At 33.4% G+C, this 71,636-nt stretch overlaps 7 protein-coding genes and 1 pseudogene across 12 annotated transcripts; 1 reads left to right on the forward strand and 7 right to left on the reverse strand.

The window, feature by feature from the left end:
- Positions 1-486: 486 nt before the first annotated feature.
- Positions 487-2,281, reverse strand: LOC148569497 (uncharacterized). The gene is made up of 7 exons (XM_088485323.1): positions 1,974-2,281; positions 1,800-1,886; positions 1,557-1,685; positions 1,332-1,466; positions 1,107-1,219; positions 943-1,036; positions 487-857 (listed from the first exon to the last, which is right to left on the reverse strand). The coding sequence occupies exons 1-7, from the start codon at positions 2,133-2,135 to the stop codon at positions 684-686; spliced, it is 894 nt and encodes a 297-aa protein (XP_088341449.1). The 5' UTR covers positions 2,136-2,281; the 3' UTR covers positions 487-683.
- LOC107627452 (uncharacterized) lies at positions 2,281-7,229 on the reverse strand. 3 transcript variants are annotated; one of them, XM_088485321.1, is made up of 15 exons: positions 6,261-6,809; positions 5,120-5,395; positions 4,505-5,006; positions 4,209-4,432; positions 4,024-4,101; positions 3,871-3,936; positions 3,724-3,792; positions 3,574-3,648; positions 3,447-3,500; positions 3,204-3,290; positions 3,055-3,123; positions 2,908-2,973; positions 2,730-2,825; positions 2,541-2,606; positions 2,281-2,456 (listed from the first exon to the last, which is right to left on the reverse strand). In XM_088485321.1, exons 5-15 carry the CDS (start codon positions 4,098-4,100, stop codon positions 2,282-2,284), a joined length of 900 nt encoding a protein of 299 aa, XP_088341447.1. In that variant the 5' UTR covers position 4,101; positions 4,209-4,432; positions 4,505-5,006; positions 5,120-5,395; positions 6,261-6,809; the 3' UTR covers position 2,281. The 3 variants fall into 3 exon arrangements, 2 of the variants coding, with proteins under 2 accessions (XP_088341447.1, XP_088341448.1); XM_088485322.1 differs by lacking the exon at positions 3,055-3,123; XR_015881102.1 differs by lacking the exons at positions 2,281-2,456; positions 2,541-2,606; positions 2,730-2,825; ... (5 more) ...; positions 3,724-3,792; positions 3,871-3,936 and adding an exon at positions 7,154-7,229 and having other exon boundaries at positions 3,957-4,101; positions 6,261-6,548.
- LOC107635371 (receptor-like protein EIX2) lies at positions 6,944-11,373 on the reverse strand. 2 transcript variants are annotated; one of them, XM_088485320.1, is made up of 3 exons: positions 9,765-11,373; positions 8,060-9,680; positions 6,944-7,227 (listed from the first exon to the last, which is right to left on the reverse strand). In XM_088485320.1, exons 1-2 carry the CDS (start codon positions 11,335-11,337, stop codon positions 8,062-8,064), a joined length of 3,192 nt encoding a protein of 1,063 aa, XP_088341446.1. In that variant the 5' UTR covers positions 11,338-11,373; the 3' UTR covers positions 6,944-7,227; positions 8,060-8,061. The 2 variants fall into 2 exon arrangements, with proteins under 2 accessions (XP_088341446.1, XP_016194326.2); XM_016338840.3 differs by having other exon boundaries at positions 8,060-11,373.
- A 3,198-nt stretch (positions 11,374-14,571) lies between these two features.
- LOC110270804 (uncharacterized) lies at positions 14,572-15,532 on the forward strand (annotated as a pseudogene).
- Positions 15,533-24,173: 8,641 nt separating this feature from the next.
- On the reverse strand, positions 24,174-25,221 carry LOC110271340 (phosphatidylinositol 3,4,5-trisphosphate 3-phosphatase and protein-tyrosine-phosphatase PTEN1-like). Its single transcript, XM_021122053.2, has 3 exons — positions 25,153-25,221; positions 24,870-24,971; positions 24,174-24,570 (listed from the first exon to the last, which is right to left on the reverse strand). The coding sequence occupies exons 1-3, from the start codon at positions 25,219-25,221 to the stop codon at positions 24,430-24,432; spliced, it is 312 nt and encodes a 103-aa protein (XP_020977712.1). The 3' UTR covers positions 24,174-24,429.
- Positions 25,222-30,173: 4,952 nt separating this feature from the next.
- Positions 30,174-34,306, reverse strand: LOC107635368 (receptor-like protein EIX2). Of its 3 annotated transcripts, none has more exons than XM_016338838.3 (2): positions 30,961-34,306; positions 30,174-30,594 (listed from the first exon to the last, which is right to left on the reverse strand). In XM_016338838.3, the coding sequence occupies exon 1, from the start codon at positions 34,164-34,166 to the stop codon at positions 30,963-30,965; it is 3,204 nt and encodes a 1,067-aa protein (XP_016194324.2). In that variant the 5' UTR covers positions 34,167-34,306; the 3' UTR covers positions 30,174-30,594; positions 30,961-30,962. The 3 variants fall into 3 exon arrangements, with proteins under 3 accessions (XP_016194324.2, XP_088339409.1, XP_088339410.1); XM_088483283.1 differs by lacking the exon at positions 30,174-30,594 and having other exon boundaries at positions 31,011-31,381; positions 31,509-34,171; XM_088483284.1 differs by lacking the exon at positions 30,174-30,594 and having other exon boundaries at positions 31,203-31,395; positions 31,509-34,171.
- Positions 34,307-39,777: 5,471 nt separating this feature from the next.
- On the reverse strand, positions 39,778-43,582 carry PTEN1 (Calcium/lipid-binding (CaLB) phosphatase). Its single transcript, XM_016338839.3, has 8 exons — positions 43,114-43,582; positions 42,215-42,529; positions 41,928-42,104; positions 41,540-41,653; positions 41,137-41,310; positions 40,545-40,784; positions 40,265-40,366; positions 39,778-39,964 (listed from the first exon to the last, which is right to left on the reverse strand). The coding sequence occupies exons 2-8, from the start codon at positions 42,488-42,490 to the stop codon at positions 39,824-39,826; spliced, it is 1,224 nt and encodes a 407-aa protein (XP_016194325.1). The 5' UTR covers positions 42,491-42,529; positions 43,114-43,582; the 3' UTR covers positions 39,778-39,823.
- Positions 43,583-43,876: 294 nt separating this feature from the next.
- DND1 (Cyclic nucleotide-regulated ion channel family protein) lies at positions 43,877-50,330 on the reverse strand. The gene is made up of 8 exons (XM_088484037.1): positions 49,853-50,330; positions 49,125-49,773; positions 45,975-46,190; positions 45,556-45,887; positions 45,349-45,460; positions 44,918-45,154; positions 44,742-44,828; positions 43,877-44,635 (listed from the first exon to the last, which is right to left on the reverse strand). The coding sequence occupies exons 1-8, from the start codon at positions 49,876-49,878 to the stop codon at positions 44,141-44,143; spliced, it is 2,154 nt and encodes a 717-aa protein (XP_088340163.1). The 5' UTR covers positions 49,879-50,330; the 3' UTR covers positions 43,877-44,140.
- Between the last annotated feature and the right edge of the window lie 21,306 nt (positions 50,331-71,636).

Raw genomic sequence — 71,636 nt, forward strand, 5'->3', positions numbered from 1 at the left:
AGAAGACGAAAGTTTTAAGCGAGGTAAAAGTAATGTTCTTTAAATTTGTGGCGATTGAGTTTATTTTTCTCGTTAATAGTTTAGGTAATGTGTGTGTGTTATATTTCAGATAAACCTGTTTGATGCTGCATCAGCGGCGCATTCAAATTGCAGCCAATATCAAGGACACGTTATGAGTTATCAGTTCAGGGTACCAGCAGCAGGGGATAACTCGTTGGGTGTATAGTTTTACAGAATATGGGTGTAAAAGCACTGTTATTTTGGGTGTATTTTCGTTAATTCACAATTTAGATATAGACACATATATAGATATATATAAAACAAAAGCTGTAAAAATTCTCAGGTTATGGGTTTATATTTGATTTGATGTTTTTCTTCATATTTTAGTACATGTAATTCATACATTTTGAATACAGCGCAGACAGTTTGGGTGTATATTTTATACAACCTTGGGTGTATTATTAGACTTGCGTTGGGTGTAGCAGTTTATAATTTGTGTTTATATATGCCTTGATTTTTTCCTTCATATTTTACCACCTGTAATACAGCTTTTGAATACATCACAGACAGTTTACCAGCACAGATAGTTTAACTATGGGAAAAAATATACATAGAATAGAAGTTGTTGATAAATGGCAAATATTTACATCATTTGTTAATTTACAAACTACCCAGCAGATGGATTACGCAGTTTCTATATCAGCAGAATTAATCTGACAAAACGGACTTAATAATATAGAGGATGGCTTCGACAGCCTTATAGCACTACTTTCTCTAATTGCCCGATCTCTCTGTGTATTCATCTCACTCAATAGTATCCGGGATGCGTACTCCACTCTATAGTGGTCCACCTCCTCCTACAATTAAAAAGTATATTCTTTTTAAACAGCAATATTAATTCAGTAAAGTAATACAGAGTTATATGGTTCTAAAGACAGTTACCTGTGGCCAATTATCCCATTGATACTTCCCCTTTTTGATGTTTTCCGGCTCAATTATCTCCATCCACTTCATAACGTACACAGCGCAGTCATAGCTGAAAACGAAGAAAATAAATTACAAATCTCATTTACAAAAGTTTAATGTTCAGAGTTACAAATTTATACCTTGTTTTTTGGCCAGATATTTTAACATATGGTGATTTAGTTTCCTTCTCCCTCTCCCCTTTCTGAAGAGGTTCCCCGCCGGCATATGTTATCAATCTTGAAAATACGTATCCCTTAAATACGAAAACAAATCAGTAATACACCCGAATGAATGGACAAGATACACCCATTACAACTAACGAAATAGACCTATCTATTAAAGTAAAGAAGACAGAGGCAACTTACAGTGAATTTATTAATGTCCTTTCTCTCATCGGTGGGAGCCTTTTTGTGTAGCGGGTCAAGTATTTGACATTTCCGCTTTCTTGTATTTATCAGCCATAACCACCAATGCCCCGCGTAGCAGACAGGGGCAAAAATCTGAAGGATTGCCACACATGAACAGTGTGTTATTTTATTTTGCAAATAAGTAAATAAGCGTACTAACAAATTTAGCAAACGAAAACTTACATATGGGTGCGAAGTCAATTTTTTTCTATCTATGAAGGGAATGAAACTCGGGTAGGCTTCCACCCTGAATTCCTTTTTCGTTTTCGGTGATACGAATTCCCCGTTTGGGTGATCCGAAAGTGCCATGCACTGCAAGAATGGGAAACAAGAAATGAAATACTAAACTTACACCCAATCGAACGTGACAAATACACCCAAATCAATACAGAAAATACACCCGAAGTTCTTAGAAGTAACACTTACCACAATATCGGGGGAGAGACAGTATATTTGTTCTTGAAATCTCTTTTCATTTTTGTTGTTGAGGATGAGGCAGATGGCAGATACAATCTAGAAATATATGCCGAAATCAATTTTACATTAATAAGCATTGTAATTGACGTTGGTGTAAAAACATTAATCTTATTATAATATTACCTGAGATTCTATATCACTTTTTGCCTGGAGGGAAGCAAGGTGCATTCTCATCAAAATGTATTTTCCTTGGCCAATCAGAGTGCACATTTCCTCATACTCGTTAGTATTGCCATCTGCATCTTCCTTCAGTCTTGTCCCCCAGATGTAGCACTTTTGTTTCATATCATCCGTAATCTGATATAATCCCCGAGGAGTTTCAAACTTTGCAGAACTTTCTCCCCCAGTCTCCCTCTGAATTTGTGGGCTTGTGTTTTTTCCCTTCGTCGCGCTGCTTGCTATTCTTTGGACCAAACTGTCCAATTGTTCTATCAAATTCGCAGCTTCTGGAGATTTTTGCCTTTCTGTCTCCTGCGTTGACGCCCCTCCTGGCTTGAATCAGTCAATCCAAGGCTGAATGATGGCACCCCTGGATCTGTTTTAGGAACATAGGAAGCTGTCCGTGCCATCATCAACAGGGCAGCAGCGTCTTCTGCATCTGGATGACTGCGTCATCATGTATAAGAATAAGAATAAGAATAAGAATATACGGATGATAAGCAAAGATTGATTTTAGTCTGATGAACTTACATTTTAGTTGGAGCTGGGGGAACCGTCGGTGTGGTCTCTTGAAGTTGTTTGGGGGTTTCAGGAGTGCTGCACAGTTACAAAAAATTAATCACGGCGTAAAAGAAACTAATCAGGAACAATATACACCCAAACTGTTAGCTAATATACACCCAAACTCCAAACAAATATACACTCAATACTATTTCTTACGTTTCTGTAGTCCCTTCAATCTGTAGCATAGGGGTTGGTTCAAAATCTGTCTCAGTGGTTGTTTGGGATGCCGGCACAAAAACCTGAATCGGGACTCTAAACAAGAAGAAAAATGAAAGGTTAACAACGCCTTTGAAAATAATAAGGTTATAAGGTTGAATATTATTGTAAAACTCACATTGCAAGCGCTTCGGACGGTGTCTGTTCCCTCACAACCATCATATTCGAATCAGACGGACTCAACCTAAAATACACCCAAAGAAATTCAAGAAATACACCCGAACAATTCAAAAAGAAGACAGGCTTTGTTTTTTTGAGAACTTACATACTTGCAGTTTTTGCTTTTTTTTCCTGCCTTTTTTTTCTTGAATAAAATAATAAAGGGCTTTTTTTTCTAAAAAAAAATATATACAGAATTAGAAGTAGAAGGGTAATAGAAGAACAAAAGTAACGGTTATTTGAAAGAGAAATTACATGCTCTGTGACGGCTGGTTTACACTACTCTGTTCTGTATGTCCTTGAGAGGAAGGAGCATCAGTTCCCAAGTTCACAGCCGGTATTCTAAGACAGATTTGATCCAAGCAACACAACAAAGTTAATATTCCAACTTATTAAACAACATACACCCAACTTGATCCACACAATACACCCAAATGGTTCCTCAAGACACACCCAAATCATGATAACAAGATTTTATTAAATAATAAAGCTTCTTACGTTTCAGACGACACATAGCGACCTTCTGTCGATCGCAGGTCAGGTTGGTTCTCGCTGCGAAACAAGAAACAATTATTAGCATACAAAACACAACAAAATATGAAATAGACAGCCCAGCAAGACATACCCCTCTGCAGCAGATTTATCAACGTTTTGCCCTAGCCATTCATCCAGTTCATCACTTGATATTTCATATGTCTCACTACATTCATAAAAGAAGATGTTAACAAAAATAATTACGACGATAGACGGTAATATAGCTTACGAGGTACTGTACCCGTCAAAGTATTGGTCTTCTTTAGGAGGTGAATACTCCACGAGAACTTTTTTCTTTTTTGGTTGTGTTCTGGGTGGAAAAAAAAGAGTACCAATCAGAAATAAAAAATTAATTTTATCACAGAATATTATGCAAAGAAGTGCTTACTTTTTTGGTGTTGTTTTTGTTTTTTTCTTCTCCTTCTCCTTCTCTGCAGGTGATGATTCTTCGCTCCTATAAGTTAATAATAGACACTTCAGTTAATACACGAAATCTTTATAATGAAGCCAAAAGAAAGGAGTAATAATTTCAGGACATTACTCATCACTTTGTTCAGATTCAGATTCTGAATCAGAATCTGGCTCCTCTTGCCTCTGCTTTCTTTTTCTGGATTCCATTCTGGAAGGCAAACAGTGATTATTTAGAACATACTAAAAATACACCCAACGTGATCAACAAAATACACCCAACTCGAAAAAGAAATTACACCCAAGTATGGTACTTACTTTTTCCCCTTTTTGATGGGGTGTTTTCTTGCTGAATCCTCGGAGTCTTGTTGAGTCTCAGACTCAGAGGTAGAAGTGTCACTGTCAGTAGCTGTTTCTGTCTCCGAAGACGATGTTGGACTCGCCTTCCTTTTTTTTATTTTTTTGATTTCTTGTTTTTTTTCTTTTTTTTATTTTTCTTTCATTTTTTCTCTTGCTCTTGTCTCCGCCATCTTCACAATCCCCTGAAACATGAGATATTTTAGCTAGCAGCATTCAGGTAAATAAAATACAAGCAACATATTATGTTTACTTACCAAAGTTTCTTCTCTTTCTGCAGTCATTCTTTCCACCAACTGCTCCTTAGTCCAGTTGGCAATCCAAGGCTTTGGTGGTCTTTCAGCCCTCTTCTTGCCTTTGTTTTCAGAAAGATGGAAGTATATTATCATGAGGGCAAAGAGGCAGCCATCAATTGCCTTCTTCTTCTTCTCCTGGTAGTCTGTGATGCCTTTGATCAAGAACGTCAAAACATGCCCCCCCAGTTTCTCTCCGATATGCCGTCCATCTTAAAAATTGGGGCGAGGTGCACGGGCGATATTTTGTTTATCGTCGTTGGCAAAAGGAACGCCATCTGTATGTAGAGGATGAATATCCTCTTGAACATCAGGCGTTCCTCTTCGCTGCCAACGCCTATTTCCATCATTTCATCGGTAAGACTTTTGAGGGTCTTACCCTGGAATCTTCTATAAATTATTTTGTCATCATCAGAAAGTTGCTTATAAAGTTGCTTATACTCAACTTTCTCAGGAAACAGATTTCCTACAAAAAAGAAAACAACAAAGTATCAAAATCGGTTCAAAAACACCCAAGCATCAACCTTAAATATACCCAAGCATGAACTTAATATACACCTATAATTTTCAGCTAGTTACCTGTTGCATTGATGCCAAGCGCATCACCTATTGTCTTTGGTGTTATTTGGAAAGAACCATATCCTGTCTTCAGTCTGTTCTCCCCAAGTTTGAAGTTGTTTGCCAGTTCCCTTAAGAGTTGGTGATCCACCCTTAGAGGTGGGACGTGCATCAACCCACCAAATCCGAGATCCCTGACAATTGCCTTCTTCTCCTCAGTCATGTTTCTGAACTTATCACTCAGGAGATGTGTGGCACACTTAAGGTCTTTCGTTTGGTTTCTTGCTGCCATTTTGTCTGAAACAAAAAATACACACAAATATACACCCATTAGTAACAGTAAGATACACCCATATGTAAGAATCAGATACACCCATTGATAACAGTGAGATAGATATTATTCAGATACATTCATATATATCAGTCAGATATCAGTCAAACATGCTTCAATATCAAGCAACATTACAAGGTCTAATAACAGTAAGATACACCCATATGTAAGAATCAGATACACTCATTGTTAACAGTGAGATACACCCATTGATATTATTCAGATACATTCATATTTATCAGTCAGATATCAGTCAAACATGTTCCAATATCAAGCAACATTACAAGGTCTAATAACAGTAAGATACACCCATATGTAAGAATCCGATACACTCATTGTTAACAGTGAGATACACCCATAGATATGATTCAGATAAATCCATATATATCAGTCAGGTATCACTCAAACATGCTTCAATATCAAATTAATTGAGATATCAGTAAGATACACGCATATATGAGTCAGATACACTCATTGATAACAATAAGATACACCCATATGTAAGAATCAGATACACCCATTGATAACAGTGAGATAGATATTATTCAGATACATTCATATATATCAGTCAGATATCAGTCAAACATGCATCAATATCAAGCCACATTACAAGTTCAAGCAGTATACAACCCCCAATCTACGGAATAAACCCCCAAAAATCAACAACAGTAGCAAGAGAACTTAGAACAAGAATGTAGAACGACGTAGAACTTAGAAGAATGACGTAGAACTTAGAACAGTGTAACAAAGAAGCAAGAATAATAGCACAGTAAACCCTAGAAGAACGACGTAGAAGAAAACTAAAATATACAGTAATCTTAATCAACTTACATTGAGTGTTCTTGCTTCGTTTTCTCTTCAGATTCTTCACGGAGAGTTTGATGTTGTTTTGATGTAGGTTTCGAACAACGATTTGTATATTTTGAACTTTGATTTTTGCTCGAAAATGGGAGCGTTTCCTTGTTTTCGAAGCGTTTTGAGAAGTGGAAGAAGTGGAGGAAGTGGAAGAGTCTGCCATACGTAACTGTTTGTGTTGAGCGCGTGATTTTGACGCGCCATGTTATGCTTCCTTATGCGCGTGTCTTCGATTTGGGCTGGGCCAACTTGGATGCTTGGATACTTGTATGTGTAGCAGGCCCGAAAAAAAAAACATTTTTATTAGACACATCCATAAAGATACTTTCATTAAATACCATTATAAATAAGAATTAGTAGAAGTTGACAGAAATATTGTTGGTAACGTAGCGGGATTGCAAAATTAAACATAAAAATGATGAGAAGTTGTGAATATTCCTTCCAAAAAAAAGAGTTTTTCAAATAAATCAAGAAAATTTATCAACTTCAATTGTCCTATTGTTAAAATTTATCTCCTCTCATTGTGTTTCTTGAAATGTTAGAGGAAACCAATGCTTTTTGAAAGCTTTTCTACTTTCTTTTTCTTTGAAAGAAGAAAATATTAATTTTATACGAAAATGGTAAGCATGAACTGAACAAAAACAGAACTACCACAAGTCCACAATAACTAATACTTTATATCGTCCCTGAAAATAAATTACAGCAATAAAACAAGGCCAAGTTTCACAATCACACCAACATAACAAAACAAACACTATGCAATATATATAGGTGAATCACACTTCCACCCTGCAGGCTGTAGCTACAGCAGAAAACCTAAAAAAAGGGCTAGAATAAGAATATGCAAACATAACACTTATTATATTAACTGCATCTCCTCTTCTTCCAAATGGATACACATGCATGAAGATTCTGGCTATCACAAACAAAGCTACTCTTTTGCCTGAAAGATATGACAACATTACATGTTAGATAATATTCAAAATACATATAAGTGTAAAAGAGCACAACTATACATTTAAGCAACATAAATGCAAGCCATATCCCATATACATATTTTATTACAAAAAAACAAGTAGACATAATTACAATTGTATATATATAAAGCCTAAATGTATAATAAAAGAGTCTGCATGTATAAAAAGTGAAAACAGTAAACATTCTCTTGAGTATAGTAAGTATATCAACAGAAAATAGGGTAGCACTAGAGAAATTAAATGAAATCGACTCATACAAAAACACACTAAAATATGCACTCTTAAACCAAAACTAAGTCACGCATCAATAAATATATAAAACCAAGCTTCACACCCAAATATAAACAGTGATAAGAAAAAGCATCCTGCCCAAACTTCATCAATTCGCACCTACAACATAACCTTTAACGCATGGAAATCCTTAGAAAACGTGATACTTATTCTCAACAACATATCCACTTCAAATGGATAACTATGAAGATCTTCCTTGCATCAAACGAACTCATGTTCGGTAAAATACAACATATGTTTGCTAGGAACTAATATTATAAGTAAGCTACTGTTTTAACTAGGAAGTAATCAACTAAGCTATGTTTTAACCATTAAAAAATCAATAATAAATGCTTTATTTGGTGTGTCCAACTTAAGGTTTCAACTATAATAAAGTACATTTTAGCACTACTATATTTTGTTTTGTTTAAATAGATCAGATATTAATTTTTTTGGTATACCAATATTATGAATATAACAACTATATCAACAATAACAAAAACTAAAAGAAATGAAAACGGTGCATACCTTCATGTTTGAGATCTGATCCTTTTCAGTTTGGCCACCTTGATCGCTGTAAATACATAGAGCTTGTCACAGACATCACTCAACAACTTGAAATAAGCATATCTCCAAGATTTCTTCAAAATCAATGAGAAGCAAACTCCCCAAAATGCCATAACAAATCCAACAGCCATAGCAATGTAGAACCCCTCGCTTACAAATTGTTCATCATCATCACCATCAGCATCATGTTCACTGATCTGGTGACCATGAATGGGACAAGTATTGTTGAGGGGAGCACCACAAAGTTTTGGATTTCCTGCATAATCAGAAGCATCCCTTGTTTGAAGTTGCGTGCCAAGTGGGATTTCTCCAGATAAATCATTGTATGACAAGTCAAGAACACTGAGACGGTCAATCTGAGCAAGCTGTGAAGGAATTGTTCCTGACAAATGATTTCTGGATAGATCAAGAAAATCTATTGACTTCAGCTGTCCAATAGTTGAAGGAATTTCTCCACTGAACAAGTTTCTTGAAAGATTTAAAGAAACCAAGCCAATAAGACTCATCATCTCACTTGGTATTTTCCCTGTTAACTTGTTGCTGGAGAAATCAATACTTCTCAACAATCCCAAGGTGCTTCCATATTTTGACATTTTCCCTTTCCATATGAGTGATGTGCTATCATTATAAATTCCGATGGTAAAATTATAATGATAGTCATCGGTAATGGTTGCATTTGAATTTGCTGGAGTGGCCATAGCAGAAAGATTACTTATGCATTTAGGTATATTGCCAGAGAGAATATTTTTAGAGAGGTCCAAGACATGGAGTTCATGAAGATTGCACATGCTTAATGGAATGTTACCATGAAAATTGTTGGAATGCAAGCTAAGTACAAGTAGCTTTGAAATATTATCTCCAATCCAGGTTGGTATTGTTCCTGACAACTTATTACCTGCAACATCAAAAACTTGTAGTTGTGTGCAATTATGCAAGGATGATGGTATCTCTCCTGAAAAATTATTGCCTTCAAAGTGTATTGACTGGATATTTCTTAAAGACCCCAGAGATTTTGGCATATTTCCATACAACTGATTATTGGATAAATCTAGGACGACCAACGACTCAAAACCCTTCCAACAATCCGAAAGTTCTCCTCTAAGGTTGTTGTTTGACAAATCCATAAATCTTGTGTATTTGGAAGAATTTGCACATAAAAGAGGATTTGCAGTTAAAAATCTGTTATTGGACAAAAGAAGTTGTGAAGCATTTGAAAGGAATGCTGGAATTGGACCTTCAAATAAATTGAAGCTCAAATCAATTGAAAGAAGTTGGTTAGAAACAATAGCTGGTAGAATTGAGCCTTCAATTTTTCCTCGAAAACTGTTGTGAGAAATATTCAAATTCCACATCTGAGGAAGGGGTTCCCAAAACCAATTAGGAACAGTGCTAGAAATTCCAGTATAGGAAATATCCAAATGCTCAATCATCGTTTGGGTATGAAGCCATGCTGGAAAGTTAGGCCCCAACTTGCAATAGGCCAAATAAAGGACACTTAAACTGAAAGGGGGAACCCACTCCTCGCTAACATTAAAAACTAATGCATTATGAGACAAATCCAAAGAGCCAAGATTGGAAAGTCCTGAAAAGTGAGCTTCAGATATCAAACCATGCAATAAGTTATTTGCAAGGCTTAACTCAATTAAGATGGATAGTTGTCCAATACCTTCATGTATGGTTCCATTTAATCTATTGTTATCAAGTCGTAACTCTTGCAAAGATGAAAGATGTGAGATGTCAGGCACCACCCCTGTAATTGCATTCCATCCCAAATCCAAGACTTGTAAGGGTTTATGAGCACAACGAGAATACTCTCGAATATATTCATTGAACTCCCCTGTCAAGTTGTTCTTGGATAGGTCAAGGTATGCCAAATTACAACTATGAAACAAGGATAGAGGTATTTGGCCTTTGAGCTCATTATTTGCAAGATTTAACTCCTCAAGGGAGCTCAATTTGTCCCCGAATGTTTCTGGTATGGTTCCTGTTAAACCATTATCATTCATTCTCAGAGTAACAAGACTACTACTGGAATTCATTAACCATGGAAATATGAAGGATGCATCCCTTAAAGAGTTGTAAGAGATATCCACGAAAGACAAAGAAGTGGAGAAATTAGCAGGGAATGCAAGTGATGCAGTGGACACGGAATCAACAAGATTGCAACCATTCAAGTCTAAATATTGAAGATGAGAAAGGCTACTCACTTGTTGCCAATTGCTGGCACCACTTAGATTCACCCTAGCAAGTGAAAGATACCTCATGGTTGAAAGTTCAGATAGCCACTGTAAATCAGAACTTAATGACATGGTTTTGTCCCAAATATAATAAGAAGGATGGAGATCAAGATACTGTAAACGAGAAAGGTTTTTGAATTGACTAAGAATGGTTCCGGTGAATGCATTGTCACTTAGATCAAGATGTTCCAAGGATAAGAGATTTCCAAGCTGAGGAGGCATTGTTCCGGTGAATGCATTGTCACTGAGATCAAGATGTTCCAAGGATAAGAGATTTCCAAGCTGAGGAGGCAGTGTTCCATTGAAGTTATTAAGACTAAGATCCAAATATGTCAAGGATGACATATTTGTGAGTTGAAGAGGGAATCCTCCAACCAAATTATTGGAACTAAGATCAAGGTACAATAAATGGGAGAGATTTGAGAACTGAGAAGGGATTTGTTGCGAAAAATGATTCCCTCCTAGATCAAGATACTCGAGAAAGAGTAGATTTCCCAGTTGAGGGGGTATGTTTCCATCGAAGAAACAATGAGAGAGATTGAGATGTGTCAAAAAGGTTAAAGAGGCAATGAAAGGAGGGATGGATGGGGTGAGAGTAAAGAGACCACTAAGGTCCAAATACTTCAAATGATGTAACTCACCCAGTGATGGGCTTATGTAGCCAACTTTCAGTTCATCCAATTCAGGGGGATCGACATGATGATGAATATCAAGCATGATAACATGGCCTGTCTGGTTGCTGCACTTGATGCCTTCCCAGTTGCAACACTCCTTCTGCTGCTCCCCATCTCCCCATGAAGACAGCCAATCAGCATCCGTGGCATTGAAGACACGTTTGAGAGAAAGCAGAGCTTGCCTTTCACTCTCAATGCACTTCACGCTTGGCACCTCCACTGCACTGCTCGTCCATGCAAGTAGTTGCACCATCAACACCGCATAAACTACGCCATTCATCATCATCACTCCAACCACACAATATTTCAAGTTAAGTTGTTGTATCATATCATATGTGTGTGCTCAACAACCTAAGGCCATATTTCCAATTTATAACAACTGATTCAAATTAACAAAATAATCAACGCGTACGTAGGTTATACTCACAAAATACATAATGAGGACGGCAAATTCCACAAAGACTAATTCAAACCAAAGATATATATAAATCCAATATAAATAACTTGTCATGTGTGGCCTAAATGCTTCCACTCACTCAACGTATTCTATACTCATGACTCATGACATGACTTGAACTATTGACTTAACAAGTTTGATGTACGTTGCATTATTATATGAGAGCCTCAACACTCAACACCAAACATATATTCCTAGAGTAATGTTTGGATAAGCGTACAAGTAAATAATAATAAATATTTTTAAAATACCATTTATATTTATATTTTATACACATACTCTCAAATATATAAATATTATTCTTCAAAAATGATATTCATAAATTAAAATCAGCCATTAATATATTTATATATAAATACATGTTTGATTGAATTTATTTTTAATATGTACTTATATTTTAACATGTATTTTATATTGATAATTGACTTTAATAACTAATTTTAGTATATATATAGCATAATAAATTATTCTTTCGTATATTTTGGACAAGAAAAATTGGCTTTCTTATCCCTTTCAATGGGTTTGTGCACTTTCGTGGATATTTCAAACTAGGATAGTAAATAAATGAAAAAATTTAAGAAATTAATTCTCTAAATTTTTTTTAACAATTAAAAAAATAAAATATAATTTTTAACTTTTTAATATTTTTTTTATATTTTTTTTGCCTCACTTATAAAATTAATTGTGAAATATCACATTTTACTGCTTTAATGATTAAAAAAGATTAAGAAGAATGTTCCCAAAAATTTGTAATTGAAGTTGACAACAATGATCCTGCATTTTGGACAAATACTCTGACATTCATCTCCACTAATTTTATGTCAATTTTCTCATCTATAGCTCAAGCGTCAAGACTTCTCTAACTCTCACTATACTTTCGTAAAATGTTAATATTATTTTTTTGGGTAAAAAACCGTAATAAGCCAAGGGTAGTTTCGCATTACGTAAATAAGCCAAAAGCAAAATCGTTTTAGCAATGAGTCAAGGCCTATTTTTATATAATTCGAACCAGCCTAGTTCAAACTACATTCCTTAGTAAATCAAACCAACATGGTTCGAATTAGGAGAAGAAAAAGTTGAAGGTAATTCGAACCAAGGTGGTTCGAACTCAAGCTCCACATAATTCGAACAAGGCTAGTTCGAATTATGCCTATTCTAGCAAACCATGTAATTCGAACCAACCTGGTTCGAATTACCCTTCTCGTGGCTCCTTAATAATTCGAACCGAGCTGGTTCGAATTACTAGTGATTCGGCTATATAAGGAGTTCGAATCAGCCTCATTCGAACTATTCTTCCCTTCCCCTACCCCACCAAATCCCAGAGAAAACGACCCAGATTCTCTACGACGAAGACCTGAACGGAATACTCTGCTGATGGGGGACGATCCGGCACAGTTATGTCGCTTGGACGGAGTTGCTCATATAGCCGGGGTCATCAACGAGGAGGTTAGTACAGAAAAATCTTCGTTGTAGCGGTATATGTGACTTAGTGATTTTGCATGCGGGTTAGATGGTGGTTTAGTTGGTGGTTTATGTAGGTGGTTTATGTTAGTGGTTTATGTTAGTGGTTAATGTTGGTGGTTTATGTTGGTGGTTTATGTTAGTGGTTTATGTTGGTGGTTTATGTTGGTGGTTTATGTTAGTGGTTTATGTTAGCGGTTTGTTTTAGTTGTTTTATGTTAGCTCTTTTTAGTTAGTGGTTTATGTTGGTTTCTTATGTTGGTGGTTTATGTTAGTTGTTTTATGTAAGTGGTTTCTGTTAGTTGTTTTATGTAAGTGGTTTGTGTTAGTTGTTTTATGCTAGCTGTTTTATATTAACGGTTTTGGTTAAGTTGTTTTATGTTAGTGGTTCTACTTAAGTTGTTTTATGTTACCGGTTTAGTTGTGCGGTCTACGGGTTTGTTTTGCATGTGGTTCTTGTTCATGTAATTTTATGCGGTTTTATTTAGTATAATGTTTTGTTGATGATTTATCGTGTTGGTTATGTTTGTCGTTGGTTATTAAGCTGGTTCTAACAATGCGGTGCATTTCATGCGCAGCCTCAGCGATGCATCAGGAGCATGCGGCGGCAGCAGGGCATGCGACTGGATGATAGATACGTTCCGTACTTGCAGATGGCCGGTCTATACCATCTTGCAAGGCTGAACGATAGATGGTTCCGGTTAGACGAGGCCCTTGTCAGTGCATTCGTCGAGCGATGGCGTCCGAAAACGCACACGTTTCATATGCCGTTCGGAGAGTGCCGTTCGGAGAGTGCACGATCACACTCCAGGACGTGGCATACCAGTTGGGTTTGGCAGTAGACGGGCGTTACGTGAGCGGCTGCCTATCAGAGTTCCATATATACATCCAGGGTGGGCGTCCAGCCTGGGAGTGGTTCCAGGAGTTGCTTGGAGTGATACCTCCTCCTAGATAGCCAGGTTCAGAAGTACGCAGTGAACTGCAGCTGGTTTCAGGAGACTTTTGGTGAGTGCCCTGAGGGAGCCGATCACGAGACTGTGCGCCGATATGTCCGTGCGTACATCATGATGTTATTGGGCACGCAGTTGTTTGCGGACAAGTCCGGCAACCGCATTCACATCAGATGGCTTCTGTACGTAGCTAGGCTGGAGGAGATGGGTACCTACAGCTGGGGTTCTGCAGCACTGGCATGGTTGTACCGGTGCATGTGCCGATTGGCGAACAGACATGTTGTCAAGCTAGCGGCCCACTTCAGCTACTTCAGTCATGGATCTTCTGGCGATTTTCTCGGTTTAGGCCTGCACGGTATGAGACGTTCAGCTGGCCATTGGCCTCGAGGTAGTATACTAAGCCTTCTTTATTTCAATTTAATATACATTACTCCGTGTTTATTAATAATGTATTACATATCCTAAACACACATTTAAGTAGCTGTAACACATGTTTATGATGCAGGTGGTCCGGGTACAACCCTTCCGGTAGCGAGAAGGGTCCTAGAGTGCAGATGTGGAGGCTGAGGATAGACCGGTTACAGGACAGGGAGGTCAGTACGCTACTTAATAAGTTTTTCTATTTAACCACACTTTATAAGTTGGGTCCATGAGTTGCCCTGACATTGGGGAGTTCTCCGTGCAGTTTATCTGGATGTCGTACAGCAGCCCCGACATAGTTCAGGTTGTGCATCCAGAGGCTTTGGAGCCTTGGCATATGGCTTTGTGGCGGTCTGTGACGTCGCTGATCTACTTTGCCGTCATAGAGTGGCATCAGATAGACCGGGTTCTTCCGCAGTTCAGAGGGGTGCAGCTCCGTCCGAATCCTGCCCTGAACATCGACTTTCTGATGTCGAAGGACGGCAGAGGCGGTGATCGATGGTTTCCGTACCATTTGCAGAAGTGGCATCTATATTGGGACGACCGTGCGGAGACCGTGCTGAGGTTCGATGTTGTTGCCGACCCTGGACCGTCGCATGAGTTCCTTGAGTGGTGGACTCAGCATGGAAAGAGGTTCCTGTCTCCGGATATGCACTTGAGGGATCCGAGAGCCGTTCCTATTCCAGTTGAGGCCTCACAGCGGGGTGCTGGGCGAGTTCCTGACATGGATCGTCCTGAGGACGTGCCGGACAGACGGCGGGTTGAGAGGAGAGCTCGTGTAGGGACACGACGGAGCCAGCGTGACTGGAGATGGCTTGAGCATGCTATGGACGATGATGACGATGCGGGTCCCGCTGGAGGCGGACGACGAGGCCAGAGAGGGATGCGGAGAGGGCGTGGTGCAGCGGAGCACCCTGGTTGTGACGAGGACGACGATGACGACGATCAGCATGGGCCCGTGGGCGGGGATGGTGCAGGGGCAGTAGCAGTTACTGGTGTTAGTACCCACGATGGCGGACATGGAGGTGAGTGGTATGGGTCAGGTATGGGTGACGGGGCTGACCCTGGTGACGCTCGACTCGGGTCGGGGCCTCTGGGAGATTACTTCGTTGGTGTACCCGCCGATGACCAGCCTCAGTAGGAGGGTACCCCATGGGTTATTCCGGGATCACAGTGGTCAGACTTCCTTGCCTCAGATACGCTTGATGCGGACTTCGGGGGTCAGCAGTTTTTAGAGGAGATTACCACCATCATGCAGGAGGACATGTCGGCCCGGAGACGTGGTCAGACCTCCGGCACGCAGGCACCTTTAGATGTCGATCTGAACGAGCCTCCTACGACATCCGTTGCCGACCATTTTGGTTTGGGAGGTACCCTACCCTCCGCCTACACTGCTGCATCACATTCAGTTGCCGGGCCGTCTGTGGCACCCATCCATTGTACGCCACCTGCACAGCCTGCCCCGGATGAGGAGGAGGACGAGATCGAGGACGAGGAGCCGCTTATCCGCAGAGGTCAGAGGACACGGGTACCCCGTCGTTGCTTTACGGGCTCGCATCTGTTTAGATGATTCATGTTTTATGTATGCTGGCCATGTTAACTTTTGTTGTTATCTTAGCTTTATTTCACTTTTGTAGTACGCCACAATGTAATATTTTGATTTACTTATTAAAAATTGCATTCACCAGACTTGTAGAAAGACTCAAAGCGAAACATAACATATTCATTAGTTAACCCACAGCATGGCCAATACAACACACAAAGCTCAACAAGTTACATGAGTGCTTAAATAAAACATCGAAGCGCGAAACTTAAAAAAATAAGTACCAAGACTAAGAACATGGCTACTAATGGCCCCCTCTGTGAGACGATCCAGCTAGCTGTGGGCAATTCCGGCGTGTGTGTCCGGGTTGGCGACATAGGCCACACCTCTTTGGCCAGTTCGGATCCGCCTCGTCCATATTCGTCCGCATCCTAGTGGACCTCGGATGACCCTCTCTCGTACGCCTCTTGTTAGGGTCTGGTATCACAGTGGGCCCGTTGTATGGTGGCCAGAAACCCTCCGGGATCGGAGGTGTGAATCCAATCCGATACACACTGAATACCGAACTAATCCGATAGACGCTGTGAACATAAGAGGTACAGGTCACTCGTGAGTAGGCACAACATGCAAGTGCGTGCTGACACGGAAAATGAAGTGCCTGAAAGTACCCGCAATCACATGTCTGAGAGGCAAGCGATACTCTGTAGCTACCCAATGAGAAAGAGCCCGTCGGAGTGGTCTCCGCTACGGTGAACTCGGAGTTATCCCGGTCATACAAAGTCACCGTGAAGCACCTGACCGTCTTCAAGTTGGCCTCAATACACTTCACCAAGTACTGACTGAATTGTTGTCCGGTTCCCATCTGGGCCTCAGCCTCTCTCCCCTTGCGAACAAAGAGTTTCGCAAGCCTTCCATATGTTGCCTTCACCAGAGAGCATACAGGGAGGTTTCTGACACCCTTCAGGATTGAGTTCACACACTCGGAGATATTCGTCGTCATGTGACCGAATCTCCGTCCCTCATCACGATGCTGAGTCCACAAGGAATAATCAATCCGGTTTGCCCACTCATACATCGCCGGGTCTTCAGACCGAAGAATATCAAACCAGTAATCAAACTCAACCTCGGTCTTGGCATATGCCGCATTCACTAGAATCCTTCGTGCGTCTTTGCCCTTGAAGGTAAGGGCAAAATTAGCCGCTACGTGTCGAATGCAGAATGCACGGTATGCAGATGGAGGTAACCAACCTCTGTCAGGAGCCTCAAGCGCAGCCTTGATGCCGTTATGCCTGTCCGATATAACCAGAAGATCGGGCTGCGGTGCCACATGCTGTCGAAGGTGGGAGAGAAAGAATGACCAAGACTCTGCATTCTCACCCTCTACTAGTGCGAATACAACAGGTAGAATGTTGGAGTTCCCGTCCTGTGCAATCGCGATGAGCAAAGTACCCCCGTACTTCCCATACAGATGGGTGTCGTCAATGCTAACTAGGGGCTTGCAATGGCGAAATGCCTCGATGAGCGGTGGAAACGTCCAGAAAAGTCTGTGGAAAAAAGCTTGAGACTCGTCTACTTGTCCACTAACTCAAACGGGGCTCGTCCGTAGGATTGCAACAGTACCGGGCATCGTCAACTGGACTCCCAACACCCACCTGGGGAGCTCGTTGTATGACTCATCCCAGTCACCGTATATGAGGGCAATAGCCTTCTGCTTCGCCATCCAGACCCTCATGTAAGTCGGCCTAAACCCAAAGTGTGCTGCCGTGACATTTAGGAGCACCTTGATGCTGACGAATGCATCAGCCCTAACCATTGGCATAATGAACGCCGAAATCCCATGATAATCCAAGCTCCTGTGGTCACTCGAGATGGAGGTCGCAAGACAAGTGTGAGGTCCATTGTACCGTTTGACCTCCCAAATGCCCTTGCGCTGCCGCAGACTCAGTCGAATCAACCATGTGCACCCATTCCCAAACTCAGAACACTTGCCCACATAACGGCGATGATCAGACTCCACTACCTTGTACTGTACCCCTCGCCGGATGCTGCAAGTCTTCACACTTAACAGGGCCTCATCTTTATCCTGAAATTGCTGACCAACCTGGAACTCTGTCAGACCAGCAGTCCCTTCCGCATCTCTAGCTCCGAATCCAACAGAGTGCCCTGAAACACCCTCCTGCCTCATGGCATCCAGGTCCAAAGAGGAAAAATGTGGTGGATACTACTGTGTGCCAGAACTAGAACCACCGACCGCCAATGCAGGCTCAGTCGCTCCAACCTCGTCGCCGCTGTCATCCTCAATCATATCCAGCTCGACGTCGTCCTCCTCTACATCACCCAACAATCCGTCTCCGACGCCAACCGGTGGAACGCCCTGTAAAGCGTTCGGCAGAATATCAACTGATCCTACCACGTCGCCTACTCCGTCATTGAGATCAACAGCAAAAGACGGGGAGGCGACAGGTTGGACCGCTGGCTCGTACACAGGGACGGACGAAGAAGCAACGGCAGGCCTGGAACTGGAACCGACTGTCGTGGCTACAGTGGTGGTATTCCGGTTCGAACCCCCTGAGCTGGATACCACATCAACCAGCTTTGCCAACAATTCTGGTGTCCTCACCTCTGGAAACTGCCTCCGACAAAGAAACATGACTTGCAGGTCCTCATCACTACCAATCGTGAAACAATCATACTTCACGGTATCCTGCAAGACCGTGATTGGAATGCGATAGAAAAACTTCTTAACCCGCTTCGCACCTTCCAGACAAAGTTTCATCAGCACAGATCTAACAAGGTCATCATAGCTCGTCGTTGAGTTCACGACAATACAGAGAGGATCCTTATCTGTGAACTTCACACCGGAACGAGTTTTCCTCTTAATGGATCCTCTGTGGTGAACCAAAACAACAAAACTCTCCTCACTAGCCATCTTACACCCTCTAATGAGAGAAACTCACGTTTACAACCATATATATACTGCTCTGTCTACCACTAAATCGAACCAGCCTGGTTCGAATTAGGGTTTGTGTAATTCGAACCAGCTTGGTTCAAATTACTTGATGCAGCCTCTCTCTCTATAATTCGAACCAGCCTGGTTCGAATTATATGATGCAGCCTTCTCTCTCTATAATTCGAACCAGCCTGGTTCGAATTACTAGCAATGCTAAATCGAACCAACATTGTTCGATTTACTTGAACCAGCTCCTCTATGTAATTCGAACTGCATTGGTTCGAATTATTAATGAATACAGTTCGAACCACTGTGGTTCGAATTATATAAATATGTGGTTTGGCTCATTACTGAAACGATTTTGGTTTTGGCTTATTTACGTAATTTCGTCCTGGCATTGGCTTATTATAGTTTTTTACCCTATTTTTTTAAAATAGTTTATAAAAACTATGTTTAGTAAATCAAATTAAAATTTTTTTTAATAAATATAAATAATAATTATATTTAATAAAATAGTTTTTAAAAATTAAAAATATTATACTAAATATAAATGTAAAAGTTAAATTTAAAAATTAATTTATGTTAATTATATTAGACTTTTTAATTTTGATAAACATAGGTCAATTTTAAAAAAATTTACTTTAGATACTTTTTAAAGCATTTTTATCTTTTAAAAATTGGAAGTATAAATACATATTTTTTTATTTATCAAATAAAAAATAAGATACTGATGCTATATATTGAAAACTACAAACTCTTTCTCAAAAAATTTTAACAAATAAACCAAACCTAATTCCGTAGTCAACACAAATATACCTTCATAATTTTTTATTTTTGTGGTCTCATATACCTTCATATAAGTTCCCTCAACAAATTAGAGAAAATCATATACTTAGAATTCTAACAATTTAGTGCTAACATTATTGCTACCAAGTGTTCTAAAAATAATAATTAACGATATTGATTTTTTTTTTTTTTTGTGAAATCAATCATACTATGCGATGTACATTAAAAATCAAATACTAATAAGTTATTGCTATATAGAAATATGTTCTTACTATTTTATAAATTTTTTATTATACTATTGTAAACAAATTTAATTATTTGTCGATTACAAATTTAATTATTTTATTAAAAAATATGTGGATCAATATATATAAATATACAAAAATATATAATAACTAATTTAGTGACTAATATTTAATAAATATAAAATATTTTATTATAAAATTATAACACAAATATTAACTTTTTAAATTTTTTTTATAATTTAATGCATTGAAAAAATCAAATATTCTTTTAGGCTCATATTTAAGAGCAATGCTACAAAGACCAACGAACACATTTTATTATTTTTTATTTATAATTAGAAATAATATTTAAAAGTGTTTAGCAAAAAATATGATAATGAATTAATGGACTAAAAATATTAGATTATTAACTAAAAGTATTAATTAATATAAATTAAAATTACTGGTTTTTTAACTTTTTTTTCCATCTTTAAACGTTCTTTATTAAATAAAGAGTGTTATATTCGTTATTAATTAAACAAATTTTAATTTTTTATTTATTATATTTTATACTAATAGTTTAGATTTAAAATTTAAAATTTAAATTTATAATTTATGTAAATTTTAGAATTTAGGATATATGATTCCAAATTTAAGATTTAGAACTTAATATTTAGATTTTAAAATTTAAAAAGCGATACATTTCTATTTTTTTCGGAGTGTATTAGCATTTGCCATTTTTTCATCTATTCTCTTTAAACAATGTAAAACACACTTTAATCAAACCCCATCTAAAATTTCTTTTCAATAAATTCACCTTCAGGCTTCAGCGGGTATTTTATATGGCTTTATCATGATAAACAATAGAATTACTCAACAGTCAATATTGTTATTGTAACACCCTATCACACAGAGCTTTACACTTAGAATGTAAAATAAAGATGGTGTGGTATTATAACTAGGGTTGGAAGTGAGTCAAGCCAGCTCATGAGTTAGCTCGAGCTCGACTTGTTAATAGCTCGATAAGCTAAGCTCATGAGCTAGTGAGTCAAACTTGAACTTGGAATTGAGCTCATAAATTAAATGAGACGAGCTTGAGATTCGATAAGCTCAGCTCATTAGTTCATGAGCTGACTCGATTATATATATATATATATATATAAATATATATATATGCATTTAATCTATACTTTTAATATTATATATATACATATGAAATAGTAATATATAATTATATATATTAATGATCTTAATTATTTAAAATTTTATATTTATTTTTTACATATAATTTTGATGTGGGACATAAATAAAAAATTTATAATTTATTGATAGATAACAATATATAAAATTGATCTTTTAATTTATTTTAAAAAATATATAAATTATAATTTATTGATATAGAATAATAGATTATGTATTTATGTTTCTATTATTTGAGCCAGCTCGTAAGTTTTTGGTGAGCCGAGCATGAGCTTAAGAAATAGGGTCGATTGTTAATGAGTCGAGCCGTGAGCCAAGCTCAATTTTTGTGAGTCGAGCTTGAGCTTGGTCTACCTCGGCTCAGCTCGGCTCACTTCTAGCCCTAATTACAACCTCTAAAATAAATTATATACATATAATAGCAGAAAGGATATAATATACGAGGAGCTTGGAGAAACAGGTACAATAAAAATCGCGAAATAAAGAGCGCAACGCTCAGATAATGAGTTAACTTACGTGCCAAGAAAGTTATAGCTAACAAGTATAAGATAACAAAAACTAGGAATAGATGGCCAAAGATACAAAATAACAAGCTCCTAATTCATCCTGCGAAGCCAAGACTAGTCGGAGAATATTTACATAAATATATACATATCCAAAACCCAAAATTACATAAACAAAATCCTATCTCTCCATAAGTCTCTAAGAGGAGCAAAATAAACAAGTTATTCGGAGAGAAAGTTAGGTACATATATACATAAAAAAGAAAACCCCGAAAATCACTCTGCTTCAAAAGTCCAGACGCCTAGCGAGGTGCCTCTCGACCTGCATCTGAAAAACAACAATATAGTATGGGGTAAGAACCAAGGGGTTCTCAGCATGGTAAAGGTGTCACGCACATAATATATAAGGTCCTGGGAATGGCAGAGGCAATCCTAGAACGCTGACACTCTGATTATCAAACTTAAAGAATAAAAAACGAAAGCCATATACATGGGTGGTTGTCTAAGGTTCTAAACTTAACCAACTCTATCCAAAACCTTTTCCTCTAATCCTCCAACTCTGGTGAAACCACAGACAGACAAACAGGCAAAACAAGCACATATAGAATATAAATGCAGCAGGTAACAATACAGCAAGTAAGCAGAATAATCACGTAGACAATCTCAATTAATGTACAAGCAATCAAAACACACAAATGCATGTGATGCATGCCTGTCCTATGGCTGATGATATCATCTGTCGGTTATATAACCAACCCGACATGTCCTAGTAGTTAACCATGGACTGAAACACCCATGCAGAGCAAGTGGGTTTGAACTACAATCCCTTACTACTACCCGCTTAACCTAGAGTCAGTGAAATAACTACTACTGCAGCTACTACCCAAGCGGGTGTTTAAAAGCTCAACTTGGAGCAAGTGGAATAATCCACTACTCCTGCTACTACCCAGGCGTCACAAATACTGACCTGGAACAAGCGGAACAAACCACAATTCTTGCTATTGCCCTGGTTTCACATTCAGGAATCCATGATCATTTTTATTATCATTTCAATTCTTTTATAATCATTCAAAATTCATAATTAACTTAGTTTTCATCGTTCTTCTTTCTGATCTCATATCTGTAGCAAGTAAACAATCCCACTGCCTACTACCTGGGGGTACAAACATTTCATAATCATTCAATTCATTCAAATATCGTACTTCAATATCAATCATTCAACCATTTAAACTATTCAATTCTCACTCCCTCAACTCATTCAAAGTTCTCAATTTAATATACTTCAAGTCAATACTCATCAATAACATTCATCAACACAATTCCTTTAACAAACTCGACTAGTTCATAATCAGTTCATCACTAACCACTTTTATAACAATTCCAACCAATTCCTCAATACCAATTACGTCTCCATCCTTCCTCAGTCATTTCACATCTAATTACACAATTCAATTCTTAATTCACTATTCATAAATATTACAATTAACAATTACCTTTATCATTATCAAAGTTATCATTCATTAACCTCCTTACCACATCAACTATATTCATACTATAAGACCAACAATTTATCATTTCTCAATAAACCAAACATGCAATGCCAACTAAACAACCAAATAAATTCCAACACTTATAATTCAACTTTTCCTAAGTCGTCTAGCCTAAGTTTTCACGAGACATTATATATTAAATACGAGAAACCAAAACTATACCTTGGCCGATTTTCCGTTAATCTCATAACACCTGAAGTGTTCACCGCACCACAAGATCCACCACTCCAGTCCCACACCAATGAACCCAGCCTCCAAAATTCAATCTCTAGCTTCCAATCCCTCAAATTGTTTCCAATCCACAACCAATTTCAATCTAACATCTTAATATTCACTATAATCAACATAGAGTTCACTAATTCAACATTTCACAAAGGAATTGAGGGTGCTTACCTGACCCACAGCTCCAATGAGCTAAACCCGACAATTCTCGTGAGTTAATTCGAACCTAAACACCGAATTCAAGCAAAATCTAACATGATTACACATTGAATTCGAAATTGGGGAATAGGAAATTGAAAATGAAAACGTGGATTTCTTACCTAATTGACCACTAGGCTTTGTAGAGCTCCACGCTGCGGTCACGTGGCTGCAAACGATGCGGCGATCGGAGCTCCGGATCAAAAGTTATTTGGATCCGGTTCACCAGTTTGGTTCATTCGGCCCAATCTTGGGCCAAATTCTTTAAAGTTAGTGTCAAAATTCTTATTTTAATTAACTCTATTACATTAAAATATAAAATTTTATTTTCTAATTTACTAAAAAATTAATTTATTTATTTGCAAATTATTTACTAATTTCTCGGGTTTTACAGTTGTAATAGCTTATTGGTCTATCTTTGTTTATTTGGTATTTAAGTGATAGTGAAGTTAATAAAGATAACAAGCTTAATTATTTTATTCTACAATATAATGCAAATGTTACCTTAATTATACAAATGGTACTTCTTAGTTCTTACATCCATGTTTTCATTATCAAATTCTTTTTACTTTCATTTTTATATTTTAACACAATTGGATGACATGGAACACAAATGGATGATTATGGTGCATAGCAACTTTAATTGAAATTAAATTCTATGTGAAAACATAGCAACTTTTGCATTATAATGTGCTTTGAAACCCCATCTTCTCGAAATGCTACTCAAACATCAAAACAATACAACATTTGCACTTTCTCCTAATGTCTTGTGCCAATAAAAAAATTAGACAGCAAGACTATTGAAAGAATGAATGCAACACTACACAACAAAACATTGATGGACTCATTTATGATTGGATATAATTTTCTGCTGTTTTTTTTTTTTTGCAGCACACGTTAGTGTAATGTAAAATTGAACATGACCTTTCATATTATCTGTTGCATAAATATTATGATCACAAGGAAACAATACTAGCATTGTCACTATTGGATACACTTGATGAATTGGCAGGACCAAACAGTAATTCCAAGCTAAAATCACTTCCACATATTGATCTTCCTTTCTTCCCAACTTTGTCCAAATCCTGTATTCCCAGCTACAAAATAGCAAAAGGAAACAAAGTCACATTTTTAATGTAAATAGTGATAACAATCAAATTGGTCTTTTAGTTTTCACCTAATGATGATATTAGTCTCTCAATTTTAATCTGTAAATCAAGTTGGTCCTTCTGTTAGTAAACTATTATCAAATTGGTCCCTCAGCTTACCTAACATCATACTACAGTTGTTAATGTTAGTAAAAGTAAGGGACTAATTTGATCATGAAAATTGGAACATCAATTTGATTGTTATCTAACTGTAAATATGCCAAAATAAATTGATGCAATAAAAGTACCTGTACCATGCTGTTTTTAACAAAAGCTGTATTGAAACAACAATAGAAGAGACGGCCTCCTATCATTTTCTCATAGAATATGACACGTACATCTCCAGTTAACTGTAAACACAAGAAATCTTATCAGAAAAGCATGTAGCTGTTTCACATTTTCATGCATAAGCTAAAAAAGAAAACAAGGTATGTTCCAAAGGTTGTTGCTAGTAAAAAGTTGATTAGAAGATCCTTATGATTGGTGAAGATGGATTGAATGTAGTGTTAAATACGATTAGTGGTTATTTACTAGGATCGGTTGGTCGAAATAATAATCCAAACAGGTTTTCTTGTATATTGCAGGACTCTCTGTGTCCATTTGAACAACAATCCGAGGTTCTTCTTGTGTTCCATCTTCGTTTTCTTCTTCGATATAAGAAAAGTAGTAGCGAGGACTGTTGGTTCTGTGATAGCCATTCTTAATCTCTCTGCAGCACCCTCGGAAAATTTCCACCGGCGGACGATAAATAGTTGGTGAAAACTTAGGTGCAGTCAACTTTACGTAAAATTAATAACTGATTAGATGAAAATTTAGTCAAATCAGTCAAATTATTTAATGATTCTCAGCCATTAACTTCACGTGAAGTTGACTGCATATGAGTTTTTAGCTAAATAGTTATCTAAAGTCATAATTATAATTGAATGAGTTTATACTATATAAAAACACCAGAACTAGAGTTAATTTAAATAACAAACTTATTGCGCTTTTTAAATTTGTTTTCAAGGCTAATATTATCGAATTTTTTTTTAATTTTAATTTTCAACTTTTGAGTAGACAAAGATATGACAAATTACATGATACATTATCACTCGGATTTTTAGACCAATAGATTCAATACCTAGTAACTTAATAAGTAACTTAATAGGAAACACAACTACTGCGTTAATATTTAATTTGGCTCTGGAATTTGAAATTGGATTCAAATTGATCCCTAAAATTATAATTGAGTCAATTTGAATTCCAAAATTTATAATAATAACTCGCATTAGGCCTGAATTGATTTTCATGAATAACATGCTGATTTTACATGTTAATTTATTAAGATTTGGACTTCTCATCTAAATTTCATGTAATTGAGATCTGCTAGACCTCTTAGAAATTTGACTGACTTCCTAACATCTTTACAAAGACAACAATAACAAGTTCAATTTGAAAATTTTGGGGTTCTAGGAGCAGTCAAGCTCCTAGAAGTTCTAATAAATCTCAATGTGCATAGAATCTAAGTGAGGAATCTAAATCGCAACAAGTTAATGTACCAAATCAATACGCCACTGATGTAGATTAACTCAATGATTAATGTGAGTTACGACTATAAATTTCTGGGTGTCTAATTTGAGTATATTAAAATTTTAAGAATTAAATTAAGTCCAACCTCAAATTTCATGGGTTAAATTGACTATTAACTCACTACAAACACTTTCATAACAACACATAAATCATCCATAAAAATAAATCACAGCAACAAACCAAGGCCAAGTTTCAAAGAATCCTCTTCCACACTCCACCCTGCAGCTACAACAGACAACCTAAACAGGGCTAAAATATGCACACACAGCACTTGTTATCATCTGCATCATTACATTTTGATGATCTCCTTCCAAATGGATACACATGGAGATCCTGGTTGTATCACAAGCAAACCTCTTCTTTTAACATATGATGTTGTCTACCCTTTTACCTGAAAATATACAACAAAGTTACCATCTCATATACATTATCTTTCAGTATAACACAAGAACAACTTCACATTGTTATTACAATTTTATAGACGACCAACACTAATCCTAACTATATCTACATTATCACAATTCTTATGATCCAGAAGAACAATACTATCTACTAATAATTGCTAAAACAATGCATATTTTTTCAACTTACATCTTATCTTATAGTGAATAATTTCAAAATATATGGATGCCTGGATCTGGATGGATATATTATGTTTACACTAATTGTACCATAAATAGCTAATTAAGAGAATCATGTAAGCAGTTCTACGGATTCTAATACACGAAAATGGAAGGGTTACATATCTGTATGTATACTTAAGGTCTGAGTCTCTTTAATTTAGCCATCTTAATTGCAGCAAATACATAAAGCTTGTCATATAGATCATTAAAGAACTTGAAATAAGCATATCTCCAAGATTTCTTCAAAATCAATGAGCAGGAAACTCCCCAAAACCCCATAATAAATCCAATTGCCAAAGCAATGTAAAACCCCTCAGTAAAAAATTGTTCTTCGTGATCATCATTTCCATCAACTGGATTCTGTGTAGGAATGAGACAGGTTTTGTTGAGAGGAGCACCACATAATTTTGGATTTCCTATATAAGCAGATGCATCTTGATGAGTTTGGAAAACTCTAAATTTGTGATGACTAAACATTATTAATTTTATTAATTACAAAATTATTAAATTGATTCTAACTCTTATTTGTTAAATTAATAATTTTGTGATGTAGGTTTTTAATTGGGCCGAATATAAAAGAAAAATGTTGCAAGCCCAAGTGTGAATTATTGTTTAGCATTGGTTCAAAAGTAATCAATGAAGTGTGGCTGAATTACTAAATTCTGTTTGGGCCAGATTATATTAATATTATCATTAGCCCAACTCAAATCTTAGTTGGATACACCAATGCTTGATCCGAAACCAAGTTAGAAGGAAAGCAAATGTTTTTATTGCCTTATGCCTTCAACGGATCTCAACTTTTACCATGTGATGAATTTCAAATTCATTCAATTATCATTAATTGCATGGAAACAGTGAGAGAGAAAAAGGCATTTGATTTGATTGCAGCACTTAATGCTACACGCTACTCAGCAAGGAGAGAATCATTTCATTTAATTTCATTCTCTTTCCTAATTCAATGCTTTTCAAATTTCTGTCTTCTCTCTCATTTCTTTCCTTCATCTTTTTCGGTCATTACACAGCAGCTATGGAAGAAAAATTAAGCTACCGAAAAGAAGGAAAAGCACGCCAAAAGACCATCACAATGATGGCAAGAAAACATAAAAAATGTAGTGACTAAGATTTTCATCACTTATGGTAAGATATGGTGATGAGATTTTGGCTTCTTCATACCAAATATGGTTGAAGGAGATTCGGCCAGCAAGGAGAAGATCCTTGGAGGGATGGCTTGTCTCTGATTTTGCTCAACCACCACAGGAAGTAGCTAGGGTGGCTACGTGATGGAAGAGGCAGAGATTAGAGCAGATGAAGCTATTATCATCATGAAGCATCAAGGGCCAAAAATTCATCTTGGAGAGCAAGCCAAGGATGGAGAGACCAGATTGATGAAGATTGATGACCAAGGAAGGACTAGAGGTAATTGCATGATAGGTTTTGCACGAGTTATCTCTTTTCTCTCTCTTGCCGAACCGGTTTTGTTTTTGAAGAAGAAGAAGTTTAGCTTGGTTTTATTTGGTTTCAACCGTGAAGACTTCTCTCTATAAGTAAGAGTGAACAGTCAAGGTTTGAAGCAAGGAGAAAGTGTGAGAGTGCAAGGCACAGAATTCTCAGAGCTATCTGAGCTAACAGATTTTCTTCTCCTTCAATGTATTCTATTTTGTATTTTTCTGTTTAATTTTGTCATGTCTTGAGTTTCATGGAAAAAGGCAAACAGTGAGGTTTGTATGAAAAAGCCATAGAGCGGAAAAAGGCAGAGAGTGCAAAATTAAAAGAAAAAGTCATAGATGTCCTTAGAGTTCCTTTGTACATCTGTGTTGTATTTCATGATTCTGTGGGAATTCCCTTGTAAGTTGGGTTAGCACTTTACAGTCTGTAATCAAGAAGATTATAGTGAAATTCCATCATTGTTGTGATGGAGACTTGATGTAGGCTGCACTGCACTTAGCAGCTGAACCATGATATATTTGGGTGTTATTTTTCTTCTCTTCTACTCCATTTTCTGTTTCTGCTGCCCAGGAGACAAAACCGCAAAATATCTCGTGCCAAGTGACGAGACAAAAAAAAAATCTTGTGACTAGAGACGAGACAAAAATCACCAGAAGTTGTTTAAAAGACAATCAAGTGTTACTAAGCAAAAAAGGGGCTAAGATTCAACCCCTCCTTCTCTTAGCGACTGAAACATCACATCTCTAGTTTGAAATTGGGTACCAAGTGGAATTTGGCCTGACAAATCATTATATGATAGATCAGGAACATTGAGATGATTTATTTTATATCCAATTGCCAACAAGACTCATCATCTCACTTGAAATCTCCCCATTGAATCTGTTCCTGGATAAATCAATGCTTCTCAATAGTCCTAATATACTTCTGTATTTTGACATTTTTCCTTTCCATATAAGTGAAGCACTATCAGCATTAACTCCAAAGCTGGTAATGCCGTCAAAATCATCATAATATGCATCATAAGCATAGAAAATATCAACCTTTGAATTTGCTTGACTTGCCTTTTAATGCAAGTACATGTAACACTGATATGTGCATGAAGAACACAATAAAGACTTAATAATGAAATGCCATAGCAAACCTTGGATTCATGGTAATTGTGTAGCAAATGAAAGAGGAATGATTATTTACAAGAGCAAAGGTCAGTCATATATTAAGCTTAAGCTAACCACTTATGTGTCCAAAATTGAAGACATGAAGAATGGAGTTGAATTGATCAACGCGGTTTAACTAATAGATATTAATTACGTAGACCAAGTAACTAGTGCACTAGTCCAGTGAACCCATACAGATGAATGAAGTTCATCAGCGCGTTTTAATTAAGACTACGATTAAGACCTGCGATATATTGAGAACTAAATTAATTATATTATATAGTATACATTTAAGATATTATATTATGAATAAATTAGATAATATATAAATTAATATTGAATTTGAAAGTTAATTTATAAAAAATATCATACAAATTTTTTATTTAAAAATTTAATATGATTATTTAAAAAAAAAATACAAAAAAATATACAGTTTTAATGTAGATAATAATTATATGTAACCGTTATTTTTTAAGTGTTGACTAATAATAAGTGTTAAATTTAATTAATTAAGAAGTTTAAAATGTTATCAAACCTTCTAATGAAGTAACTGGTTTGATAATAGTGTTAACAATGGCCTTTACTTCCACGGTGCACTCTAAGATTCTCGATTTCTCGCAAATTATTCTAGAAATTAATTATTTTTTAATTTTTTTTTTCTATAGGTAAGTTTACAAATTTCAAATTGGTTAATACTTAATAGTTAATACTTAATATATTTACTTTTAAATTTTCAATTTTTAAGTAGACCAATCCATTATTAGTAATGACATTATAGCCCATTATAAGAAAATATATCCTAATTCAGCATATAGATTTGGTAAGCATGAACTGAACAAAATCAAAACAGAATTACCGCAAGTCCACAAGCACTACCACAATAACTAACACTTAATATCGTCCCTGAAAATAAATTACAGCAATAAAAGAAGGCCAAGTTTTACAATCACACCAATATAACAAACACTATGCAATATAGGTGAATCACACTCCACCCTGCAGCTACAGCAGAAAACCTTTAAAAAGCTAGAATATGCAAACATAACACTTATATTATTAACTGCATCACTAAATGTTATTGGTCTCCTTCCAGATGGATACACATGCATGAAAATTCTGGATCTATCACAAACAAAGCTCTATCTCTTCAATACAGGATACTGTGTACTCTTTTCTTTTGCCTGAAAGATATGACAACATTACATGTAAGGTAATATTCAAAATACATGAAAGTGTTAAAAGACTTAACAAGCAAAAATATATATTATATTTAAGTAACATAAAACCATATCCCATATACATATACATATATTATTAACACAAGAACAAGTTCAAACATTATTACAATTGTATATATAAGAATGCATACATATCAAGCCTAAATACATAACAACAGAATCTGCATTTTAACATTTTAGCACTACTATATTTTGTTTCATTTACATAGAGCAGATCAGCAGATATTAATTTTTTGATATACCAATATTATGAATATAACAACTATATCAATAATAATAAAAACTAGAAGAAATGGAGACGGTGCATACCTTCATAGCTGAGATCTGATCCTTTTGAATTTGGCCACCTTAATTGCTACAAATACATAGAGGTTGTCATAGACATCACTCAACAACTTGAAATAAGCATATCTCCAAGATTTCTTCAAAATCAATGAGAAGCACACTCCCCAAAATGCCGTAACAAATCCAGCAGCCATAGCAATGTAGAACCCCTCGCTTACAAATTGTTCATCATCATCACCATCAGCATCATGTTCACTGATCTGGTGACCATGAATGGGACAAGTATTGTTGAGGGGAGCACCACAAAGTTTTGGATTTCCTTCATAAGCAGAGGCATCCCTAGTTTGAAGTTGCGTGCCAAGTGGGATTTCTCCGGATAAATCATTGTATGACAAGTCAAGAACACTGAGACGGTCAATCTGAGCAAGCTGTGAAGGAATTCCTCCTGACAAATGATTTCTAGATAGATCAAGAAAATCTAATGATTTCAGTTGTCCAATAGTTGGAGGGATGTGTCCACTAAACAAGTTTCTTGAAAGATTTAAAGAAACCAAGCCAATAAGACTCATCACCTCACTTGGTATTTCCCCTGCTAACTTGTTGCTGGAGAAATCAATACTTCTCAACAATCCTAGGGTGCTTTCATATTTTGACATTTTCCCTTTCCATATGAGTGATGTGCTATCATTATAAAATCCGTAACCTATTACATATTCGGAACCGAAATACATAGTGGTAGAATTAAGATAGTCATCGGTAATGGTTGCATTTGAATTTGCTAGAGTGGCCATAGCAGACAGATTACTTATGCATTTAGGTATATTGCCAGACAGAATATTGAGAGAGAGGTCCAAGACAAGGAGTTCATGAAGATTGCACATGCTTAATGGAATGTTACCATGAAAATTATTGGAATGTAAGCTAAGTACAAGTAGCTTTGGAATATTATCTCCAATCCAGCTTGGTATTGTTCCTGACAACTTATTACCTGCAGCATCAAAAACTTGTAGTTGTGTGCAATTATGCAAGGATGATGGTATCTCTCCTGAAAAATTATTGCCTTCAAAGTGTATTGAATGGATATTTCTTGAAGACCCCAGAGATTTTGGCATATTTCCATACAACTGATTATTGGATAAATCTAGGACGACCAATGACTCAAAACCCCTCCAACAATCCGAAAGTTCTCCTCTAAGGTTGTTGTTTGACAAATCCATAGATCTCATGTATTTGGTCGAGTTTGCACATAAAAGAGGATTTGCAATTGAAAATCTGTTATTGGACAAAACAAGTTGTGAAGTAGTTGAAAGGAATGCTGGAATTGGGCCTTCAAATAAATTGAAGGTCAAATCAATTGAAAAAAGTATGAAAAAATCAAGTGCTGGTAGAATTGGGCCTTCAATTTTTCCTCGAAAACGGTTATGAGAAATATTCAAATACATCATCTGAGGAAGGGGTTCCCAAAACCAATTTGGAACAGTGCTAGAAATTCCAGCACAGGAAATATCCAAATAGTCAATCTTGGTTTGGGTATGAAGCCATGTTGGAAAGTCAGGTCCCAACTTGCAACTGGCCAAATTAATGTCACTTAAATTGAAAGGGGGAATCCAATCGACGCTAACATTAAAAGCCAATGCATTATAAGACAAATCCAAAGTGTCAAGATTGGAAAGTCTTGAGAAATGAGCTTCAGATATCAAACCTGTCAGGAAGTTATTTCCAATGCTTAACTCAGTTAAGTTGGATAGTTCTCCAATACCTTCATGTATGCTTCCATTTAATCTGTTGTTATCAAGTCGTAACTCTTGCAAAGATTGAAGCTGAGAGAGGTCAGGCACCATCCCCGTAATTTCATTCCATCCCAGATCCAAGATTTGTAAGGGTTTATGAGCACAACGAGAATACTCTCGAATATATTCATGGAACTCCCCTGTCAAGTTGTTGTTGGATAGGTCAAGGTATGCCAAATTACAACTATGAAACAAGGACAGAGGTATTTGGCCTTTGAACTCGTTATTTTCAAGATTTAACTCCTCAAGGGAGCTCAACTTGTCCCCTAATGTTTCTGGAATGGTTCCTGATAAACCATTATCATTCATTCTGAGAATAATAAGGCTACTAGTGAAATTCATTAACCATGGAATTATGAAAGATGCATCCCTTAAAGAGTTGTTAGAGATATCCACAAAAGACAGAGAAGTGGAGAAATTAGCAGGGGATGCAAGTGATGAAGTGGGCATAGAATGAACAAGATTGCAACCATGCAAGTCTAAATATTGAAGATGAGAAAGGCTACTCACTTGTTGTTGCCAATTGCTGGCACCACTTAGATTCACCCTAGGAAGCAAAAGATACCTCAAGATTGAAAGTTCAGATAGCCATCGTAAATCAGAACTTATTGACATGGAATCAAGGTCAAGATACTGTAAACGGGAAATATTTTTGAATTGACTAGGAATGGTTCCGGTGAATGCATTGTCACTTAGATCAAGATATTCTAAGGATAAGAGGTTTCCAAGCTGAGGAGGCAGTGTTCCATTGAAGTTATTAAGACTAAGATCCAAATATGTCAAGGATGACATATTTGTGAGTTGAAGAGGGAATCCTCCAACCAAATTACTGGAACTAAGATCAAGGTACACTAATTGGGAGAGATTTGAGAACTGAGAAGGGATTTGTTGCGGATCATCAAAATAATTCCCTCCTAGATCAAGATACTCGAGGAAGATCAGATTTCCCAATTGAGGGGGTATGTTTCCACCAAAGGAACAAAAAGAGAGATAGAGGTGTGTCAAAAATGTTAAAGAGGCAATGAAAGGAGGGATGGATGGAGTGTGAGTAAAGTGATGACCACTAAGGTCCAAATACTTCAAATGATGTAACTCACCCAGTGATGGGCTTATGGATCCACGAGTGTAACCATCACCCTGAAGATGAAGCATGATAACATGGCCAGTGTTGTTGCTGCACTTGACGCCTTCCCAGTTGCAACACTCCTTCTGCTGCTCCCCATCTCCCCATGAAGACAGCCAATCATCATCATCGGTCACATTGAAGCCACGTTTGAGAGAAAGCAGAGCTTGCCTTTCACTCTCAATGCACTTTACACTTGACACCACCACTGCACTGCTCCTCCATGCAAGTAGCTGCACCATCAACACCGCATAAACTACACCATTCATCATCATCACTCCAACCACACAATATTTCAAGTTAAGTTGTTGTATCATATCATATATGTATGCTCAACAACCTAATGCCATATTTTCAATTTATAATAACTGATTCAAATTAACAAAATAATCAACGCGTACGTAGGTTATACTCACAAAATACATAATGAGGACAGCAAATTCCACAAAGACTAATTGTCTAATTCAAACCAAAGATATATAATAAATCCAATATAAATAACTTGTCAAGTGTGGCCTAAATGCTTCCACTCACTCAACGTACTATATACTCACGACTCTTTACTCATGACTCTTGACATGACTTGAACTATTGACTTAACAAGTTTGATGTACGTTGCATTATATGAGAGCCTCAACAGTCAACACCAAACATATATTCCTACAGTAATGTTTGGGTAAGCCTACAAGTGAATAATAATAAATATTTTTAAAATACCATTTATATTTATATACATACTCTCAAATATATAAATATTATTCTTCAAAAATGATATTCATAAACCAAAATCAGTAATTAATATATTTGTATATAAATACATGTGTGATTGAATTTATTTTTAATATATACTTATATTTTAACATGTATATTTATACTGATAATTGACTTTAATAGCTAATTTTAGTATATACATAGCATAATAAATTATTCTTTCGTATATTTTGGGCAAGAAAAATTGGCTTTCTTATCCCTTTCAATGGGTTATGCACTTTCGTGGATATTTCAAACTAGGGTAGTAAATAAATGAAAAAATTTAAAAAATTGACTCTCTCAATTTTTTTTAACAATTAAAAAAATAAAATATAATTTTTAACTTTTTAATATTTTTTATATTTTTTTTTGCCTCACTTATAAAATTAATCGTGAAATATCACATTTTACTGCTTTAATGGTTAAAAAAGATTAAGAAGAATGTTCCTAAAAATTTGTAATTGAAGTTGACACAATGATCCTGTATTTTGGACAAATACTCTGACATTCATCTCCACTAATTTTATGTCAATTTTCTCATCTATAGTTCTATACATAAGCTCAAGCGTCAAGACTTCTCTAACTCTCACTATACTTTTGTAAAATGTTAAAAAATTATTTTTTTAAAATAGTTTATAACAACTATGTTTAGTAAATCAAATTAAAATTTTTTTTAATAAATATAAATAATAATAATTATATTTAATAAAATACTTTTTAAAAATTAAAAATATTATACTAAATATAAATGTAAAAGTTAAATTTAAAAATTAATTTATGTTAATTATATTAGATTTTTTAATTTTGATAAACATAGATCAATTTTAAAAAAATTTATTTTAGATACTTTTTAAAGCATTTTTATCTTTTAAAAATTGCAAGTATAAATGCATATTTTTTTATTTATCAAATAAAAAATAAGATACTGATGCTATATATTGAAAACTACAAACTCTTTCTCAAAAAATTTTAACAAATAAACCAAACCTAATTCCGTAGTCAACACAAATATACCTTCATAATTTTTTATTTTTGTGGTCTCATATACCTTCGTATAAGTTCCCTCAACAAATTAGAGAAAATAATATACTTAGAATTCTAACAATTTAGTGCTAACATTATTGCTACCAAGTGTTCTAAAAATAATAATTAAAGATATTGATTTTTTTTTTTTGTGAAATCAATCATACTATGCGATGTACATTAAAAATCAAATACTAATAAGTTATTGCTATATAGAAATATGTTCTTACTATTTTATAAATTTTTAATATACTATTGTCAACAAATTTAATTATTTGTCTATTACAAATTTAATTATTTTGTTTATTGATTATTTTATTAAAAAATATGTGAATCAATATATATAAATATACAAAAATATATAATAATTAATTTAATGACTAATATTTAATAAATATAAAATATTTTATTATAAAATTATAACACAAATATTAACTTTTTGAATTTTTTTTTTATAATTTAATGCATTGAAAAAATCAAATATTCTTTTAGGCTCATATTTAAGAGCAATGCTACAAAGACCAACGAACACCTTTTATTATTTTTTATTTATAATTAGAAATAATATTTAAAAGTGTTTAGCAAAAAATATGATAATGAATTAATGGACTAAAAATATTAGATTATTAGTTAAAAGTATTAATTAATATAAATTAAAATTACTGGTTTTTGAACTTTTTTTTCCATCTTTAAACGTTCTTTATTAAATAAAGAGTGTTATATTCGTTATTAATTAAACAAATTTTAATTTTTTATTTATTATATTTTATACTAATAGTTTAGATTTAAATTTTAAAATTTAAATTTATAATTTATGTAAATTTTAGGATTTAGGATATATGATTCCAAATTTAAGATTTAGAACTTAATATTTAGATTTTAAAATTTAAAAAGCGATACATTTCTATTTTTTTCGGAGTGTATTAGCATTTGCCATTTTTTCATCTATTCTCTTTAAACAATGTAAAACACACTTTAATCAAACCCCATCTAAAATTTCTTTTCAATAAATTCACCTTAGGCTTCAGCGGGTATTTTATATGGCTTCATCATGATAAACAATAGAATTACTCTAACAGTTAACATTGTTGTTGTAACACCCTATCACACAAAGCTTTACATCTAGGATGTAAAATAGAGGTGGTGTGGTATTACAACCTCTAAAATAAATTATATACATATAATAACAGAAATGATATAATATATGAGGAGCTTGGAGAAACAGATACAATAAAAATCGCGAAATAAAGAGCGCAACGCTCAGATAATGAGTTAACTTACGTGCCAAGAAAGTTATAGCTAACAAGTATAAGATAACAAAAACTAGGAATAGAGGGCCAAAGATACAAAATAACAAACTCCTAATTCAGCCTGCGAAGCCAAAACTAGTCGGAGAATATTTACATAAATATATACATATCCAAAACCCAAAATTACATAAACAAAACCATATCTCTCCATAAGTCTTTAAGAGGAGCAAAATAAACAAGTTATTCGGAGAGAAAGTTAGGTACATATATACATAAACTATACATAAAAAAAAACCCCGAAAATCACTCCGCTTCAAAAGTCCAGACGCCTAGCGAGGTGCCTCTCGACCTGCATCTGAAAAACAACAATATAGTATGGGGTGAGAACCAGGGGTTCTTAGCATGGTAAAGGTGTCACGCACATAATATATAAGGTCCTGGGAATGACAGAGGCAATCCTAGAACGCTGACACTCTGATTATCAAACTTAAAGAATTAAAAATGAAAGCCATATACATGGGTGGTTGTCTAAGGTTCTAAATTTAACCAACTCTATCCAAAACCCTCAATTCTCTGCCTTTCCTCTAATCCTCCAACTCTGGTGAAACCACAGATAGACAAACAGGCAAAACAAGCAAATGTAGAATATAAATGCAGCAGGTAACAATACAGCAAGTAAGCAGAATAATCACGTAGACAATCTCAATTAATGTACAGGCAATCAAAACACACAAATGCATGTGATGCATGCCTGTCCTATGGCTGATGATATCATCTGTCGGTTATATAACTAACCCGACATGTTCTAGTAGCTAACCATGGACTGAAACACTCATGCAGAGCAAGTGGGTTTGAACTACAATCTCTTACTACTACTCGCTTAACCTAGAGCCAGTGAAATAACCACTACTGCAGTTACTACTCAAGCGGGTGTTTAAAAGCTCAACTTGGAGCAAGTGGAATAATCCACTACTCCTGCTACTACCCAGGCGTCACAAATACTGACCTGAAACAAGTGGGACGAACCACAATCCTTGCTATTGCCCTGGTTTCATCTTCAGGAATCCATTATCATTTTTATTATCATTTCAATTCTTTCATAATCATTCAAAATTCATAATTAACTTAGTTTTCATCGTTCTTCTTTCTGATCTCATATCCGTAGCAAGTAAACAATCCCACTGCCTACTACCTGGGGTACAAACATTTCATAATCATTCAATTCATTCAAATATCGTACTTCAATATCAATCATTCAACCATTTAAACTATTCAATTCTCACTCCCTCAACTCATTCAAAGTTCTCAATTTAATATACTTCAAGTCAATACTCATCAATAACATTCATCAACACAATTCCTTTAACAAACTCAACTAGTTCACAATCAGTTCATCACTAACCACTTTTATAACAATTCCAACCAATTCCTCAATACCAATTACGTCTCCATCCTTCCTCAGTCATTTCACACCTAATTACACAATTCAATTCTTAATTCACTATTCATAAATATCACAATTAACAATTACCTTTATCACTATCAAAGTTATCATTTATTAACCTCCTTACCACATCAATTATATTCATACTATAAGACCAACAATTTATCATTTCTCAATAAACCAAACATGCAATGCCAACTAAACAACCAAATAAATTCCAATACTTATAATTCAACTTTTCCTAAGTCGTCTAGCCTAAATTTTCACGAGATATTATATATTAAATACGAGAAACCAAAACTATACCTTGGCCGATTTTCCATTAATCTCATAACACCTGAAGTGTTCACCGCACCACAAGATCCACCACTCCAGTCCCACACCAATGAACCCAGCCTCCAGAATTCAATCTCTAGCTTCCAATCCCTCAAATTGTCTCCAATCCACAACCAATTTCAATCTAACATCTTAATATTCACTATAATCAACATAGAGTTCACTAATTCAATATTTCACAAAGGAATTGAGGGTGCTTACCTGACCCACAGCTCCAATGAGCTAAACCCGACAATTCTCGTGAGTTAATTCGAACCTAAACACCGAATTCAAGCAAAATCTAACATGATTACACATTGAATTCGAAATTGGGGAATAGGAAATTGAAAATGAAAACGTGGATTTCTTACCTAATTGACCACTAGGCTTTGTAGAGCTCGACGCTGCAGTCACGTGGCTGCAAACGATGTGGCGATCGGAGCTCCGGATCAAAAGTTATTTGGATCCGGTTCACCAGTTTGGTTCGTTCGGCCCAATCTTGGGCCAAATTCTTTAAAGTTAGTGTCAAAATTCTTATTTTAATTAGCTCTATTACATTAAAATATAAAATTTTATTTTCTAATTTACTAAAAAATTAATTAATTTATTTACTAATTTTTCGAATTTTAAAGTTGTAATAGCTTATTGGTCTATCTTTGTTTATTTGGTATTTAAGTGATAGTGAAGTTAATAAAGATAACAAGCTTAATTATTTTATTCTACAATATAATGCAAATGTTACCTTAATTATACAAATGGTACTTCTTAGTTCTTACATCCATGTTTTCATTATCAAATTCTTTTTACTTTCATTTTTATATTTTAACACAATTGGATGACATGGAACACAAATGGATGATTATGGTGCATAGCAACTTTAATTGAAATTAAATTCTATGTGAAAACATAGCAACTTTTGCATTATAATGTGCTTTGAAACCCCATCTTCTCGAAATGCTACTCAAACATCAAAACAATACAACATTTGCACTTTCTCCTAATGTCTTGTGCCAATAAAAAAATTAGACAGCAAGACTATTGAAAGAATGAATGCAACACTACACAACAAAACATTGATGGACTCATTTATGATTGGATATAATTTTCTGCTGTTTTTTTTTTTGCAGCACACGTTAGTGTAATGTAAAATTGAACATGACCTTTCATATTATCTGTTGCATAAATATTATGATCACAAGGAAACAATACTAGCATTGTCACTATTGGATACACTTGATGAATTGGCAGGACCAAACAGTAATTCCAAGCTAAAATCACTTCCACATATTGATCTTCCTTTCTTCCCAACTTTGTCCAAATCCTGTATTCCCAGCTACAAAATAGCAAAAGGAAACAAAGTCACATTTTGAATGTAAATAGAGATAACAATCAAATTGGTCTTTTAGTTTTCACCTAATGATGATATTAGTCTCTCAATTTTAATCCGTAAATCAAGTTAGTCCTTCCGTTAGTAAACTATTATCAAATTGGTCCCTCAGCTTAGCCTAACATCATGCTACAGTTGTTAATGTTAGTAAAACTAAGGGACTAATTTGATCATGAAAATTGGAGCATCAATTTGATTGTTATCTAACTGTAAATATGCCAAAATAAATTGATGGAATAAAATTACCTGTACCATGCTGTTCTTAACAAAAGCTGTATTGAAACAACAATAGAAGAGACGGCCTCCTATCATTTTCTCATAGAATATGACACGTACATCTCCAGTTAACTGTAAACACAAGAATCTTATCAGAAAAACATGTAGCTGTTTCACATTTTCATGCATAAGCAAAAAAGAATACAAGGTATGTTCAAAGGTTGTTGCTAGTAAAAAGTTGATTAGAAGATCCTTATGATTGGTGAAGATGGATTGAATGAAGTGTTAAATATGATTAGTGGTTATTTACTAGGATCGGTTGGTCGAAATAATAATCCAAACAGGTTTTCTTGTATATTGCAGGACTCTCTGTGTCCATTTGAACAACAATCCGAGGTTCTTCTTGTTCTGATTGTGTTCCATCTTCATTTTCTTCTTCAATATAAGAAAGATAGTAGCGAGGACTGTTGGTTCTCTGATAGCCTTTCTTAATCTCTCTGCAGCACCCTCGGAAAATTTCCACCGGCGGACGATAGCACTGGTTAGGAGCCTGTAAATAAGGAAGAACAGCATAACTTTGTTAAGTGTAGAGAAAAGAATTTTGCAGTTGATTCATTAGTTGTTTTAGTTGCTTCATATACATACAATAAATATGTTGAAAGCTATAGGAATTTAATCAACAATGAGATAAACTTAATAAATGATTTTGGACTGAGATAAGCTGCAAAAACATTAAGCTAATAAAGCTAAGGAACTTAGGCTAGTAACTTTGTAGTGTAACTAGTATAGATTTCTAACATCAAATAATCCATGTATTCTACTTCTTCTGTTACTTGTACAAATATGCATACAATAAGGTATCCAAAAATATTGTTGCATCAAGAAACTGAGGGTTAACTAACCTCCTCCTGCAGCTCTGAAATCACAAAGAATATTGCACAGATGTTAACTGTATCATAAAGGCGAATTCGGCGCAATTCTCTGCTACATGGTTGAGGCAAGCTCACTCTGCCCCTAGGGGTAGAAAGTACACTTTCAAAGTACCTTACATAACGGCGTTGGCTTGGTATTGATACCTGAAATCACAGAGGATTCTACCATTCATATTTGTTAAGGGTAAATAAATAACTTAAAGAAGGTATACTCCTAGAAAACTAAATCAAAATCATAAAGGCCTAGATTTATTGGTCCATTCCTTATAATATTTCTTTCTTGCAGATTGTAAGAGTCAATATCCAAATTCCTCTGTTGTTGAAGACAAATTTATATTTTTAAATTGATGGAACTATACCTAACATAACTTACTCCTTCATTATTTGTTGTCCTTCTCTCTGCATACAATTGAAGAGCCTCATCTGCTGTCATGCCAGAATAAGTTAGGTATGAACACACCATTAAGCCAGTTCTACCCTTCCCTGCCTACACAATTTCAACAAAAGATTATGTTGTATGTATTCTCAACTTCTTAATGATTCCTTTTCATGTATCAAATTAAAGAATCTCATGTGCATCCATTGGTTAATTGCACTGCATCATGCATAACTAAAAGGAGTGCAACTTCATGCTTAGTTTTTAGTAGAAGAACTTTACATTAAGTTTTAAAATGTAAGAAGCTGTATGATAAGTGTAACGCTAAACAAAATTTATTTGATGTTGAGGCATCATTCCAAAGTGAAGTTCTGAGATCTCATACCATGCAATGAATGACAGCAATATTTTTTGGATCACTTGATAGCCATGAATGCACACTTTCACAAAAATCTTTGATCATTTCAAGGGGTGGTACATGGTTATCATCAAAAGGGTATGCTTCTACCCGTCCATGAAAGTTTGCCGGATCATAACTTTCTTCTATACAGAGATTATAGATCTGGAAACATTTAAAATTGATAAGCTTTAGCTATAATCATATGCATAACTATGGAGAGAAGAGACAGATGATATTGTACATTATACATGGCCATGGATTGAAAGTTGCACCTTATAATGTTCATGGTGTGTCATGTCCAACACAGATTTCACCTGCCAAAGAGGATTTCGATACACTGCTCGCATTCGTTCCGCAGGAAATGACATTGCCAATATTCTGTCTGTGATATATGTCATGTCAAGATCATAGCCGGCAATGAGCATCCGTCTCCGTTGCTTAGATACCAAGTTTCGAATAAAATTCTTGGTAAGGTAATTGATCATGTGATTCTGTAAACTCAAGTCATCAACTTTTTGTGGCCCCTGCTTTGTAAATTTCAACCCCATTTGGTTGATATTTCAGGTTCCACACTAATGACAAGGTATCTATGACACAAGTATAATCATTGTAAGATATGGAATGTTAAAGATTCATGGCATAAAAATTAACAATGAATTGCTTCACGGTGTAGTTACAAATGCTACCAAAAGAAAGCATATATATCAAAGAAAAATTCATTCTTTGTTTTGTTACACTGGAGAGCATTCAATTCAAACATTCACTTTGTCTGTTCCCTTTATTTTTTCAAGTTTGATACTAATCAACCGCATTTTTAGTTTAAACTTCATTTGCCTTAACAACAATTGACCCATAGAACATTTAAGTTTCAACATTGGGTTGATTAATACTTTAATAGCATCAATATGACATTAAAAGTTAAAAACCCTTCACAGGATCAATCAGAAACTGCAATGATGCTCCTCTTGACAAAAGGAATATCAAATTTTGAAACTTTTTTATGCCCTAAGGTTCCCCATTAAGAAAAGAAAACATGGGTATGCCATTATATATTCTGATATAATTGCAATTGGAAAAAGAATGTTACTTTTGATAGTCCCATTTTACAAAACAATGAGAAACAAGAAAGACATAGTCATAGAGATAGAATAGGATCAAACATGGCAGGTACCTAATATAGCTTAACATGTAGCTGCGGATTCAGTAGCTCTTAAATTGAAAAGCAGAAAGTAGTAACGTCAAAGGGGTCCCAAAAGGAAAATTGAAGAGAGACCCCAGAGAAAGCCAGTGGGAGGAAGAAGAAGATGATGAGAAAATGGGAGATTGATGATGATGATGGTGATGATGATGATGATGGTGATGATGATGAGGAACCCTCCTTGAAACCATTGTTGGTGATAATGGGTTGGTTGGTGAGAATAGAGAGAGGAAGAGAGAGAAGAGATATGAATTGCCATATTTGGAGGGAATTGCTGACCTCGCTTTTTTCCATTTACAACATCACCCTCCAAATTTGGGACTCACCTGAACCCGACAACATAGGAAAATTGGTCTGTTTTCTATGTTGTATTTTCGTTGGATTTTTTGACGGCGGAAACAACAGAATCTAACAGCCTTGTTGCCTTTTATTTCCATGTGTTAATTTTCATGTTCTTATGTCTCTATTTAAAACTTCCATTATGTTGAAAATTTGGTCCCTTAATATAAATTTTTTCAATACTTTTTTTTTGGTATTCCGTCGCGAATCTAAATTCTATTTAAGAAACTGTTGCGGCCAACATTAAATTTTTATCTCATGAATTGCAAATGGTGATAATATATCTCATCATTATTCAAATTTGAGTTCTTTTTGTTATTGAAAATTTATTTTTTTGTATCAAATCCATCTAAAATATTAGCAATAAAAAAAATTCAGTAGTTTGATAAACTATAGATTGGAACAAAAGAAAAAAGAAATCATTCATTAAGTAAATCATCCAAGATTACAATTCTCAACACAACTTCATTTGCAAAACTACATAAACAATGAAAGAACATAGCAAATCTTTATTCATCCTTTTTTTATTATTTTTTTTATTTTCCAAATGCAAATGCCCATTTTCCATGTATTTCTTCTCTGCATCTTATGAATAATTCCATGACTTATATACCAACTTGAAAGCTCTGGAAATTCTGATCAACATTGAGATATATAGCTCTCATTCAAGATGGTCATGTGGCCTTATTGACATGAACATTGCAGCATACTGCAAGAGCCTGCGCTCTGTGCCGCCTCCGCCACCATTGTCCCTTACAGGGGTCACCGGACCTCTAGTCCTCTGCCTGTAACGCCGCCAGGCGAATTGAATGTTGACAGCAGCCCAAGTTCTCCAATTGGATGAGTAGTACCTCGCGGTTCGCTTCAGCCTCTCATTGGCAAACTTGTATCTGAAGTGATCAGTGATGTATCTAAGATGATTGCAATCAAGGCCAAAGGCTTCTGTTGGTTCAAGGCTCACAAATGTGGCCGAGGAAGCTGGAAGCCGGTCGATGAACGGCCGCCTAAGGCACCATGAAAGAAGCTCATCCCCTAGAAAGCCTCCTGGTTCAAGGATGCTAGATGCTACCATTCCTTTGCTGAGGCTTTGGTTGCGCTTTATTCGCCCTCGGACGATGAACACCATCCTTGGTACTGGATCACCTTCTCTAATTATCTGATTCACAAGTACATTATTGAAGTGTTAAATTGTGTGATCATTTGAAAAATTGGACTCAAAATTTTAGTTGTTTATATGGATTTATATATATATATATATATACCTTTTCATCTTTAGAGAAGACTAGAGGCTTAACCCTGTCACATATGTTGTCTAGTATAAGCTCATCCAAATTGTGGAACAGAGGTACCTATAAAAAAATTATCATTGATTTTAATAGCTATAAACTCGTAGTACTAAAAGAGATTTATACAGTCGTCTAATCATATATTTTTTCACCTTTTTAACAAGGTCGTAGCAAAGATGGCGCTTGATTTCTCGCCTTAGCCCCTCCGGCAAGTCTTTGATCAATTCCATCTCATCTTCTCCTCCCATTGCTGCCCATCTCTGGCGTTCGAAATGGCGAACCCTTTGCCTTAATCGCGAAGGCAGCTGCCTCCTCCTCATCCACCATTCCATGTCGCGACACCTCAGCTGCATCTTTCTCTTCTTCGCCATCACAGCATGCAAAAACACCTTCACAATCCTCATTGTTAGATCATCATATTTGAGTGAGAAACTTGAAAAATATGAATAATAAATGTGTATTTAATTTGCGTTTTATTTTCTGTTTTGACTTCTTATTTCTCTTCTTTCTTTAAAAAGTCTTACAAACAGAAAATACTGAAAATGAAAACGCAAACCAAACGCACCGTACTTTCTTTTGATACCTGAATGTTACCAATCAACAAAGTGAATAGCAGCAATCCACTGAGCACAATGCAGATACTGAAAATCACTTCTAACCAGTTACTTGTTGGCTCAAGATCATTACCAAAAGTGCTGCATGCAACAACAATCAAATCATCATGAATAATGAATCAAACACAAACATACAAACATGAAAGAATTTGTTTGTTCTTGGAATAGTATCCAACCTAAGTGTCATCAAACCCCAAAAAATGGGATACAGAATCTTGACAGCCAGAGAATTGCTTGAAATCACAGGAAGTGCCCATTGGTAGATTCCATATCTGAAAGGGCCATCAACATCTAAACACAAAGGCTTTCTAACCACAACTGTTGTTGAGTTTCCATTTCCATTATTACATGAACCTCCAACTGTCCCTGATGATGACAACAGAAACTGGTAGCATACCTCCTCAGAGCAGGACAGAGACAGGTTACATCCCATTGTTCTTTCGCATTGTTGCCGGATGCACGACGCCACTCGTTGAATCGCAAGAACATACCAGCACCCTCCAGCTACCTGTTATAATTTGAAAATTTTAAGTCTAATAACCGACTCAATAACCATATATATGCAATAATCTGCAATTTATGTTGGGTTTCTTACATGTGAAGCAATGAAGTAGGCTATGAGATTAAGGCCAAAACCCCACCAAATGGTTCCAAAGATGTATCCTGTGACTTTCTGCATTCTTCTCATCATGCAGATGCTATGGTAAACCTTTGGGAGAAATTGGAACAAGAAAATTAAGAGCAATATGGTCATAATGACCTTGATTTTCTCTTCTCTTATCAATTTTGGTACTATCAACCAAAACACAGCCTGCAAATACAATTAAGAAACACATAATTAGAAAGTGAGATAGTTAATTTTCTTGTTCAAATAAGATAAACTAGCTTAGTATTTGGTCAATTTGCATAGAAAAAATATTTAGTAAAGTATACTTTTTGTATTTAGTGTTTGCGATTTTTTTCAAAAATATCATTAACATTTAGTTTTATTCAATTTTTTTCTTAATGTTTTCGATCTGTGTCAGAATTATTCATGGACATTAATTCCATGTAAAATTTTAGAGACAAAATTAAAATGAATCGAAAACGTTAAAGATAAAATTGAATGAAATTAAACATTTGGGATATTTTTAAAAAATATCAAAAATATTGGAGATAAAAAATATACTTTATTCTATTATATACTTATGTTTGGTAGGTATATATAATACTAGTATACAGAAATTCAATCAATAATGTTATGATTTCTTAATAAAATGTTCAAGTTGCTAATTCTAATCATAATCCTAAGCTAATCACAATCACCATTTATGAATATCGTGGACCATGATATCAGATAATAATAATAATAATAAGACAAAAGGAGTGTGATCATGACTAATGACTTTTATTTTTTATTATTGGTACGCAGTTATCAATTATAGTTGTTAGGTATACTTCACTGTATTAGTGTGATGACTTGTTTAGAAATTTAACTAACACTAATTAATAATTTTTTTTTTCAATAAGTATTAGAAACATTCCCTCTGACAACAGAAGCAGCATTATATTATTTTCAAGAGCAGAATAAAAGGCAAAGGTAAAATAATACTATTTCATGGTAACAAAATTCCAAGAAGTATCATATATAAATGAACGATCGCAGGTACAATAATTAATAAATGTTGTCGTTCAATTCAGGAACAATATATAAATATTAAATAGGGATAATATTTCATGAGATAGTAGTAGGACACTATATGGTTAATTATGTTGGGGGAATCTCAGTTAGAACTATGCTTGAATTTTCTTTTTTTAAGGAAACATACATCACCTTAATTATACATATTAATAATATAGTATTAGCAAACATGATAGACAATAAGAAGTCGCGGGTTCGAGTCACATATCTTTCCAAATTTTAGCCAATGAGTTATAGCTCAAATGGCATAGTCTCTCCATATTCAATTAAGAGGTTGCGGGTTCGAGTCTCCTATCTTTGGTATAAAAAAAAAAAAAAAACATGATAGACAATAAATTAAGAAAATAAAAAAGAAAAGCTCCTCTTAGTAATGCAAACAACTTATTTTTATTGAGAATCTGTTTCAAAAGTAGTTTATTAAAATTTATTTTTAAAAGATAATTTAATAAAACTTATAATAATATATTTGTTAAATTAAATTAAAAATAATTTTTAATAAGTACACGTAATAACAATTGTATTTGATAAAATTATTTTTAAAATTTAAAAGATTATAATAATAATAAATAAATATTTATTACTATTTATATTATTTTTTAAAAATTTTAGTACCTTCTTAAATACTTTTAAAAATTATAATTATAAGTACGTCATTATTTTTGGTTTACCAAATACAAAATAAAAAACTTTTTTAAAAAAATTTACAAAATTAAATCTGAAAATAGTATCTTAGTTCCTTAAGAAAAAAATTATAATACTTAGAAATTAAATTCTGGTTATAATATATACTAATCATTGGTTTTGTTTACCAAAATATTATGACCAAGTATATTTGAGATCTGATTTTAACTGGAACGTGTGTTTTAGTTTTACACGAGAGTAGAAACAAAAACGATGAACAAAAACACCTTTCATGTGCAAAATTACAGGTACCGAGCCTGCCATTTACTATTTTCTCAAAGAAAATTGTTGAAAATAAAGTTAAATACATATCTAAAATTGCTAGATATGTTCTTAATAAATTTAAGTGTACATTTAGTTATATATATATAAGATACATGAAAATTATTTTTTAATTAAAATATAATTAATTTTAATATACTAAAAGCATAAATATAATTAATCTTTTTATTTTGAACGCATAAAGCCTAAAAATTTAAATTCTTCAAATAATAATTAAGATATTACTTTTTCAATAGTCACTGTAAAACAATTTTTTTTTGTGATATATGTAAACTAACACTAGTTAACTAAAAGTGTTAGTCTTTTAATATTATTTTATTATTAATAAAAAATGTTACATTTATATTAAAATTAATTATAAAATCAGTTATAAATATATTTTATATTTTAATATATATTTTATACTAATAATTAAATTTTATTATTTAATTTTATTGTACACATAGTACTATTATTATTAATCTACTTCAAACGAGAATCTACCTCTTCTTCAACAAGCTAGGTTACTCTTTTTAAAATTATTATTACTTATTATTAAGATGAAAATTCACATAAAATTATTTTTATAAAAAATTAATATTTATTAACCATTAAATAATTTAACAAATTTTATTAAATTATCATCTACCAATTTTTAGTAGAAATGTTAGAGGGAAGTAATTTTGTGACTTGTAACCATCAAATAGTCATTAATGATGGTTTTAATGGTGTGAGATTAGTGTGATATTTCATCCAATGACTCACTTTTCTTTACTGATTACATACTTATAAGAATTTAACAAAGTTGCTGCCGCTGGACATTTCCTAATTTTTACTATTACCTTCAAAGCTTCATCTATTATTAAGTTATAAATGTAGGAAAAGGACGAATATATTTTGGAACAGAGAGACAATAGAAGTATGCATGAATGATTGCTAGCAATAATTACTACAATGAAAATCGGATTTACAGTGAAGTGTACTCTCCATGGTTAATGAAAGAAAACAGTAGCAGCCAAGATACCAACACGTGGTTCAAAAGAAAAAACCAGTGAAGCATGAAAGAGTAGCGTTTGTTCGGTGCGGTGGTGCCAGAAAAAGAAAAAGAAAAACGTAACGAACCTGCGGAACTGGCAGAATTACAAAGGCATCGAACCAAAATCCCTTCATCGATCGCAGGTAGTGCGACGCGATTGCACGCGCGTCCCATACAAGCTTCCCGCACCCGACAACCATCGACTCCCTCGAAACATACGCCACCTTGAACTGCAGCCACACGTGGAATAGATGCACCGCGTCCACACACGTCCGCGCCACCGTCACCATCGCCGCCAGCCCTCCGTCCATGTACAGGCACGGCGACCCTTCCCTCCCGATGGAGAGCGCGTAGAAGAACAACGGGTCAATTGCCAGCGCCACTCCACGCGCTAGCAATAGAGCCCGGTTCCATACTTGCACACGCTTGCTCCTCGGGTCCAGAACCTGTCCGAAAGGCCCCGACTGAATTCTTGTCCGAACAGTCGGAGCCTTTTTGGACCGGTTCTGGATTGGAACGAGGGAGGATCCCGCACAAGCCTCCCATTGTGGCTGGTGAAAGCCGTCGCAGCTGGTGGAGTGGAACACCGGCACGCCTACTTGCGTGCAAGCGTAACACTCCACCGGTCCTGCGACAGGATTGTCATCAGCCACAGTATCGCTGCTGGTAGTACTATCTCCTCTGTTGGAGCCGCTTGAATTGTGGGATTGAGAGTTGAATAGTCGAGCAATACACCTAATAAAAGAACAAAAATTCAACATAGTATAAGCATATAACTAGAAACATGCATATATAGAATGATAGAGATAGATACCCAGAGAGAGAGGAGAAGCTGGGCATGGTTGGGGATAGACGGTAACCATGGGAATGAAAGTAACGAGGAGAGAATGGAAGTGGTGGTGGTGAATGAATGAATGAAATAGAATAGAAGAGAGAGTTAGTTGAGGGTCATGAAGAAGGAGGGAGAGGGTGGGGTTGGAATGTGTCAGGGTTGGCACATGGTGGAGTAGTTTTGTGTTTGTGTTGGTAACTTATTATTATAGAGGTAAGAGCAAGCAATTAAGCATGGAAATAAGATGAAACCAAATGAGAAGACAAAAAGGGTAGAAAAGAAAGTGAAATTGCATGTGAATTGGGGTGAAATAGTGAACTTGTGCTTACGGTTACGCAAATGAAAAAGAGGTGGTTGGAGAATGGAGAGCGGTGTGGGGTATTTAGAGTTTCAGAATTCAGAATGAATTGAACTATACATACATACATACACATATTATTATGTACTGTGGTGATGACCCATTTAGCTGTTGGCTGTTTTGCCCCTTTCTGCCTTCATGAGGGGACCACATAAACCCTTCATTTTGTTTTTGATTGCCTACTTGCATTATTGTTATCCTTCTCTATTTCTTCTTCTTCTTCTTATCTTCAACATATTTACAATTTTACATCCATCACCATTTTGAGGTTAATAATGATATAAGAGTTTAGAATCACTACCACTTCATCACCTCTTTGGCCAACACATACATTTTATCTTATTTAACCCCACACCTCAAATAGGTTCATGTTATTTTCATCATGCATGTGCTCCTTCATTCATTCATGTATTATTTTTTATGTATTCTTCTATTTTCCAACATGAATTGTTAGTTAATTTTGTTGGTTAAAAAGTCTCAGTTCCCCAATTATATTATTATGATAAATTGAACGAGAAAGTTTAGGGGTAGCACTTTTGTTGAAATCTGGCAAGTACTTAACCATCAAAAGAAAAATGATTAATTCTACACCATTAAAAATATTGATGATGGCTAAACATCACAAATTCTGCTAGCCCCTTAACACTCTTCAAATTGAACGACTATATCTTATATTGAGCAGATTTTAAGATAATAAAATTTAAATCAACTAATATTTTTTAAAATTAAGTTTATATTATGATACACAAAATGATGATTTTTGAAGGAAATAAGTTAATATAATTTTTACGAGGAAGATTTTCATTTCTAAAAATTTTCTTTCCAAAATATCTACACTATTATTTTAATTTTTTTAAAAATTTATTATTATTTAATTAATTTAAATATCTATTTTTATATAGCAGTTATTAGTTTTTTTTTCTCTAAAAACTAAATAAAAAATAATATTTAAAAAATACTCATTGAAAATAAACAATGACACCAAGTAAATGAAAAAATAATCAAAATAAGCCAAAATGGTAGTGTGATTAAGGGTTTTCAGCTATTATATATATATATAAAAAATAAAGAATATAAGAGAAAGCGTTTCCCTTATGTTTCGGAAACAATAAATGAATTCTCCATATGTCTTGGGGAGAAGAAAAACATACATTCTTCTTATCTTGACACAACAGCTGGCCTGCCTTTGTCTACTATATATTTTCAACAAAAGGAATAAGTATATTCCAAAAAATTTTAATAAATTTATTATTTTATTTTAGAAAATAATATCATTAACAATAATGTGTTGTTATTATTATATTTCTCTCCTACCACCCAAACAAAAATCTTTTTTTTTATTTGATCAATTTTCAATCTTATCTTTAAAATTCAATTCAAACTCATCAAAAATCCTAAATACGTATAATTATTGAGCGGACTATATATATATATACAGAGAGAGAGAGAGAGAGAGAGAGAGAGAGAGAGAGAGAGAGAATTATTCAGGTATGAGTGTTTGCTTTCTGATAGAAATAAGGATTGTGATGGCAGTGTTATCTGCGGGTTCAAATAATAATGTATGTTCCTATCAATAATGAATAGATATATAGTTAGATGACGGAATAATGAAATAAATAAAAATATTAATATTAAACCAATCATGAACACAAGAGTAGGGGGTGTATGAGAGAGTGAGAGGGGATACACGCAACAGATTAAAATATAAACAAATAACTAAATTACGGGTTAAATAAATAAATAGTTTAATTAAAAAATTAACTTTTTCTAATTGATATTAAAATTTTTTGAAATTATTTTTTTGTTTTAAATTTTAAATCTTTCAAAAAATAAGAGTTAAAAGAATAATTTTGCAATATTAGAAAGATTGATAATATTTATTTACTAATAAAAAGTTAGTTACTGAGTTATTTATAAATAGATAAGTACACATTTAATTTATCTTAATATATGTGCATAGTTATAGCTATAGGAACCTCACGATTGGTCGATTAGGGCACATGAGAGATCTAAATTAAAAGAAGGTAAGAGTACTTTAATATTAATTTGTAGTGATTTGTACACAGATACGGCGAGATCAATCATATGCCGACGGAAAAACCAATCATGTCGTATACGTAAGATATGATGAGAGAAACTTCTAAGTAGTTATAATAAAGTAGTGTAGAAAAGGCATTGTTCTTGTTTGTATTATTATAATAATAATATAATAAGTACGATTAATGGGTTAATTTTTCTTCTACTTAGTATTTTATTAGAAGACACTGCAGTACTTCTAAATCTCTAGAACATACAATACGGTGATACCATTATTACCCTTTTCTTGTGCAAATTGGTTTGTTTAGTTAATAATTTTTTGTCTTTTTATTTGATATGTTAGTAATTTTTATGTCATAATTTTCTTTTTAATCAAATTTCAACTTCCTTTTTCGTAATAAAGATATTATATATTTAATTCACCAATAAATGATAATGAAATATAATAGCTGGATGACCTAGATTAATTTATTTTTAAATCAACAATGCATTTTAGAGTTTATTTTAATATTTAATATGCATGTATGCATAGTAGTACTTATATACTTACTCTAACTAACCTGAAAATGCTATTGTTAAGCCTTAAAATGATCTTTAACCTAGACCACCTGTACTAAAATTATTTTTAAAACTTCAATGGTACTAATTATATTCTTAAAATTGGTAAAAAAATACACTATATAAATTAATAATGAGTCTCTTGATAAAAAAATAATTAAAAAATTAATATAGTATATTTTTGTCAATCTCATAGATATAATCGATTCAATTAATTAGAATTTTGAACACTATTTTAATATACACCATCAACCTATATATAAGGAATCACTTTGAAGTTAATTAACTCGAAAATGCTAATTCTTTATATAGAAGCAAGCTATGTGATATGATAAAGATAGTGTACACTACAAGAAGCACAGTTAATGGTGGCGGTTGTTTTTATGATTAGTGGCAATTTTAAACTGTCGCAAAATCAAATACCGGTGGTTTAATGAATCGTTCTAATTATTGGTGTGGGAAAATGAAGTTAATTATAGAAATAAATAATTTTTTTTATTGCGAATAAATAACTTCTTATTAGTTACCCTTTCACTTAATAATAGGTATTTATTCGTAACACTATTAGCAGTTTTCTTATAATCATATGATGATGGAGGCATGGAGAAAAGAAATTGTAAATTAAAATGTCACAATCATATATCACGCGGATCCAAAAAAATTATGTGGTCATCCATGAATACTGAATGCATCATAGATAGTGTTAATATATATGCATGTGTGAAATTTGGATCCAATTATCCAAATCATATACTAACTTATAAGAGTTCAAATTTGATTGGATTTCGTGATCTCTGAATAATTAATGTAATTAAGGTTTAATTACTCTGTCTATTAGTTTCGTAAAATTTTTAATTAGGTCTCTATACTTTTTTTCTTTTTAATTGAGTCTTTATACTAATTTTTTTTTTTCAATTAAGTTCTTCTTAGTAGTAATTGGCTTAATTTTATAGGGACCCAACTAAAAAAAAAAGAATTGGTATATAGACCTAAATAAAAAAAAAAAGTGTAGGGACCCAATTAAAAAAAATTTTGGTGCAAGAACTCAATTAAAAAGAAAAAAGTAAAGGACCTAATAGAAAATTTCGCAAAACTATAGGGACTAACATAGTAATTAAATCTATAATTAACTTGTATTTTCTGAAAACAAATGAATACTCTTGTTTTTTTGTTATTTATTTTGTAAGTTTGAGATTCATTTCTATTTTATTTTGATTATTTCTGATAAATATAGGGCTTGTTTGGGTGAGCTTTTTATAAAAGATCTTTTTTCGAGTTATCTTTTTTTAAAAGATCTTATAGAGAAGTAAAAGTAATTTTATGTTTGGATATCTCATGTAAAAAGGTCTTTTTATCAATCAATTATGTTTGGGTATAATAATATAAAAGTACTTTTTTGTTTATTTATTACATGAAAAACATCTTTTTTTTTAAGGAAAAAAGATCTTTTAAAAAAAGATGTAAATTACAGCTTCTCAAAAAAGATCTTTTTTTTATTTTACTAGTGCTTTTACTTTTACTACTAGAAATTTGCCAAACACGTTAAAAAATAAAAAAAGATCTTTTTTCGTTAAAAAAAGATCTTTTTTTAACAAAATAATGGCGCCCAAACATGCACATAATGTATTTGTATATATCCAAAATAAACGTTCAACTATTAATATTTACTTTAATTAGCTTTCTTAAAATAGAAGATGAGGTGTTCCAAGTATTGAAAAATGTTGCCCAATTATAGTAGAGCAATCTTATCAACCGAAAATGCAAAAAGGGGGTGAATGATGGCTTTTTCATGCAAATTAAACACATACATGGTGACAAGAATTAGTGTCGTTTAGCATGAGCATTATTGTATGTCTAGTTAATTAATTAATTATTGCACTGATAAAGGTGAGTTTACACTTTCGCTTTTCCTCTGTGTCTTTCATATATGATTAACAATATATAGTAACTAGTATTCATTAATTAGATAGATTAGATTATATATTGGTACTTAATTGCTTGATGCTTCAATTTTAAGTTATCTTCAAGTTCGTGGCTATGGGGAAACAAGTTAAATCAACGGATTCATTTCAAAGTTGCTTTATTGATTAGATGTCGCGTCGTTTTGAAAAAAAATAAAGGTAGAAACTCAGGTACAGTCGACTTTAGGTGAAGTTAATACCTGAGAACCGTTAGATGATTTGACTGATTTAACTAAATTTTCATCTAACGACTATCAGATATCAACTTCACGTGAAGTCGATTTCACCTGGATTTTCACCAAAAACAAACAAACTGACATATTCAAAGAAGAATAAAACACATTGTCAAATAATTGATAACAACAAATTAAAACGGTTATTGTTACGGGAAAGAGTTAACCTAGATTTTTAGCAAGGTTAGTTTGAGAGAAGACATCGCATGGTGACTTTTCAATCGGCAAATTACTTCGACATTTAAGTTAGTATTAATTAAAGCTTAAGAGGTATAAAAATTAATCATTATAAGAAAAATGTTAAGTATCGATAGAATTACATTAAAAAAATAAACAAAATTTGACGGTAATTAAGTTTATGGAATTACCATAAGAATAAATTAGTCGGTATAAACCTCGCCGATAGCATAATACCGGCGAATTTCTTGTGTTCGATAGTAATTTTCGTCGAATTTAATGATGGAATATAGTTAATGTGAAAACGGAATCTTTTGGACGTTATCATTGGAAATTTTTCGACGGTAACATTGGCGCCATATTATACGTCTCTCCACTATTTTACTGGCGGATTAATCTGACAGTAATACTGACGAAAATAGTTTAATTTTAAAAAAAAAAATTTGACAGGGCTGTTACCGTCGAAATATTCCGATGGTAATTTCAATGGTAGTCTTTTTTATTTTTTTAAATAATCTTTTCCAGTCCATCTATAATGTACCCTGGTAATTAATAATTGAAATAGTGCTTTAAAACTGATGCGAAATATAAAAAATATAAATTACACATACGGAATGATAGTAACTGAAATATATGAAACAATACTAACTAGATTACATTCTTTACAAAATTTCTTCAAGAAATACATATCACAGAATTATGTTTACATTAACTCTAATCAGCTTCATCTTCTTTCTCTAGTTCACCATCCTCCTTTTCTGAAGTAATTTCCTTATTATCATCAAACTCATCTTCCTCTTATTCGTCGCTATCGACCCCATCTTCTTCTTGAATATCGCCATCCTTTGGTGGAAGTGTGTCAACATCTAGTCCAAGGTTAATAATGTCATCATCCATAACAGCAGACCTAGCTAAGGGTGATTGGCCACCGGTATCAACAACCATTTTCGAAGGAGTTGGGTCGTCAATCTGGTAAGGTTCCTGACTCTCTGTCCTATCATCAGACTCGATGCAGCCTCTTAGCTTAGTCTTAACCACAACTACCCAACTAAACTTACATGAATCTAGATAAAGCAAATAGTATACATGTCATGCATTTTGAGGTAGAATAAAAGAATGGTAGTGCCTATATTTCCTAGTTTCATTAACTTCAGTCATATCGTAGTCTTTGTGTATTCGTGTTCCTTGTCACGAACTTAGATCATACCATTCACATTTAAATACGTACACCTTGTACGTAGTGCAACAGAAATACTCTAATTCAATTATATTATGCAACATACTAAACCAATCAGAATGACCGCCACCTGAATTCCCACAAACCCAAACTTCGGTGTTATCTGTTTTCTTTCCAATCGACCACTGTAAGGTATGGAACCGATATCCATTAACATTGTATATCGGGTAGCTAGTGGCCTTATTCATTGGGCCCTAACTAAGTGAAACTAGCTCCGAATCTGTTGTGTCAGTTAGCTGCACACTGACGTATTCTCTGAACCAACGTAAAAAATTGTTCAATGATGTATCAGGATTTGGCTCTTGGAATGACCTATATGATAGAATAGGATAATGAAGTTTTAATTAGATTAAGAAGTTAGTATCTTTCAGATTACAATATTTATGAAGACTTAAATAATTCACATGAGGTAGGGTAAATTTTGGTCACAGTTAAGCAATATATGCAGATGTGCAGTGTTGATTTTCTTCTGCTCTAACCAGTAGTCATTGTCTGCACCCATTGCAGCTCCTTCCGGTAAAAAGATTGGGTATGTTGTTCTACTTGACGAGGATTCTCCGCACTAATCGTTTCTTGCAACGCTTGTTCTACGTGACTCACCATGAGATTAAAAATATAATAAGCAAAATGCGAATGTTTCTTTAGCTAGGAATACTGCTCAGATGCTGTCCTCAATCCGAGCTCTATTCTTCACGGTGTGTTTGAATGAACTAATCATCCTCTCAAATGGGTACATCCACTAAAATTGAACCAGCACACATAGTATTGCTTCATACAGTAGGTGGGCTATTAAGTGTTTCATAACGTCAAAAAAGATGGAAAAAATATCTTCTCTAGCTTATAAAGTATGATAGGAATGTTCCTGTCTATGACTGTGGGATCATTAATACTAAGTTTTGTAACCCATAATTCCCTAAAGAACTCACTTATCTCTGTGAGGGGATTTTCAAATGTTGGTTGGAAGTTCTCAGAACACGACAGGAAGCACGGACTCCATGAAGACGTGACAATAATGACTCTTTAACCCAATAAGTCTACCCTGTGACACGTTTACACACCTGCCCAAGTTAGAGATGTAATCATCAGGAAACCTTAATCCTCTAATCCATTTACAAATATTTTCTCTCTACTCCTTCGTTAGAGCAAATATCGCCTTTGGTTTAGCTTACCGCCCGTTATCAAGTCTCTTTTAGTTCAGATCTGGCTGACTGCAAATGTCCACCAAGTCCAACCTAGCCTTATCGTTGTCCTTTATTCGCTCATCATCCATTTCTCTATGCATGATATTATTAAACAAGTTTTCTCAATGTACATCACATCAAGATAATATCAAACTAAGTTGTCTTTTCAATAAGGCAATTCCCAAAATATACTCTGTTTAGTCTAATTATGCTCTTTGCCATATCCCAGAGGTCTCAGACTTGCCCGTTATTGATGATTCATGGGATTCCACTAACATGCTGCCAAACTTGCCTACTACCCAACCTCACAGGTGCCTCTTCTTGTTTAGTTTTATTATTTTTTAACGAGTTCTTGTTGCACCGAAAAAGATGATCTATGTCGAGGAAACTTCGATGGCAAGTACTAGTTCATTGCAAATGGTGGCCCACTTATCAAAAGCCTCTTGGGTATGATTTGTAGGGGTGGCAAACGGGCCTAAACCCGCTGGGCCGCCCCCGCGTAACCCGCCGAAAAAGGCGGGCCGGGCTGGAAAATTGGGACCGCCAAATAATAAAAGCCCGCCTAACCCGCACCGCTTAAACCGCGGGTTTTGGCGGGCTTTGGCAGGGCGGGCTTCCCCGCCGGGCTTAGTGTTTTTTTAGTGAGGGGGTATTTTTACAATTTTTTGGTCAAAACCTAACTTCTCCTAACCTAACTTACAAGAGTATGAAGATAAAAATTGAATGGTTTGGATTATGTTTATGTTACTTTGGAGACAATATTTATAATTATGTTTATTTTGCTTTGGAGAGAATATTTATACTTATGTTTTGGATGAAAACTTGGTTTATAATTATGTTTATTAGATATTTATAATTACAAAGATTTTATTGTTTATGAATATAAAAAATATAATTTTTTATGCCTTTAGAAATTATAATAGTTAAAAATAAAAAAATAGAAGAGACTTTTTTATATCTTTATATATATTATTTAATAGTTAAAAGTAAAAAAAAAGAGGGTATTTGGCGGGCTTAGCCCGCCGGCCCGCCAGCCCGCCGTTAGGTGGGGCAGACTGGGATTTTGGGACCGCCTCACTAGGCGGGGCGGGGCGGGCTTCTGGCGGGGCGAGGCGGGCTTCCCCGCTTGCCACCCCTAATGATTTGACTCTGACTTAATATTCATCATTCTAACACAGGCAAATAATTCTAAATGAACATACCCCTCGTACAAAGGTTGCGTAACATATTCTAACAAATAATAAATTGTTTCATCGCCGGGTTAGGCTATTATTAAGCCTCTTCTAATTCCATAATACGTGTTGCATCACACACTATCTTGTTGTGTATTTCTTGGTTAGCCTCGTAAATATTTCATCCATATTTATGTCTCTCACCACCTGATCCCTCGTTGATTGACAATTGAACCTATTTAAATTAGAGGCAGAATAGTTAACTCCCTGCTCGTCTACTTCTCCGTGTTCCGTCCACATTCAATACACATCCTTGAACCCGTTATGGTAGAGGTGAAGCGTTATGTTCGCGGGTTCTGACCACTTAGTCAGCCAACACTTTTGACATGGACACCTAGATACACCTTCAGACTTAAACGGTTCCATGCTGAAGACATGCACGACAAATGCGTCAACCCCCTCAGAATTTGGGTCCCCCCCGGTCATTGTTATCCTTCTCATACATCCATAAACGATAATTTGGAATCATATTGAAACACACACCCCAGAATTCAATGAACAATACAAATTATTAAACTTTTTAGAAGATTCGGCAAAGTGTACCCTATAATTATAAAATCCCACCGAATACAATAATCATTTTCTGACAAACCAAACATGATTTAAACAATAATTCGGTAAAACTTCTCCTTAATTCAGAGACATCTATTAAATAAATATAATAGTTTTCACATAGAAAACAGCTGCATGTATAAGTTATAACATACACGCATATAATAAAACATCAAATTTTAACCGTTCTAGTGCGCCATCCCTTCTAACTCTACAATTTTTCAGCAAACAAGGGTTTTGAGAAGACGTCACTACGCGACCTTCTCCCACTTCTGTCCTAAAACTCTATCCTAGGAAAAGTAAGTCCAACATAAAATTTAAACAATTCATTATATTCAGAGATAGAAAACCAACCTGGAATATTACTGCACAAACAACAAAAAAAGCAAACTCCATCCGATCTCAGTAAAAATAGCACCGTCCTAATGAAAAGGACAACGTATTAAATCCACAAGGTGAAACTAAATCAGAAACTAATTTGAAAGAATAAGAAAAACTCATTATTCTAATTAATTAAAACTTAATTCTAATTTCACCAAACTAACAATAGGCATGAAAAAATAAGCGACATAAGTTTAATGCAATTGAAATAAACTCATTCACAAAACTCAATCAAAATCTTCCAACAACTCAAGAACTCTTAATCTCACCTTACTTAACCTACTGTAACATTATTTGATTTTTAAACCTACTAAATTAACACAAAAAATTCTAATCACGGACTTCATTAAAAAAAATTTAACCACTGATTTAACCTAAACCCTAACAAAATGCTAAAGTTACAAATTAATATGTAAAAATAAAATAACCATACCAACAATAAATCTGATGATAGTAGCTGCAGAGTCTCTTTAACATGGTAGTCACAGAGAGGCGGCAGTGACGACACGTTAACGGCAACCACGGAGGAGGATGTGGCGGGGACAACAACAGCAGCAGAATCGACGACGACGTGCAGCGGCGGCGATGATGACGAGGTCCCGACAAGCTCCTGGTGCTGGCGACGGTGACCTCTCAATGGCGATAGAGAGAGAACACGACAGGGGAGAGAGGGAGAGAGAGAGAGAGAGAGAGAGAGAGAGAGAGAGAGAGAGAGAGAGAGAGAGAGAGAGAGAGAGAGAGAGAGAGAATTCGGGGAAGCATTACAAGAGAAACACTAAATACCATCAAATTTAGCGTTGGACGTTAATGTCAGGTTTACCGATTTATCAGAGGATTTGACAATAAATTCATCGAATAAAAAGCTTACCATCGGATTTGATTTTCCGACGGTAAATTCACCGATAATAATTGGAGAGAACAAGAAAAATTGGCGCCGAGATTACCGTCAGATTTATCCGCCGTAATCCTTAATTAGTGCAACGCTGCATTTTGGTCACTATCAAAACATTACTGTTGGATTTTTTTGCCGATAAATCTGACGGTAATATTGCCCCAAATTCGAACTGCAAACCCTCTCCCCCTTCATTTTTGAATAACACTCTCTAACCTTCTCCCCTCTCTCTCCCCCTTCTCATTCTCTCTCTCACAAACCACCTTTGGCAGCCCCTCCACCAGCGTCGGCCACCACCAACAACGTTCAAAGGTTGTGTGGACTCCACTGTTGCCGCCACCACTGCTGCACCACTATTGCCACTGCTCCCTATATCGTCGCTGCTCCCTATGTCGCCAGAGCTGCCTCCTTCTTCCCTCCAGGTATGTTGTCTTCCTCATACTTTCTATTATATATTTTTTAATTTATTTTTAAAAAAATCCCCAATAATACAATCCTACCGGTTGGTCACCGCCGCCACCACTTCACCAGAGCTGCCTCCTTCCTCCCTCTAGGTATGTTATCCTCTTCCTTCTTCCTATTATTTTTTTTCGAATTTAGTTCATGTATTAGTTTAGATTTAGAATTTTTTTATTTTATTTTGATTTAGGAATTTTTTTAATTCTATTTTGATGATTTTGTGTTTGAAATTTTATTTATAACTCTAATTTTGAATTTTTGTTTTGATGATTTTGTGTTTATTATTACGATTTCTGTTTATTGTTCTGATATTATAAAGGATGAAAGTGATTGTTAAGGGTTTATTATTTAAGTTTGCATTAAAAACGTTGTTGATGTATTGAATGTTTAAAAAGTACAAGTCAGTTTGGGATTTTGAGAATTCTGACTAGGGTTGAGGCTGGTGTGGTTGGTTTTTTTGTGTAATTGAATTTTCAGTTTGAAAATGATGAGAATCATATTAGAAAGAGTTAGAAATGTCCTTTACCCATTTATTAAAATGTGTCAATTGAGCTGAGTACTTAAAAATTTAGAATGCTTTCTTTGAAAAAAATACAAAGAAAAAACCCTTTTTTTGCAATTTATTTGAAAAAAAAAAACTATTAGCTTATTGTTGTTGTGTGTTGCATCGATTTCTTTGATTGTGCCAGATTTAGTATTGTTTATGAGTAATTTATCGTTGCTGATTCATTATCTCGAATTTTGTACATTTATTCGATGGATTTTTTTTATGTAGTCACTTTGCGAGTGGAAACAAAGAGAAAATTTGATGTTTGAATTTGATACATTTAATTTAGTTTTCTTTAGCTTCTCATGATATATAGTCTTGTTTTGCGATTTTGATAAATGAATTTTCATAAATTATTTAAGGTTGTATTCAATACAGTATAGTGTGATACGGATAAAATGTATGCTCCTTCGTCAAGGGAACGTAACGTGCCCAATGCCTTTATGATAAGGTAATACTTTCCTTCTCTCGCCATTCTCATTGTAAACTTAATTATTGAGTAGGATTTTATTTCTCTGAATCTTTTATCATCTACCAAGAAAAATATTTCATGAATTTGGTTATTTATATTTAGTTTATTTGTGTTATTTTAATATAATGTATTTGTATAATAAGTTTAGATTTTATTTGTGTTATCTTAATATATAATGTATTTGTATAATGTTATCGTTTATAATGATTTTGTATTATTGTATAGGGTGAATTTTTGTGAACTAATGTTGAACGGATACTTGGTTGTGTTATTTCTTGTTGTTTGATGTTTTTGCAAGTCAAGTGTTTGATTATACGCCTATTTGTCTATTATGTATTTTAAATTGCATGTTGTAGTTACTATGTGATTTAGGATGTTTGATTTTGTTTAAAATTATTATTTGAAATGATTATTATTTGAAATTGGATCGGATGGACCAGTTTGTTTAAAAAAATTAAAATTCAAGATTACCATTGGATTTATTGGGGGATAAATCCGACGATAAAAATTACCAGCGAATTTTTTCCGATAGTAATTAGCGTCGGATAAAAAATTCAATAATAATTAGTTATCGATGAGGTTTATGCTGTTGAATTTTTTCTGCCGCTAATTTTTCAATGGTAAATAGATTACCAGCAAATTTTTTAATAAATCTGCTGATAGTATCCAGCGAATTTTTTGTAGTGAAGTGAAGAGAGGGGTTCCACATTTAAATTTTAATCTAATCTTATTGTCGGGTTTATTGTCGAATTTTTTCGACAATAAATTATAAAAATAACGCATTTCATTAAACTGTTATACTGACAGATTATACAGACGAAGAGAGTTTTATATATATATATATATATATATATATATATATATATATATATATATTTGGAGAAGATGAAGAGAAGAACTACTAGTAGCATAATAAGCGCTAAATTTGTGCTTTAATTCTTTTTTTTTCCCTTATTTTTTAACAAAAGGATGTGCATATAATTGTTATGAATTTCTGAAAAAAACCATGTGGCAATGGCAATACACTGATTCTATATCGAAAATATTTAGTAACCAAAGAAAATCAGTTAAAAACAGTCATAACTTGCCTTATTTAACATTTATTAATTGTTGTGATAATTAATTAATGTTAAATAAGATAAATTCTGACTTTTTTTTTTGTCTACCTAGCATTACCGATCTTATATATATCCTTCCAATTTTAAGAGCATAAAATACAGTGGCTCTGTATACCATCCAAAACCAAAGTATTATTTGCCAAAACTATCTACTAAGAGACAGCTCAACTTTAGCTTCAAATTTTTTAGTTTTTTTTTTTAAAGGTTTATTTGAGCTAATATAATTTTCAAATAATTTCGCGTCATCCTTAATTTATTATCGCTTCCATATATATGTATGTTGACAAGCAGAAATATATAGTTCACTCGTAGGAGATATATATTGGTTTTTAGAAGGAATGATTTTATGATATCGTATGAATTTTAATGAAAAAATAAAATGTAATTCTTATTATTAACTTATTCTTTTAAATAAAAATATAATTTTAGCACAAGATAAATATATACCTGTATATGATCAACGCTTTAGGATATGAAAAAGATGGCTCTAAGATAAATAGGGTATATTTACGCAAATTAAGGTTTTTTTTTTTTAAATATTATTCATAACTATTCACAAGGTAAAGTATATGTATTTTGATTCTAGAATTTTTAAAATTTTTTAAAATTTATTTCTAACGTTTAATTTAAATTAATTTTATCTTTAATATTTAAAAAAAATTAAAATTTATTTTTATCATTAATGTTTTTACAATTAACAAATAATTAATTTTATTTTTCAATTATACTCTATTCTTATTTCTAACATTAATTTTAAACATAAACATATTACTAATCCTAATCCACTCCAAATCCCATCAACGTAACCAATAAGCCCACCACTACTCTCACCGTTTTATTATTGTTGTAGTTACCAACACCACCCTATACTCACCTATGAAACGTGGATATTTTTGAATTGTTATATATAGTGACCGATTCAGAAAATTTTGATAATAGAGACGAAATATATATAACATGATAATAATTTTTATAATAAAAATATTACGTTTATATAAAAAATTAGTTATCAAATTATCTACTATAAATTTATGTATAAATACATATATTATTTAACTTATTTTTAATGTATATTTTATATTTTAAAATTTGTATTTTAAGATTTATTATGTATAAGTAATTATTTTATGTATAGATAGTATAATTATTGTTATAATTATATTTTGTTATTGTAAAATATGATTAGGTTTCAAAATATCTAATTACAAATTAAAATACTAAAATAGTAATTTAAATAATAACATATACTTTAAAATTTAATTTTTTTATATTTTATATTTTAAAACCTTGACAATATAATTAAAATGTCTTTTTTTTGTATATGTCGTTAAACAATCATTTAAAACTCAACTTTCATACAATTAGCTCTTGATGATATTCATAGTTGAAAATTTTCATTTAATTAGTGTAGTTATTAGAAAAAAACTAAAGCTAATTTTAAAAGAAGAAATACAAATGGATAGATAATATTCTTTCGAGTCGATTTCTAAGAAAGAACATCAATCTTATTTAAATTTGAAACTTGATCATTATAATGGACATCTAATATGAAATTCTCAAATTGGCTATCAATAAGTGTCGAAAGTTGAATAAAAAATTATTGTGGGATCAAATTTAATAATTTAGTAGGGACAAATAAATATTATTATTATATACTACTCAATAAAATTCCAAATTATAGTGGGAGCACTTGCTCCCAATACCCTAAAAAGTGAATCCATCCCTGGTTGTATATATATGTGTTGTCCGCATTTTAAATATAACACTCATTTTATATATATATATCTTTTGTATGTAATTATATTTTAATAAAAATAAATAAAATATTTTTTTAAATATGTCTGCACACACCTAAAGATCTTCACTATATCAAATTTTATTCTTAACATATATTTTCGTAATGAGTTTAAAAATAATATATATTATCGCATAAAATTATTTTAAATATTTTATAAAATTAAAAAATTAAAAATAATTAAAATACATGATTTATTTTTAAAAAAATTATATTTTATATATATATCATATTTTTGTATTTAATTTTATAAAAAAAAAAAATTTGGCCTACCGTCGTGTCGTCATGTCCCATGTCCATACTACATAAAACACTCATTTTCGCAGCTGCCTCCCTTCACCTCCTCCTCTCATTGTCATCTTTTCCCTTCTTAATCAATTATTTGGGGACTTCATTTTGTTGATGTTGACGGTGGTGCGGTGGGTGGCAATGGTGAGATGCGGTGGTGAGATAAAAAGTTAGGTAGCTATATGGGTGGTGGCAATAATAATGGTGAGGAAATAGGGAGGACTTAGGTGGTATAGGGACTAGGGAATTAGAGTTAGGTAGGGTTTCTAATTTAGGATATTCTAGAAGATTAGAGTTAAGTAAGATTAATAATAAAATAAAAAAAAAATAGTATTTAATTTTAATATATTAATAATATAAAATATTTTATATTTATATAATTATAATTATTTTTTTAAAAGATTAATTATTTACACGATTAATATAAAAAAATAGTTATTTTTATTAATATAATATTATGTGATTACATGTATATATAAAACGATTTTATATTGATAGTGTATTAAAATTAAATTCAACAGATATAGAATAATTATAGTTAAAAGTAAAATTTTAAAAAATATTGACTAACTATTTATCGTAAAAATATCACCATTAAAAATAAAATAAAAATATCTCAAATATTAAAAATAAAATTAAACGTATTTTAATATTAAAAAAAACACCGAGGGCAAAAAAAATTGGGTGCCTCGTTTTTATTGTTAAAAAATATTTTATATTTTTCAAAAACCAGAGTTTAGTTTTACTTTTATTGTTAATATGTTATTGTAACTCCTCAGTCCTCACAATTCACTTTATCCATGTAGCTTTCGCTTTCTGCTTTGAGTTCGAGGAACAGAAGCTCTAACTCTAACTTTACTAACATCATTATTATTCGGAATCTTTTTTCGTTTTCACCTCTTAGAATTTTTGGATATGGAACCGTGCATCACGTTTAATTTCACTTTAGGGACATTTGAATGCAAAAAAAGACAACAATCTATTCTATTTTATTCTCAATTTTCTGATCATATAGGAATCTTTTTTTCTTTATATCAATTTCTAAAGAACTTTTTGAACTTCATATTAATCATCATCAGATTGTGAAAAAGATTATGCAATGGTAAAGACATGCACTTTCTTCAATTCTGTATTTGAAAATGACGATCCCACAAAGCCACCAATAATTGAGAAAAATAAAAAATTCTACATACATACCCTTATCATCATCGATTCATCATCATAATTCATAAACTAGAGTTATTATAGAATTTAATTTCCATATATATTAATGGTGTCTAAAATTTTTTTATATTATTAAAAATAACTATTTTTAAATTTAGTATTTAAAAAATTATTTAAATACATAAATTTAATTAAATAATTATATAAAATTATTTATGATGTATCAAAATCAAACTCTTAATTATATACATCTCTTAGATTTATAGTGATAATAATGTGACATACTACATTAAGTATTAAATTATATAAAATTATACCAACAAAGTATTGGTTGGATGAAAGGACATACAAGAAAAATTAAATTTCCGACAATTAATTTATTTATTATAACTGTTGCAAAATAATTTTTTAGTGAAGTACTTTAGACTTTAAAAATGATTCTAATTATGAAAATTTTCAGAATAATTTTTTATGAAATACTAATTGTAAACAAAAAAAATATAAAAAATAATTATAATGATTAGGACTAAGATAAGTATATATTAAACATCTGTTTTTGATTTTATTTTTGATAAAATATTAATACTTTGTATTGATTATGCCATATATTGGGGTATACCTCTTGAGAATAAATAATAGAAAATAATCAAAGAATAAAAAATAAATTAAATGATTGGATGTCTAATTTTTAAATTTTTTTAATATGTAAATATTTTGTGGTTGATATTTTTTCCCCTCTCTCTAGTAGAATCGGTTTCTTAATTAGCAAATAAAACAATAAGAAATTAAAATCCAATCCGACAAGAAGATAGCTGGAATATGGTAATAATCACCCTCATGTATAGAATTTATTTGCCTTTATAGGATATATACGGCTACAACTAAGTACTATATGTCTTTTCATTTTATTTTTCAAATGTATATTAAGTTGCTATATACATACTCCCATAAATATATATATGTTGGAACCATATATTAATTTGTATGGTTGTAATAATAGTGGCGATTAGTAGGTTGGAGTATAGTTCATAAATGAGTCGTAGTTAGCCTATGTATGCTAGAAATTGGGACCCATTATATTATATGGTCCTATAACTATGATTAATACAAAAGAGTAAATGACATGAAAATGAATGTGCATGTCAATAAATGCGGTATTATTAATAGGAATAAACATTTAAATTCATCTAAACAAAATTTTGGATTGAATATTTTATTTTTAACAAATTATTAATTATTTTTTAGAAGTTTTAAATTTTTTTTTATTAAATAAACGGGCCTTTTTATTATTATTAAGAGATACTAATTTTTTTATAAAGGAATTTTTTGAGAATTTAATTCTATTATAATAAAATTTGTTTGAAATTTATTTGTCCAACATAAATTTTAAAAATTTAATTAAAAGTAACGAATAGTTTAATCTATCTAACAAGAATAATTCTTAAAATCTTATTTATTAAAAACTAAAATATTTAATCTAAAATTTGTAAGAATGAATTTAAATAAATATTCTATTAATATTATTTAGTAAAATGGGATATGCATGCATGCGCCGACGAAACAAAACAAAATATATATAATTAGAGAGCACAAGGAACCTTCCATCGATGCAAACAAAAAAGGGTTCCCCACCATTCACCTATTTTCATTCTTTTGAATACACGAAATGACACGAGATAATTGCTATGGAACCATCCTTGTGTTTCTAATTAAACCCGTCTATGAAAAGTTTGATAGAGAAAGAGAAGAAGAAATTACTCTAAACAACAAAAAGGGTACTACTTTTATGTATATTGCTATTACTATGACTGCGTTTGTTTATAGAGACAGGGTACTGTGACAGGGATACAGAGATATAAAATTGTATTTGACAGAAGAGATATGGATATAGATAATATGTTTAGAAACACTGAATTAGTGTATTTTGTGTCCATTCTGACAGAAAAGATACGGAGACACTAACAAAGAATACAACTTATTTTTCATTTTTTTTTATTCTTGTTAATTTTTTATAATTATATTTTTTATTATTATATTTTTCTTCTCAAAATTTTTGAATGAAAAAAAATAAAAATAAATTAAATTTTTATAATTTGTTCTAATTTATCACCAAATAGAATACAAGAACATAAAATTTTGTATTTTTGTCCATCAATATCTTATCCTGACCTATTCTTAGTGTCTTGTCCTATTCTATTCGCAAAAACAAACGCAGCCTATAAAATCAATTCTTCAAGCACTATCACAAGCAAAGAGGAAAAAAATATTAAAAATTAAAAATATTCTGCTCCGCAATAATTGTGTTTTTTTAAAAGTTTAATTTCAGCTTTATTTAGTCGTCGTCGTCTTCGTTTTATATTTAAAGGAAAATATACATACCTTATTCTTTTACAAAAAAAAATTATTGTTAGGTAGAGACATAAATAATTACACACTAAATATATCTCTAACATATGTATATAAGTAAAACAATTTATTAATTATATATTTAAATTAGTTTTAATTAATAAAATTACAATTTAATTGTAGTTAGACGGTTAAATAGGATTGATATGGAGATGGATAGGAACGTGATTTTTGCTATTCAACCTCGTCCCGTATTCCTTTCACTTCTCTACTATCCGTTCCACTTCTATCCACGGATAATAAATTAGTGTACCCTAACCCACTTTTATGGGTGTACTCAGGGGCGAAGCTAGATAAAATATTAGAGGGGCCAAAAATATTTACACAATAAAATAATACTAAAATAAAATTTTAAGGGAGAGGCTAAACTGAAATTTACATATAATTTACATGTAAAAAATTAAAATTAAGGGGGCCATCACCCCCCTTTCTATGTATGTAGCTCCGCCCCCGGGTGTACTTGCTTTGTCTCTAGCTACTCGTCCCTATAAAAATTAAATAACACTTTAGTTTTTTCATATTTATATGTAAATTAAGATAAAAACTTAAAATTTATACATAAATTAAAATACAAACATAAAATTCATATCATGTTAAATAATTTGAAATTAAAAAAAATTAATGTCTAACCATTACAAATTTATATTTGGTCTTCCATTCACTTTCAACTTTTAAACGATCAAAATACTATCAATAAACACTCTTAATATTAGTTTTATTGTCATCTTCAACAGGAATTAATCCTTTTGAAGTTGAGACATTATTATTCGTTGCTTGTGGAATTTTTGAAGTTAGATTAGCATTATTCTAAATTTCACTTTTATTATCATTAGGAATAATACTATTGTTTTGTGTATCTTTTCTAGCATTACTAACCATGAAATAGCTTTAAAGAACCTATATTAAAAAAATTAAGCAAATTATATAGAACATTTAACAAAAAGATAAACTTTATACACCCCATATTAAAAAAAACTATTAACACTATTCATATGTATCATTAGCTTTTATCCATCAAAATTCACAAATTTAAACTTTATTATAAGAAAATTATTTTGTATTATTGTAACAACAGTGCTTTATGATGAGTCCCTGGACATAAGAAAAGTTTCACTAGAAAAAAATTTTTTTTACCAACGTAATTAAATTAATGAATAGTTATGTTGCATATATTAAAAAAATTACAGAAAAACTACAATCACAAAATTACAAATATTAGTATAAACTATAAAAAAAAGGGTTAAGTACTGTTTTCGTCCCTAAGGTCTGGGGTGAAAATTAAATTCGTCTCCGACCCTTTTTTATTATTAAAATCATCCTTAACATTACAAAACATTATAAAATCATCTTTTTATCCATAAACAACATTTTTTTGGACAAAATTACCCTTAAACAAAAATAAAAATTATTAAAAAAAAACCACCCCACCCCAGCCACCCCACCCCTTATCTCCATCCCTCCCACCTAAATCAGAAAACAAAAAGAAAATAAACAAAAGACACATAACAAAAGAAGAGAGAAACAAAGAAGAAGAAGAAAGAAAAGGAAAGGAAGAATTAGGGAGGTGACAGCGAAAAAGAGTGTGGCCGCCACCGTGCTTTCGCCGTTATATCGTGACTATAGAAAAAGAGAGATAAAACGAGCAGATGAGAGAGAGAATGAGAGAAGAGAGGAAGGTGCAGAGGTTGGGAAGGTGGAGAGCGGAGAGTGGTTGGATTGATAGAAGCGTCTTCGAGTTCGTCGTCTTCAGCTTCGAATCCCCCGACATGGCGGCGCTGTGACGTGTTCTGGGAAGGGAGAGGCGACGCTTGTAGTGGCTGTTGGCTTTCGACAGACGGTGATCGTGGGTGGCAGTTGGAAGGAAGAGAAAGAAGAATAGGAAGAAGAAGGAGGGGCGCACTGAGGGCGGCGGCGGCCTGAGGTTGATTATGGCAGTAGGTTCCCGCACTGCACCGTCACTTCCTCCTCTTTCTGTTCTTCATTTTTTTATTTTTTTTATTTTTGAAGAATTTGAACGTCTTTTTTTTTTTTAATTTCTATCGTTCTTGATTTTGGATCTGAGGTTACGGTAATGATTGTTAAATTGTTGTTAAATCTAAAATTTCTGTTAATTTATTTTGTGGATGTTGTTGCTGTTGATTCATTTTGATTTTGGTGTTACTGAAAGTGTGTTGTTGTTGCTGAATTTGTTGAATTTGTTATTGAATTTGTTGTTGAATTTAGTTGTTGCTGTTGCTTAATTTATTTGTTAACTTGAACAAAAGCTTGTTGTTAATGGAGTTTGAGGAGAGAAAATGGGGGTTGATGTAGAGAGAGAAAGGTAGGTGAAGGAAGAAGCTTAGGTTGGGAGTTTGAGTTTATTGGGTTGTTGGGGAGAAAATGTAACACCCTCACTATCAGAAGTCACGCTTCTGGCTGCGCTACTCTGATAGCAAGAAGTATTACGACTACTTTACATACTAAATAATAACATAGGAGCCTCTGACTCGACATTGTATCGCTGATTTCTTAGAAAACCGGAAATAAACACTTTATCTTAAGAAAAATACAAACAGGCATAGATTCATATACAAGACTCCTTACATAATAACTCATAATATTACATATAAAACATACAATTCCTATCCCTCTTACAAACTTATAATAACAAAGACGAGGGAAGAAAATAATCTAATTAATACAACATCTTATAAACCAAACGCAGTATAACTCTTCTTA

The sequence above is a fragment of the Arachis ipaensis genome, chromosome B4 (genome assembly GCF_059453495.1).
Source record: "Arachis ipaensis isolate K30076 ecotype BB chromosome B4, ASM5945349v1, whole genome shotgun sequence".
NCBI lineage: Eukaryota > Viridiplantae > Streptophyta > Magnoliopsida > Fabales > Fabaceae > Arachis > Arachis ipaensis.

Bases quoted from the DNA above. Each gene is read 5' to 3' on its own strand.
- LOC148569497 (XM_088485323.1), bottom strand. From the start codon at position 2,135: ATGAAACAAAAGTGCTACATCTGGGGGACAAGACTGAAGGAAGATGCA. The intron at 1,220-1,331 runs GTAAGTTGCCTC...TTCGTATTTAAG, and splicing joins AGGACATTAATAAATTCACT to GGATACGTATTTTCAAGATT. The intron at 1,037-1,106 runs GTATAAATTTGT...CTTCGTTTTCAG, and splicing joins ATATCTGGCCAAAAAACAAG to CTATGACTGCGCTGTGTACG.
- LOC107627452 (XM_088485321.1), bottom strand. From the start codon at position 4,100: ATGGAATCCAGAAAAAGAAAGCAGAGGCAAGAGGAGCCAGATTCTGAT. The intron at 3,937-4,023 runs GTAATGTCCTGA...ATTAACTTATAG, and splicing joins GAATCTGAACAAAGTGATGA to GAGCGAAGAATCATCACCTG. The intron at 3,793-3,870 runs GTAAGCACTTCT...TTTTCCACCCAG, and splicing joins ACAAAAACAACACCAAAAAA to AACACAACCAAAAAAGAAAA.
- LOC107635371 (XM_016338840.3), bottom strand. From the start codon at position 11,337: ATGATACAACAACTTAACTTGAAATATTGTGTGGTTGGAGTGATGATG.
- LOC110271340 (XM_021122053.2), bottom strand. From the start codon at position 25,221: ATGGACACAGAGAGTCCTGCAATATACAAGAAAACCTGTTTGGATTAT. The intron at 24,972-25,152 runs GTAAATAACCAC...TTGTGTTTACAG, and splicing joins ATTTCGACCAACCGATCCTA to TTAACTGGAGATGTACGTGT. The intron at 24,571-24,869 runs GTACTTTTATTG...GCTATTTTGTAG, and splicing joins TTAAAAACAGCATGGTACAG to CTGGGAATACAGGATTTGGA.
- LOC107635368 (XM_016338838.3), bottom strand. From the start codon at position 34,166: ATGATACAACAACTTAACTTGAAATATTGTGTGGTTGGAGTGATGATG.
- PTEN1 (XM_016338839.3), bottom strand. From the start codon at position 42,490: ATGGGGTTGAAATTTACAAAGCAGGGGCCACAAAAAGTTGATGACTTG. The intron at 40,367-40,544 runs GTAAATAACCAC...TTGTGTTTACAG, and splicing joins ATTTCGACCAACCGATCCTA to TTAACTGGAGATGTACGTGT. The intron at 39,965-40,264 runs GTAATTTTATTC...GCTATTTTGTAG, and splicing joins TTAAGAACAGCATGGTACAG to CTGGGAATACAGGATTTGGA.
- DND1 (XM_088484037.1), bottom strand. From the start codon at position 49,878: ATGCCCAGCTTCTCCTCTCTCTCTGG. The intron at 45,461-45,555 runs GTTGGATACTAT...TGTTGCATGCAG, and splicing joins TGGGGTTTGATGACACTTAG to CACTTTTGGTAATGATCTTG. The intron at 44,636-44,741 runs GTATATATATAT...CTTGTGAATCAG, and splicing joins TCTTCTCTAAAGATGAAAAG to ATAATTAGAGAAGGTGATCC.